At 40.2% G+C, this 71,305-nt stretch overlaps 2 protein-coding genes across 8 annotated transcripts; both read left to right on the plus strand.

Moving 5' to 3' along the window:
* The first annotated feature begins 14,872 nt into the window (after window positions 1-14,872).
* MTHFD2L (methylenetetrahydrofolate dehydrogenase (NADP+ dependent) 2 like) lies at window positions 14,873-52,450 on the plus strand. 4 transcript variants are annotated; one of them, XM_049814877.1, is made up of 9 exons: window positions 14,873-15,044; window positions 23,843-24,027; window positions 25,352-25,474; window positions 30,644-30,796; window positions 31,567-31,674; window positions 37,404-37,496; window positions 43,882-44,007; window positions 45,200-45,270; window positions 52,330-52,444. In XM_049814877.1, the coding sequence occupies exons 1-8, from the start codon at window positions 14,893-14,895 to the stop codon at window positions 45,220-45,222; spliced, it is 963 nt and encodes a 320-aa protein (XP_049670834.1). In that variant the 5' UTR covers window positions 14,873-14,892; the 3' UTR covers window positions 45,223-45,270; window positions 52,330-52,444. The 4 variants fall into 4 exon arrangements, with proteins under 4 accessions (XP_049670834.1, XP_049670835.1, XP_049670833.1 ...); XM_049814878.1 differs by lacking the exon at window positions 52,330-52,444 and adding an exon at window positions 45,707-46,775 and having other exon boundaries at window positions 45,200-45,241; XM_049814876.1 differs by lacking the exon at window positions 45,200-45,270 and having other exon boundaries at window positions 52,330-52,450.
* A 3,446-nt stretch (window positions 52,451-55,896) lies between these two features.
* Window positions 55,897-65,788, plus strand: EPGN (epithelial mitogen). 4 transcript variants are annotated; one of them, XR_007507773.1, is made up of 6 exons: window positions 56,245-56,350; window positions 56,848-56,961; window positions 62,604-62,724; window positions 63,496-63,648; window positions 63,960-64,097; window positions 64,518-65,788. XR_007507773.1 is itself a non-coding variant. In XM_049814885.1 (5 exons), exons 2-5 carry the CDS (start codon window positions 56,874-56,876, stop codon window positions 64,012-64,014), a joined length of 417 nt encoding a protein of 138 aa, XP_049670842.1. In that variant the 5' UTR covers window positions 55,897-55,951; window positions 56,872-56,873; the 3' UTR covers window positions 64,015-65,786. The 4 variants fall into 4 exon arrangements, 3 of the variants coding, with proteins under 3 accessions (XP_049670842.1, XP_049670841.1, XP_049670840.1); XM_049814885.1 differs by lacking the exon at window positions 56,245-56,350 and adding an exon at window positions 55,897-55,951 and having other exon boundaries at window positions 56,872-56,961; window positions 63,960-65,786; XM_049814884.1 differs by having other exon boundaries at window positions 56,215-56,350; window positions 56,872-56,961; window positions 63,960-65,786.
* The last annotated feature ends 5,517 nt before the right edge of the window (window positions 65,789-71,305 follow it).

A 71,305-nucleotide genomic window follows, 5' to 3' on the forward strand; every position in this document is an offset into this window, starting at 1 on the left:
CTTAAAAACCTACTTAGAAAAAAACCAACCTAGAAAGAACACGGATCAGTGAATGAAGATGAAAAATAATGGTGATTTGAGAGAAAAGGTTCCAAATATCCTCAAACATTTCCTAGAGTAAATGCCATTTTCAGAAGTGATGTAAGCATGTAAATGTCTAAGTCATACTAGAAGCCAGTAGAATCTACATGGCTAAAAGAGTTCATAGGTTATGAATTTAAGATATGAGTAGTATTTGGTGGTAAAACTTGCCGAGGGCACTTATTCTGAAATATGAATGACTTGTTCCAGTTCATTCTCACCACTTTGCAAGTAAGAAAAGGCCATTGTTCAGATCTACTGTAACACCAATACAATTATTAATATTACAGTTATACCATTTTAGTTTGGCTTCACATTTCCCTGTTCAGACAAGCAAAGTGTCCCTTTCAAAAAAGTAGTATTTTTACAGCACTATTAGATGTGGACATTAAAGTTCAGCAACTTTTTGGAACTTAATGAGATTTACTAACTGTACCATGAAAACCTTAGGTTGTCTCAGCATTTCAGGGTTCTGCTGTCTGAAGCTTTAGATAATCCTCTTAGAGGGTATCAATTTGAAGAGGGCCAGAATCATTAAAATTCTACATAACGGCTAACAGCTTAGAAAAATAGTTATCATGTTCTGCCCAAGCACCTACAGGGAAATTAAAAACCTGTAAATACATTGTTAGAACTCAAGTACAAACAATAAATGAAACCAATTATTTTATTCCCTCCTAGAAGGGACCAGGGCACCACATGCACTACAGACAGGGCCAGGAACAAGACTGGGGACGTGACATCTGGTGCACAAGACTGCTGTATTGACAGAGCACTTATGCTTCGAATTAAGTGAAAAAAAATCATGTTGTAAATATCTCATTATTTCAGACGCTAAGAAGATATTTCCTTTCTGGTTCATATAGAGCAGAATAAATCATACCAATATTCTTATCTTTACAGCTGCATAAACCCCTTTGCCTGACATTCAGGTCAGCTGACACAGCTGCAATTCAGATTGATTTCCTTCATACTGCTAGAACATATACAAAAGCATAGCATAAGAAATCTTAAGGTTTTAGCAGTGTTGGGAAGGGGAAAGGACTTTTTTTCCCATATCAGCAAACATTAAGTTTTATCTATATTCAGAATGGTAAAAAAATGTTAAGTCAGTTAGGAACACAGCTATGTAACCCAAATCATAATGTGAAACCAGATTTTTAAAAAAGCATCCTTTCTCCCAAGAAAGCTTATTTTATACTGGGAACTGTCCAAGACAAGGAACACTGTGTTGTCAGGAAAGTTGCATCTTTGATGAAGGGGTTCGCTGGAGCATGACAGTGCCAACATTGCACTGCTTGCATCCTGCTAGAAGGCTATCCTGGAAAGCTGCACAACGAAGAATGCAGATCCGCAAGGAGCATTTTTTTGTTCCGGCACATATACCTCACTTACTGGAAGCCCTCTAGTTCAAAGCTTGTCTGCATGTTAGGGCTTATACCCACGTAATTATGCTGCTAGAACTGCCTTGTGGTGCAGTTGTGTCTGCCCTTGCCTTCTCAAGATTAAAGTGAAAGGATTTTGCAAGTAGCTTTGACAGCCCATTATTCAAAGCCGTGCCACTACCAAAAAGTTGGCAAGGCTGAAGAAGGTGATTTAAAATCATACTGCTAGTGTAACCTGAAGTCGATGAAAAGACCTACCATACCTTCTGCTGGCAGAGCTAGTGGGCAATGACATTCTCAGCTGCTCCTTGAGATCCAGAAGATGGGGACAGGTCGGAAGGCTGAGGTATGAACGAGAACAGGCACGGCAATGCTGTTGTCCCCCTAGCTAATACAGATATGCCAGCTAAGCCCCCGAGGCAATGACATGGCTGGAGCTATCTTCATGAAATTATAGGGACAGAGGTCAACTGTTATTGATATTCTTAATTAGCTTAATCGGTATCTGTCAGGAAATTAGAAGTAAAATTGAATGGTGAATTCTTATCTAACTAGCTTGCAGGGTAGCTATTCTAAGTAAGTCCAAGTTTGCTGTTGCATGTTAATGGTTTAAACCTGTATTATACATGTGCACTGAACAGAAAACTCGGGTGTTCAGGGTCAAAGTCACGGATCATGAAACAAACAAGTTTTAGAATATTAAGAAAAGTGCACACAGTTATAGCATAGATGGCTGGAGCTGAACATTGTTTAGGTGATCAATATCTGTGTTTTTTTGAAATAGCCACTGTGGTAAGACTGTGTAAATTAGGTCAGTAATTTCAGAATGTTTCTAATTCATTCTCAGGGATTTAAAATAAATGACTCATGTTATAAACAGTTCTCTCCACAAGTAATATTTTTAAATCACACAGAGAATGCACACCCATGTAAATGTGCCTGTTCATTATTTTTTAATGCAAACTTATTAACTTTTATGAATATGAATTCCACTGAGTTTAGTTAATCTACCCCAACATACTACCTTGCCCCAAATTTACCATTACAGTTCATATTTCTTAGTGTTATTGGGCCTCAATTGTGAAAACCCCAGCGCTTTATATTTAAGCCCACAAATGGCATCAAATCACACGTTGACCTTAATAGTACAGTTAACTCTTTCTCTGTATGGCAGCAACAGTCTTTAAGGAGTTCAGCCAGTCTCTCCAGCAAGTTCCCTACTGTGTTTAATGGATTATTGCCACCCACATAAACCGGTAACCACAATTGGCAAAGTATAAGATTCATGTAACTGCTTACATCCAAATACAGTCAAATAATTTGTCAACATCCCTTGTAATAAAAAAAAAAATAAAAAAATTCCAAAATTCTATTTTCTACCTCACACTGAGACTCAAACTTAGAAACAGAACATGCTTACGTGACTTATGATCCAAACTTTTGCCTCAACAACCATATTTATCCTTGACATTCATACTTTATAAGTTTGTAGCAGCAACAAAGTATCCTGGCATAAGTTTTATGCATCATCTCACAAATCTTTCTTCATACACAGGCAGTGATTAAGTCAATAGCACTGTACAGTTCACATATTTCAGTATCAGCTGTCCATTAAATGGCATCTATTAATAACATTGTCAGATTACAGGCTGCTATCGATTAGGAAATCATTATTTAAACTAAAACCACGACAGTTTATATTCAGAACCACAGTTTGATTACCCTTTCTGCTCCACATGCACCTACAACACTGAGGTGAGGACAGAGGTACAGCCCTAGAGTACAAAATTGGGTCCTATGAATAACACCAATGTTTTCCAAAGACCTGAGCACAGATCAGTTCTTTCCAAAGTTGTAAGAATCATGTGAGAGCTAATATTCAGGCATGTCACTTAAAACCTTGGCTAAAGTGACAAACCCTCTTTAAAATTTAACAGGCCCTCTGCATTTTGAACCTAAATCAGAGTTAGAATCAGGACTGGACGAGCATTAAGGAAAGCTCCTCATGCTGAATAGCTAGAACTACTTCACAGTTCATTCAAAATCAGCCTTTCCTCAATCCAAACGCAGCACATCTGACTGACACTGGCATGAGAGGATACACAGGCAAAGAGCTGCCTAGGACTACCCCTTTCACAGCCTCTGCCCTAGATAAAAACACTTCAGCAGCAAAAAGGAAGAACCCGCTTTCTCAGCATATTAATATTTGACCATTATTACACAGAAATGTAATCAGAGTACTTTTTTATAATGTTAACAGGATCAGTTTCCTATTCTGTCCCATTTGTCTGCTACAAAGTGGATCGATTCATGCACAAAACATTCAGCAGACGTAGCTGTCCACAGACTGCACACACTCTAGGTTAAACAGACATAATAAAACAGAATAGGCCCCACTACTCTACCTGATCAGTGCCAGTTGCATCATTACCACATCCACTGAATCCTGATATGTTCACGTATGGTGTTATGTAGTTATGACAAGTATGGCAATACAGAAACAGTTATGAAATGGAATATATGCTCCCACTCCTTGTGCTATTTACTTATTTCCCATTTGATTTGCCCTTGAGTGGTTTGCTTAAAAGTATTTGGGGTGTAATACAGATAAATTTTTCCACGTGGATTTACAGGGCATGCCAGAGGGATGAATGTCCTCTTGGTTTATAGCGTGAGGGACAGAAAGGCCCAAAATCCAGCACTTTAGGTTAGAGTGACAAATAAGGCTCTCCTGGGAGAGCATTGTGACACTGCTAACAGACTGGAGAAGGAAGTGCATCCTATTTGGAGCAATGCTACACGAAGATATTTATACTGAAAAGCCACTATATCAAGTGACCCTCATTTCATCTCTTGTGTGTCAATGCCTCAGGATTGCACAGACATGGTCAGCTTCCTGACTGCAGCGAACAGGCTGGAAACCTAAGGAAGGTCGTTAATCGCATAACTTGTAGCTAAGTCATAGCAAAGGATGTTGTAAATATTAGGAGCTTAAAAGAGTCTCCTATGGATAACATGCAGACATGTGGCAAGACTGTTGCCTAGCTCAGGCAGTCCATGAAGCACAAATCACTGACAGTACAGGAGCAATTCTGGGAAACTAGCGCTACGTGCCCAGTCCGTTCTTGTCTTCTTTCATAGAAGTAAGTTTTTGGCTATCATCCAGGACAGGAAGCTGGGATAGATGGATCTTCCGTCTCATCTGGAATGGCTGTTCTTATGAAAGTCATGTGTATTCTAGTCTGCAGTCTACCACTATTAGGAGAAGTTGGATTTATCCCCTACCCTCCTCATCTCTCTTGTGGAAAACAGGCACACGGATAAGTGGTGTCTTACTGCATTGCAACGAAAAAGCACTCTGCATTTTGATGAACCAGGACAGAGCAAACTAAGGTATATAAATAACTGTATCCTTCACCAGCACTAGGGAGTTGATGTAGGTACGCAACCTCCATCCTCAACCTTGGCAGTGCCAAAACACACCCGTGGATAGGTAGTATGAAACATGTTCTTCCCTTTCCCTCCCACCATTCCCTTCCTGCCATTTATAGGTGACCCAAAATTACTCCTCCCTCTCCACAACCTTGACAAACTCCTGCCTGCACTGGCCACCACTCAACAGACTTGAGTGCATCTTCACACATAATAGTTTTCCTCCAGGGGATAGTGTCTATCAGAAACCACCATCAACATCTGTCTTGGAAAGAGCATGGATTCCAGAGAGAGCTATATTTGGCTTCACTTGACCAGAGCAGCTGGTATCTGCAAAATCCCAAGTCTGCAAGGCAGAATTTTCACCTTCACTGCCCAGTGCATAGCGAAGACGGGGACTAAAAGACTGACAAGAACCAGTTTCCCTCCACAGCCGAAAGACATAATTTACCTCCTGGAATAGATGCCTATTTTATATGTTATTTTTGAAAACTGTGGATCAGTGAAGACTGCTACAATTCTTCCCTCCTGCTCTATGTCATATGTTTTTCTTCAGATGCAAGTTTATCTACTAAAACAGCAATGGAAATACCTTCTTGTGCAACTCTGGATTTTTGTCTCCCACCCAATTTTCAGCATGGAAGCATATTGCCCAACAAGAAATGCTAGTAAAACAAGACACATCAAAAGCCTCTAATTTTTTTAAAGTCCTCATGTGACTTAGGACTTTTTGTCATCAGTTCTTTGAAATTCTCAAAATACTAAGCATGAAAAGAGTTAAGTTTGACAGTACCCTAGGAGCTTCAGATAAATGCCTATAGATCGTAAAATGTACATAGTCATATTAAGCCTATTGTTGCAACTTAAAACTGGATTTAGCCCTTGCAACTATTTTTCTTGGCAGAAAAAATGGAACAGGAAAGAGGGCTTCCATGTAAAGTTCCAGCTTTGAGTGATTAGCATAATAGCCTTTGTGCTGTATTGTAATAAACTTGATGAACTGAAAACTTTTATAAGATATTTAGAGAAATGGCTAGGAAATTGCTTTGTTTGCCATAGCTGCAAACTGTGGAAGCACAATGCTTTCACGGAGAAATTAGAAATTGCTTACTTTACAAGGGTACTCAAAAATGATGACTATTACCATCTGAATAATATGTCAGTTCTTTGCAATGGCCTCCGTGGGAAGCCAGGAGAGTTTCTTGAAAAGTATACTCCATTTACCATTAAAAACAGAGGAACACTGACTTCAGCAAAGACACAGGCAAGCATCTTGCTCCACAGATATGAGTTTACTATCCTCGTCCACACAGAAAGAGTGCATTCAGAAACTCACTTGCCAAGTTAGCAACAATTATTACAGGGTTTGGGTTTTTTTTTGCCAGTACTATTTGAATAAAGTAGCTGAACACATTGTCAGTGAAGGTGCTGTATTTCAAGGGGTTTCCACAGTCAGGCTAAATAAAAAGCAGATTCTTACGCTCTGTGCAGAAATGACTTGGCACAAAAAAGAAATAACATACAGGTTTTCTATGTGAAACACCTGGTAGCATAAATAAAACTCACTAACTGACTTAAGAAATTTATCCTAAAGATAAATTTGTCCTTATCATTCCTGACTTGTGTGTCAGCATAAATCTGACTTTTCACCTCAGCCCAGAATTTCCGTCATACTCTTACCTGCTAGCAGCACAGCTTCACTTCTGACACCCACGCTAAATATGTAATCTCAGTTAAGACGCTGTACTTGGTACCTACATTTGATGCTTCTCTTCAATAGATTGTTGATATCTCCAATACATATTTTTAGGATGTCTTGCATATATACTTCTATAACTTCTATTATATTAGTGAGCTTTCAGTAAAATGCTGATTTCCTGTCAGTTTCCAGAATAACAGTTTCTGTAATATCCAGACAATAAATATAAACCCCCCCATAGCAATTACTATTTCAACAAGCTTGCTAGTCCTCTCTTCCTCATTCAATACTACCTGTAAATACCATCTATAATTAAATCCAAATTAAAGTTGCAAAGTGTCCAGTTTGCACAGCAAGGAAAATATAATTGTGTTAATGAAGTTCTTAAAAACTACAGGGAAAACAAACAAATTTGGATCCAGAGAAATGCATTGAACATGGACTTCCTTTTAAAAGGCCTATTTATTCTTTGTCAAATTGTGTTCATGTAACATACCAGACTTTTCTAACTTTTACTTGTGCTTTTATGTTGACCAGCATCTCCTGCTTTCCAGGAACACTGCACTCCTCATCATAAGGGTATTAAACTAAATTTTTTACTACTACACCGTCAGGTAAAATGGACCCTTTTTCTTTCCACACTTAAACTAGAACATTTTGAGACATTTCTTTGTAAGTTTTCTCCCATGCCCTTGTCACCAAGAGACAAGACCCGAGATCATAGGTTCATTTAAGCATTTCCTCTCTAATTTTCCTGCTGATCCTAGATGGCTGCCAGCACACAGGCTCTCCCACAGTGACACACCCAAATCCCTTAGGCCCTGGATACTAATTTAACAGCCCTCATCAGCATGTAAAGGTGTCTTCCAAAAAGAAGAGTGCTCAGAGCCACATCTACCTGTGTCTTTGCCCAACCCCAGCCCACCATGGTATTTGTAGCTTTTCCCCAGGTGATTTTCAGTCCTTTACAGCCCTGCTCATAATGTTCAATCAGCTGCTCACCTCAGCCATAAATGCCAGCATTCCACCATTCGCTCAGAATGAAACACCTCTTCAGCCCCCAGAACGAAAACTTGAATAGGAACCATCTGCCCTTGCCTGAAATAAAAAACACAGAACAAAAAAGTCAGCAATGGAAAGGTAGCAAATTTCAACTCTCTACTGGACAGAAACTTTGTGCCATAAAAACCCCCAAACCAGATATGAAAAGATGGGAACTTTGCACCAGTGGCACATTACTACTGCTATGTCTCTAATTCCCCACAAAGAAGGATGGTGAAATTGTGAAGATATATAAGGGAATAGCAACTGTAATACGTAGATGACAGCCATTTTGGAGTCTACTTAATTTTCAGGAAGATTTGGGATGATACATGTATTTTCAATAAAGAAAATGCCACGAGCTTAGGGAGTCTGATATAGATAATATTTGCGAGTCTGATGTAGATAATATTAGTGATACAACGTCTTTTCTGAATTTTTAACATGAAAACCATACTGAAAATTGTGACCTGACTTTATGTAATTTCCAGGTTTTTTTAGTTATGTGAATGAACTGGAGAGAAGTTACTTTCTGGGATTTTCTAAAAATGAGTGTTTTAGCAAAAATTGTAGTCATCTAGTGAGTAGATCTATCAAAAACAAAGACAGCCGAAGAACGGTTTGGCAAGCGACAAGAATGAAGGTAACTAGTATGGCTTTGCTGTGAACTTCAGTGTAGATTTACTTTGTTTTAAATTCATAGACTGTTGACTTCAGTAGCAGTGCTAATTGTATCTGCATACCAAATTTAAAGCAACATAAAATGCCAGGTTTATGTTTTGCTGCTGTATGTTATCAGAAAAATAATTTTCATTTGTGGTTTTCTTTTTTTAATAGAATAATCTTTAACATAAGATCCACAGGAAGATCCCTTTATCAAACATAATTTGTAATGTGTGATTAAACTACATGCTAAAAGTCTTGGCAATGTTTATAATTCTTAATGATTATTTTAGAATAACCTAAGAGAGAATATAAATGCAATTAAGTTATGTCAATCAAGCTTAAGAGAAGCTTCCCCAGGCTGAAAATCATGTTCCCTGCTGTTCTACTCATAGCAAAGAGCTCAAGCACCAACTAGATACCTCATTTTCACTCGTGCGGAGTTCTGTAATGAGACACAGTACTCAAGAAGAGTTGTGGCAGAGCAAATACACCTATTACAAATTTAACTGATCAAAACTGTACTGGGAAATGATGCAGTTTAGTAAAAACTGCTTAAATTTACAGCACATTTTACATTCCTTGCAATTCAAACAGACTACTTGGTTTGTTTGACTAATAATGAAAAACAATGAAAAAGTCAAAGTATTACATACTTACGCAAATCTATTACAGAACTCGGAGCTTGTTACTATTTAGGAATAGCTGTTACTATTAATAATAGTAATAGTCATTACTGTCTACCAATGATTTTGTAATAACACAAACTTGTTTCATTCAAAATCAAATCAAATTTCCTTGTTTCTCCATGAACACATGCATTTAAAGGTTCTAATAATATTTGTGAAAAGCATTATAAATGTTTAGCACTGTGGTTAATGATTTCTATTTTATTTAAATTTTAAAAATAATACCAGAACCTTTGCTCCAAATTCAATCCCACACCAAATGCTAGAGTTTTCCTTTTTCACTTAAAAAGGTACTTTCTATTGTTTTTACTGTAAGTTTCTTTAGAGTACAACAATAAGACAGGGTGCAGAGAAAAGGAAAGCCTTAATTTATTTTAATTGTGCTAGAGAAAGCCGAGAAAAAAACACATTCAATATTCGAGACCTCTGTAGAAATACAATGTGCTGTTACCGCATGACACAATCTACCTAACTCACATCAGTGCTTCCAATACTGTACTCACTTAAGAAGACATGTCAGTCAGACCATGCCAGACAATAAATGCTAGTCATCAATCAAAAATACATCTATCCATAAAGTTCCATACTCTGACAGCATTGATTTACTGTGTTGTCATCTGTAAAATCATAGAATCATTTAGGTTGGAAAAGACCTTCAAGATCATCGAGTTCAACCATCAACCATGCCCACTAAACCATGTTCTCGAGTGCCTTGTCTACGTGCTTTTTGAATACCTCCAAGGATGGTGACTCAACTGCTTCCCTGGGCAGCCTATTCCAATGTCTGACAACCCTCTCAGTGAAAAATTTTTTTCCAATATCTAACCTAAATCTCCCTTGCCTCAACTTGAGGCCATTTCCTCTCATCCTATCTCCAGCCACCTGACAGAAAAGACCAACACTCACCTCACTACAACCCCCTTCAGGTAGCTGTAGAGAGCGATAAGGTCTCCCCTCAGCCTCCTCTTCTCCAGACTAAACAGCCCCAGCTTCCTCAGCCACTCCTCGTAAGAGGAGTGCTCCAGGCCCCTCACCAACTTGGTTGCCCTTCTCTGGACATGCTCCAGCACTTCAATGTCCTTCTTGTAGTGAGGGGCTCAAAACTGAACACAGGACTCGAGGTGTGGCCTCACCAGTGCCAAGTACAGGGGAACTATCACTGCCCTGCTCCTGCTGGCCACACTATTTCCGATACAGGCCAGGATGCCGTTGGCCTTCTTGGCCACCTGGGCACACTGCTGGCTCATATTCAGCCGGCTGTTGACCAGCACACCCAGGTCTTTCCCTGCCGGGCAGCTTTCCAGCCACTCTTCCCCAAGCCCATAGCGCTGCACAGGGTCGCCGTGACCGAAGTGCAGGATCCGGCACTCGGCCTCGTTGAACTTCATACAGTTGGCCTTGGCCCATCAATCCAGACTGTCCAGATCTCTTTGCAGAGCCTCCATACCCTTGAGCAGATTGACCGTCTCCCAACTTGGTGTCATCTGCAAACTTGCTGAGGGTGCACTCAATCCCCTCATCCAAATCATCGATAAAGGTATTAAACAGAACAGGGCCCAACACCGAGCCCTGAGGAACATCACTTGTGATCCGCTGCCAACTGGATTTCACCCCATTCACCACAATTTCATCCTATTCACCACAAAAGTGTTGCCAAAATAACTAAGATTAAAAACTCTCATTAAAACAGACTTGGCTGGGTATTCACTTCTTCAGTTCATGCCTTAAAACTGCATATTTGAGCCAAGATTTTTCTAAACATACGGTGTTGACTGGTAGCCTGAGGACTCCCAATAGTTGTATGAAAAGCATAAGAAAAGAAAAGAGTTATTTAAAGATTGCCTCTGCTTTGAAGTCTATCTTTGTCTTAAAGATCGTAAATATGAACTTCATCTTGAGTCTAGTTCTCTTTCATTTCCTACAAAACAATTTAATATGTGTTTTCTATTTCAGCTGATGGCTACGGCAAACAGAACTTGCGTTCCTGTTTGTCTCCCATTTCCCTTCCACCATCATCTGGGAGCAGGTCCTAAGGGAAAATAAGATATTAAAACGAGTAAGTGACTGGGGGATCTTATTTTACATTCAGAATAATGACTATGTAGCAAGAGATGTAGTTAAGGCCATCACTAATGATCATCACGACATTCACACTGAACTCTGGCATGCCAATTAGTGCGTTTATGAAGACAGCAGCAGGAAGGATTGGTGTGAGGCAAGACTTACGTGTGGGATGAGTGCCTCCTGGTGACTAGCTTCCCCTCTGGCATCGCCAAGCAAGGAAGGCAAACGCTTGCCTCGGTAACTATCCCAATACAGATTTTCTATATGAACACGAGGTAAAGGCACAGCCCAGATTGTTGATGCGCACTCTAAGCCAGTCATGGCACTCAGGAACACACATGCACACACAAATACCACCCAGAACATGCTGATGAAGGAAAACCTTTCAGGCTTCAAGCAATGTTCTGTACTGCCTTCTTTTCCCCCTCGTGAACAGAGCACTTCTAAGTGGAAGCTGAGTGATGTTGGACCAAGGTGCAAAATATGTATCTGTTAAATAAATCGGTAACGCATCTTTCTCCTTTAGTATCTTTTCTGGCTCCAGCAATAGCCATGACTCTCACTTTTGCTCACATTCCAAAAATTCCCAGTATTCTGCTGTCAGGGCCCGGGTTTTATAGTTTGTTGCTGTTAGAAAGCAGGCTCTGCAGCAGGTGCTGAAAGTGCCAGATCATGTGATCTTGAGCAAGGTTTTTTAAAAAACGGTAACATGTCTGTCCTGAATACTATGTTCATCCCCAATACCGGTGTCCTCAAAAACAGAGGTTGCGGGTCAGGTGGATGTAGAACTACTAGAAAGCAAAAAAAGTTCAGCAAAAAAATTTTCTTAAAATACAAGGCTTCCCAAGGGTAAGAAGTTTTTTACTTAACCTGAGTTCTTCTCTAACTATTTTTTTTCCTAAACTAAGATTCATTTTTTCCTTAAACTAAGACTGCAAAATATGACATGGTTCATCTTTCTTCTCAACCTCTTTGTCTCATACAAATGTACACCTTCCAGCAGATGGGAAGGCAAAACAGAGAAGAAAAAAGCGGAGAGTGGACAGAAAGGCATAATATTCTCCAGGATACAGAAAGAAATTACTCATAAAATTTTTTGTAAAGCAACATTTCCTGATACAGCTTTTCACAAGATGAGAGAACACCACTTCTTACCAACCAACCACGTTTGACTTCCTCTTCACACACAAATAATTATTAAGAGATAATTTTAAGTTGATGGGATTGCTAATGCCCAAGACAGTGTTTTATAACTATAGCACTTCATCATATGCACATGAAAATACTCCAAGTGTAACAGACTCTGAAACAACCTGCTAAGAATACCCACCTCCTTCATAGCTGTCAATGCCTAACTCTGCTTTGTTATGCAAACCAAATTGCATATTTTCAGCTTTACCCTTTGTACCAATTTCATCAGTGCATTTTTGTGGCTCATATGCATACTATTATTTATTATTGTAGTATTTTCATAAGATGTTCTATATAATGTACTTGACAGATCTTGAGCAATATGTGGTCATTTTTTGGAGGCTATGCTCTGCAAACTGTTAATTATAAATATTGTTATTATAGAAGTAGTAAGATTTCAGATTTTTTTTTCAGGAATGATACGAAAAGGTGGTATATTATTTTGGTGTGAATGACTGATATTGGTAGCATTTTTCATATGTGCATCACTACACGTAGCTTCAGGGTCAAACCTGAGGTTGCCACAGTAAGGTGCAACTTGATTTGTGTGAAAGTTAATTTAAAATGTTATGGTGTTTTGCTTTTTTAAAAAGTTGTGATATTTAAGTTCCAAACTTGAATGGAATCTGAAACATAAGCAGTTAACTGAGGTCAAGAAAAAAGGTTTCATCCTCTTATTACTGAAAACCTATTTTTATTTGTCTGTAGGGGTCAGTATGAATAGCAGGAACCCAATTGATACAAAAGGTGAGACTGCATAAAAGATAATGGGTAACTTTTTTTTTTTTTGTTATGTTCAGCATCACTGACTGTAAGAATATGCTTGCCTACATTCGTCCAACATTTTGTAACTCATGTACCTTTGAAGTAAAGCAATTCTTCAGTCACATTTTGCATAGCAAATTTCAACAAAAGCATTTTTAATACAACTGCTTTTTTCTAGTGTACGAATTTGGTAGAAAGATCTGTGGTGGACGTTCCATCTGTGGAAAATTTTAACAACAGCAATTCGAAGTTTTGTAGTCAAGTATACAAACCTTGCCTAAAAAAAAAAAAAAAAAAAAGTGCATGTTTTTCATCATAGACAAAAATAAACTTTTGATGGAATTGTCTTCTCTGTAATACCAATTTTTAGGACTGCTGATATTTTTTTCATTTGCCCATTGTGTTTTCTGTTATTCTCTTCAGCTTTTCTTTCTTTTAATATCTTGCCTATTCTTTGTGAGATATATATATAGCCCCTTCAAGTAACTTACTGCCTTTTGTAGGATTACTTGCAATTCTAAAGCGTCAGTCTATCCGTATTTGAACATCTCTGTTTTTTACAGAACCAGCAATACGAGAGTCCTAAAAAAACCAGCATTCCAAAAATGGCTAGATTTTATATAAATGAGCTTAAATATTCAATTTACATTCATCATCTTCAGTTCTTCAGAAGCTGGATAGGATAGATTAGCATTTGAAGATCTTTGTTCTATCTTAAAGATATAGTCTCTGCTCAGGACCGTAAATTTTCACAGGACTTCCTATCTCCTCACATGTTAATTTTTCTCTGAACAGGATAGTGACAAGAAACAATCATGAGAGTAAGGGATGGTGTACATAACTTTGTCAATGAATCTTGGGTAAGTGTCCTTTTTTAAAAAAGCTGTATAATTAATGCAGTACATAGATGCTAGATGGTGTGTAAAGTTTGGTGTCGCTACTATTTATAAAATAGCAACCTAAAGGGGAAGATTTACATAGTATCTACAACACTGGAAGAGAATAAGATTCTAGGAGTACAAGTAATTAAAAACCAGTATGCACATTGTCTGTAGAAACAGGTGAACCACGTTCCCTACAGAAACACCTAACTGATCAAAAAATTTGCCAGTACCATAGCAGAAATTGCAGCGTCAGTAATCTGTTGCATCTTTTCCAAGCTTTTGCCAGCTTCCTGAAGGAATGTGCCAACTGTCAGTAGGCTCAGAATTGCAGGTGAGGTTGCCGGTTATTATTCTGGCATGCTTTGTATACGCTATTTCAGATCGCAGTTTGTTTTCTTCTTCGCCTCTGCAGAAATTTTTCCACACTTTTTAGGGAAAAATCTGCCATAAAACACGACAAAAAGCACTAATACGAGTTGCAAGAAAGCCCACGAGGAAAACACGCGGGGGCATCGACGCTCGTCTGTGCGGCTCTGACCCGGTGTCGGCTTTGCCCACACACATTTTGGCGGGAAGAGAAGCGCCTACTAATCAAAGGCTGCAAATGAAGACCGCCTCGTGCACCATCCCCGGCAGAGGCTCCTGCCCCAACCCCCGAAGCACTGCAGGGCGGCAGGGGCCGGGGAGGTGGGCAGGGACCGTGCCGCTCGCCCTCTCAGCACACAAACCCGCAGGGTTTGCCAGCCCCGCGCCACCACACGGGTGGTGACGGCGGGCCCACAGGCTCGCCTTCACCGCAGGCGCCGCCGCCCCTTCAGTTTTGGCGGGCGGCGTCCTCCTCTCGCCCCTCAGGCCGGCCGTTCCTCTCACGGCGACCGGCACCTCCGCCTGTCCCTCAGCAGCGCGCCCCGCCCCGTCGCGGCCCCGGGCCCGCTACTTGCCCTGGCTCCTCCTTTCGTCGCTTGGTTGCGGCGGCGCTTCCGTCCGCCGGGAGCGACATGGCGGCGGCGACCGCCTTCTCCTTCTTTTCTTCCTTCTCCTCCTCGGTGCTGCGCCCGGGCTTGGCGCCGCTGAGGCGATGGCGAGCCCTCTCGCGACCGGCGCCCCGGGCCGCTTACGGCACCAGCAGCTCTCCTCGCAGCGCCGCCAGGTACGCCACGCCGCACCGCTGGGGGTTTCTTCATCCTCACTCCTTCCCTCCTCCTCTTCCTCCTCCCGGTGCGGCGGGGAGCCTTGTGGAGAACGGCGGGACGAGGGCGGCCGCCGCGCGCGCGCTCGCCTGCCCGCCCGCCGCCCGCCGTTTAACGGTCGCGCTGGAAGGTTCGCGAGCGCGCGGCGGCCAGAGCGGGCGCCCGACCGCCTGAGGGAAGGGGACGGCACCGCGGCCCGCTGCCGGGAGACCCCTCTCCTTCCTCGGTCGCCTCCGGCGGGGGGGAGCTGCCCCTGGAGCCCGGCTGAGTGGCAGTTCTCCCCGGGAACATGGGCCTCTGAGGGGGTCTGTGGCAGCGGGCAGGGGTCGTGGATCCTGTGGAGATTTAACCGGTGCGCTGAGATGGGGGAGCCCTTGAAGTGTGGCCTGCCTTCCCGCCTCCTCCCCGAGGGGAGCGCGGCCAGTCAACATTTGTTTGCTCCTGCTGCCGTAAAGAGCCTCTCAGTTCGTTTACACGCAATTGCTATGTGTCTTAAATTTTTTTGGGCGTCTGTAGTTATTTTCGGGGATGGCTTGTAGGCAAGCGTTTTTAATCTCTGCTGAAGAATATTACTGTTTGTATGAAGGGACAAGTGATGATGACAGCCCAGCCCATTGCATCTCGCGGTCCTCAGCAAGGCAGGTGCTGTGATCCTGTGGCGCGCTTTTGTTCTGGGAAAAAAAAACCCCAAACAAATTCTAAAATAAAAGTAAATAATGATAATTTAAATAAATAAATAAGTAAACCCCACGTGGTCACGCTGTGTCACACGTAGCACTGCAGCGGGCAGGGGTCTGCCAGTGTTGGCTGAAAACCTGGATCCCTAGGTCAAGCAGGGCATGCTCTACCGTAGTGAGGACAGGTCTCCTGATGTTGTTACTCATGTGTTCCATTTAATGTGCTGGCTGGACCGAGCCTTCCCTGCTGCTGTTGTGGCATGGCAACTACCAGTGCTTCTCAGGGTGTAGATGGGAGGGTTTCAGCTGAGCCCTTGCTTGGCAGCCTTTCCATTTATACTGGAGGTGTCGTAAATACTGACCTGAAAGTTTGCTTGTTTCAGCGGGTCACAAGTAGCCTACACTGAAAGCACTGTCTTTGCCTTGTGTTTTCAAACATGAAAAGATTAGTAAGCTGTATGGTGGCAATTGAAATAAGCATCTGACTTCCTAGGTATTTTGTATGTCCTGTACAACAGAGGATTCAATTCTGCCAGTTTTGGCACAAGTATAGCTGTATTTCTGGAATGGTACATGCCTACTTCTGTTCTTTGTTGCTAGTAACTTTTTTTACGGTTCTGCAAAGAGTAGATGCTCCTGTAATAATGATTTTAGAGAGGTTTTTGTGTGGTACATGTAGGACTGAGAAGATGCCATTGTGATGCCCCATATGATTTTGGGCTTTTAGTGCATAGGTTGATCTAAACTAGCAGCTGTCATCTTTGTTTCTATAATGTCCTGCAGGTCACTGGATGCACTAACAAGAAAGATTCAATATGTGAATTTTTCTGTTATAAACTCAGACAGGGTTCAGAATAAGATCATCCATGAGTGGGCAGGATGATAGTGGGACAGGATGGCATAGTAACACACATTAAATCTGTCACTACACCTGGTCAAGTTTTTCATGTGGATAAAATTTAAAGTAATGATTCACTTCTTAATTTGAATGTCTTGAATAGCGTGGTGCAGTTTAACCTTCCTGTACAGCTGATGCTTTACTTTTTCATGTAGTTCTTGTATAATATTTCCATCGAACGACTTAAACTATCTAGACTCTAAGCCTCAGAAGCATCAACATGTTATAATATTTGTTATTTATGTATTTGACAGTTGTGGAAAATTTTCTTTACTTAAGAAAATTGTATATGCATATTTGTTTATACAAATAAAAGACTTTGAAGAGCATTTCAGTGCAATTAGGGAAAATGGCGAGGTATTGGAAGTTTCTCCTTGGCTATGTATTCAAAGCTTGCTTTTTTTTTTTTCTCCTGTGAGAGTTAATTTTATAACTGGGTGGTTTTATTGAGACAGAGTTCTGAAGGTCCAAATAACAAATGTGATAGTGTTTACTGAGTTGTAGTAATGTATTCTTCTTGATATTTATTTTGTGTATGAAAATACTAGTTGATGCATCAAAGACAGCTGAATTCAGGAAGTCACAGATATTTTCAAGGTGACCTTTGTTTTACTTAAACTGGTTGCTCAGGCGGTTGCTAGAACTGGAAGGTGAGCTGAATTTACATATATTTTGTGCAGCAGGTGTGTATGTGTATGCTGCTGCTTCATCTTTCCCTGGTGAACTCTCGGCACCTTATGCATCACATCTGGAGAAACACTCAAAGCTTTAACGGTTGCTGAGGAAATCCAGAGACTTAAAAAATGTGGGATGAATAGATGGTGACTTTGTACTAGAAAGTAGGTTCTTGAAGAAATATACTTCATAAAAATAAATCAGCTATGTTACATAAAAAGTGATGTTAGTGCAAGTGGTTTCGTACTTTTGGGAAGGTATTTTCTGGAGTCATGAAGGTAGAGAATAACCTTGGAAGGAGCAGAATGAGAAGCTTCTCCATTTGGATTGGTAAATGACAGTGCGTTGCCACCAGATTTGTTTCCTTTTTAGTATTTGCATCTAAATCCATTAATGTTGTCTGCTTTTTAGCCACTGGCATTTAAACAAGTTTCTTTCAGTAACTTGGTAGGTATTAGCAAGAAGACTGTGTTGTTTTGGGTGCAGTTAAAATGTGTAGATAGTTGTTTTAATTTTTTCCAGAAGTCCTGGCAGCAGCTCTCTGTTTCCAAATATGATCTTTAAGCAAAGAGTTCTCTTCAAGAAACGGATGAACTATGTTATGAGAGGGATGATGCTCCTGGCAGTTTGTTTGTGCTTTTAGGATTAGGGTTTTTTTCCATCTTAAAGACTAGCAGAGGAAAGAAGTTGTTTCAGAACTCACCACTGTGAATTTCTTCCATATGCTGTTAGGGTAGTATTTTAAAATCCTTCATGTTCTACCATCCACGTGTCTATAAAGTTTAAACAAGTGTCTCTGAATAAATATGGTGTCTGCTGGCTTTTAGATATTTTCCCCATGTATTGAATTGTTAAACGTTTCTTGTGTTTGAGTATGCTGATGAACAGACAAATGAGCATCTTATTAATATAACAAAACATTAACCATCAGTTATTTTACTCCAGTTGTGTAGTTTCTTATAGTAGAGAGAGAATGCAGAACTTCTTGTAGACTGTCTTAGAAAGTGTGGTGTTTCTTCCCCCCCCCCCCCCCCCCCCCCCATGTTGTTCTAGGTGCGGACTTGTTCATTCCCCAGAATATGGTACAGAAAAAACCCCAACTGATCAGACTTGCAGCACTTTGAAAACCAGTCCAATTTTAACCTAAATCCAGAATGCTTTATTATTTTTGCAAATGACTTTGAACTACTTTCATCATGGCAAACTGACTCGACATGTATTAAACATCAATGCTAAATGCATTTGTGTACAGATGTACATTAAAGCTTCAAGCATATGTATTTGCAGAGAGTGTTGAAATGTTTTAGTTCTGGATGTTCAGGGTAGTCAGGCAAAGAAAAAGATTACTGCTGAAGGATGTCAAGCTTTTATTCTCTTAATACCTAATCAAACATAGGCCTTTTTTTCTCTTTTTTTTTTTTTTCCCCCAGGGAGGTTTTTCTTTGGAACTAAAACCACACTTCTGTTACACAATAGGTAATGCATGTTTTCACGATACACTGAATTTGTACCCTTGTCTTAAAATTCTGAATGAAATTGTAAACCCACTAGAACTAATAATGATCAAGAGGAATAATAAATACTGCCATCTTCCTAGAAAATAGAGGTAAAATACCATCACATACTTATTTTATGTGTCAAGCAAAGTTCAAGCAACAGAAGTCGAAGTAGCCAAACATTAGGTGTAAGAATAAAGTAATTAATTAGGCTGATTAAATTTAATTTTTTCAAGTCTTTCATAGGGAGAACAGTATGTTGTCTTGCTATAATGATGACCAGCTGCGATAAATCATCATCAAGACTGAAATAATACATTTTAGGACATTTCTGGATAGCCTTCACTTGCAGTACCTATTGAAGTGTTGAGGTTTCAATTTGTGTAACTGTAATGTGTATGGTTAAGTGTAAACACTAGGTATTTGTGTTGATTTTTTTTTACTATTATTATTTAATAAAGTAGAGTAGCAGAATGGTAATGCATGGATAGCTGCTAATTGGGGAATATCTAACCCTGTAAAAGAAGAACATAATAATCTTTATATTATAAGTAATGTAACATTTGTTTTACATTTGGTTTTGGCCTTGGACTTGTAAAAATTTAGGTGCTGGCTGATTTAGGGCAAAACTATTTGCTGTATATGAAGGTGACATCAGCTTTCAAATCTATTTGAAAACCTCCGCTAAGAAACATGTAAGAAGTGATGAACATTTCAACCTAAGTGGTGGTTCTTGCAGTAGCGATATTTACAGCTTGGTTACAGTGATGGCATTTTTCAATGCAGAGTTAACCTAGTGGTTATATGGAGTGCTTTTAATAGATTGGGACTTGTGACAACTGGGACACTTGGTATCTGAACCATTATAAAAATTGTTAGCTGTGTTCCAAAAAAGATTTGCATTAGTGACATTGTATTGGTATTGGTAAACTATGGGTGGTTGAGCCCTTGAGGCTCAAGAAGGTCTGTGATCATCAGCTATAATCAGATGATAGGGGGAAGCTTTCTTGCCTTAAATAAAAAGTAAAATTTATGGGGTGGGGGGAAGTCACGAGATTTGCTGTTCTTTCCTTCCTTAGCAGAGAGAACAGTGCATCTGTGACTTGACAGGCTCTTTATCTGTAACTCTGTAAGATAGAAAGCTGAGCTTTGACACTCAATTTTTCAATTATTTGATAAATTTCAGTTGCTCTGTGGTTCGTGGTCAGTCTCCAAAGCAAAGGCTGAAAGTTTTACCTAAAGATTTCTTTTTCCTGTACGTTGTCTTCATTGAGATTCTCTTTGAGACCTGGAGGCATTTTCATAAACATTTGCCATAAATGTACATGCTATTTACCATCTCCCTTCCCAGCCCTTTTAAGTTACGAATATGAAAAATAGAACTGCTCTTTGCATCTATACCTTTCTTAATCTTCTCCAAGTATCTGTTTAGCTGTTGTAATGCCAGAAGAGGGTAGCTTTTTTAAAGTAGGCCCATCCCGTAACTTCTTGCTAGGGTATAATTGTACTTGTTTTCTTCTGCATATGTGAACTAACCTGGAGTCATTTTGATCTTCTATACCTGGGCTGCCCCAGAGTACTAATTTTTCAGAGCAGTCTTAACTTGAAAAATTTCTGTTTTCAGGCAAGTTTTTGTCTTTTACAGTCGATGTTTGCTCAGGCTTGTAGAACTTGCTTTTTGTTGTCTTCAGAAAGATCCAGGTGTTGGAAGAGCCTTATCACAGTGCCTCCTGGCTAGGATTTATTACATGTGTTTTGTCCTAGCTTATAATGTGTGTGTGAGAGGGTTTTTTTCTTCTATATTTGTGTGTGTATGGTTTTGCCTTTTTAGCACTGTTTTTCTGTTAATTTGCTTTGGTTTTGATCCTTGGATGACTGAGAAGATTGAGTGTGATGGGGTGAGAATGGTCCGATGTGAAAGAGGACAGATCTTGAGAACTTAATGAATCTGTGGCTAGATGTTAAGGAATAGGCACACACTTAAAATCGTTTGCTTAAAGGTGAAGAAAACTTACCCTTTGGCAACACATTTAGAGTAAAAATAGCATAGGCATGCGATACACATTCATATGGATTAAAAGTACTTTTTGGCGCCAAAATATCATTAAATCCTTGTATTCTTAAATGTATATGGCATTGCTACGCAGGTGAGCATTCATTATTTATTTGCCATAATGAGTACATGGAAAGAAGTGTCTTGTGCCAGAGGCATGTATAGCTAAAACATAAATAATGAAGATGGGAGAGAGACACGTATGAAAATGAGCACATACAGAGCAGGCCATACAGGAAAAGAATAAAACCACATCTGTTGGCTTAATTATTTTTCTTTATATACACATTTAAGTTAAACAGTACAGAAACTTGTGTTTGGGAAGTAGCTAAGGCTGGTGTAAAATGGAAGGAAACAAGGTATTTGTGTGTTGTGTGCCAACTATGCTTCTAATATTTTGCTTTCCTGACAAACGCTTCGATAAATAGTTCTCAGCAGTGTGTGTTAGTTTTTCTTTCTTTTTTTAATACTAGGCACTGTGATTTTTTTTTTCTTTATTTTAAAGTTATAATGACATCTTCTTGCTGTCATTATCACTCATCTGGAGTCCTCGCTAAACTATGCCGCTTATAAATCGTAGTCATGTTGAATTAATTTATTCAATTCAAAGCAGGGGTTACAATCTGTGTGTATGTGTGTGTGTATACATGTAAAGCTTTTCATCTCAAAGAAGGAAGTGTAGGCTGTTTGCAGAGGGGAAACCCTCTCCTACTTAGGCTCACTTTCTAGTAAGTAAGATCAAGTAATCAGTCGACAGTCTTTGGTTAGGAGTTGATGAATCAGTAGTGTGTTTTTTCTTGGTGCCGCACAGCTGTGCTCATTAGGAGAGGAGTGAACTTGTCCACTAGCGACTTCAACTTTGCGTCTGTCTTGGTAGTTCTGCTTCTGGGGAGTTGGTGTTATTTTACTGCATTTTTACAGATAGAACAGTATTTACTTTCTTGTTATAATGTCAGATGATTGTGCCAAGGAGTGTTAACTATATGTATGTATCACGTTAGGATTCTTGAAGTTTCTTTGAGAAGATGAGAGATTCAATTAGTGAAGGAGATAGTATACATAAAAGCTTGAACTGTGGTGGAATATGTCCCATGGACACGTACAAGGTCAGGAGCACCTATGCTTGCTCATAGTGAGCAGACAGGCAGGAAGATGGAGAAGACTCTGGAGACCAGGAGAACAACCAAGGTAAGATAAAGCTGACACTTGGAAGATCTGAATGAAATAGTACTGAAGGAAATGCTGTTCAATCTAGATGTACTTGATGTTTGAGCAGTTAGCTGGTGAGGTGAGCATGGGAAGTTGATAAGACATTAAGAGCTTTACCAAAGGGTGTCTTAATATTATTGTCACCAAAATGTCATTCAAGGGTGAGGGTAGGGCTTGTAAGATTAAGTAAGGAATTCGACTTCCTTTCCATTCTGCGGTGCCTCTTGAGCGCTGTTAAGGTTTACCTCATATGCCATTTGAAATAAACTAACTGTATTTAAAAATACATTTGGGGGTTGTCATGTTAGTACTTACAAGTTGTTCATTTTTTGGAAGGGGTCGAGCAGTAGTAGAAGTTAGAGAGTTTGATACTATTATTTCCAATCCAGAAAAATCTATTTTCAGGTATCTTGCACTTCCCTATGTAGCAGAGTCCTCATAGAGCCGTTCTTCAGTGACCTGAAATGTACACTGGATTTCTTCATCTATCAGTCAGATATAGAGGTTAAGTTTGGATGATTTCTTTATATAAGACCAGAGATAGTCTGTGATTTTGGGTGGTCTTGTGGTCGTCCTGTCCTGCGTGGTGTCATTGTCGCCACTGCTGTTCCCTCGCCTACCTTCCTTCTTTCACACCCTTGTGCAATTAGCTTCTTTGATCATGAAGATTTACTAAGAACAATTGAAATTGCACAAATTTCTGAAATGAGTAAAATGCAACTCAGTTTTTTTGGCTGCTTAAGGTTATGGGTTTGAATCTTGTAGAGTACCATGTTTTAAACCAGATCAGTAGTACAGTTTCTTGCTCTACAGCTTTCTCTCTCTTCCTGCTTTCTCCCCTCTAAGCAGCAGCACCACCACACAATAAAGTTAGTACTTAAAGGCTGATTATCTGCTACAAAAGGAATTAACCTTTTAGTATCCGAAAGTTACATGTGCTGGAGGTTTCTTGTTTGTTGCAGGTTGGTGAGGGGTGAGTGTGGGTTCCGTGTCCTTGGCTGGGGTGATGATCACAGAAATGTAGAGGGAAAAAGGGGGGCTGAGGAGTTCTGGGACAAGTTCAAGCCACAAGACTTTCTCAGTTTTTCTCTGCTTTTCTACATGGGTAGGGCAATGGTTGTGGCCCTTTACCCAAGGAGGGTGTTTGTCTGCTGTAGTGCTGGTTGAGGGACAGAGCGAAGTTACTGGAAGGACAGGGGATTGAAAGGACAGAAGTGGGGTGGGCATGACAGAAGCTCCTGAGTAAGTTGCCACTGGCTTACGTGAGTTAAATCCTAAGAAAGCTGAGAAATAGTATCATCTAGGGTTGGACAAAAGAATAGTCTGAATAATCCCATGTTAAATAGATTTTTGAAAGGAATTTGGGAAGGGATGTGGGTAAAAATTCCTTAAAACAAAAAAAAACTTAAGGGCATAAAAATGTTCTCATGTTCTGTTCCCAAATGCAGGAGTTCATTGATACATTCAGCCTGGCTGGCTATGTGTGTAGGGAAGGTGGGGTGTGGCAGGTGAGCTCCTCTTCCGTATGCACTGATGGCACATTCCTGCTCTTCAAATAAGGGAGTGGGGAAACACTTCTTTCCCTGGGTGGATTTGTAATGCATTAGTGTTTTTCAAGTAATATTTGAAATACTAGGAAATTAACTAATCAAAGCATTTGCGAGTATTTAACATGGTAGATCACACACTTTAAAGTGTCTTGTTTATCAAATAATAGAGCTAAATATTGTATATCTTTTTGTCTTTATAGTGATGAAGCAACCATTATCTCAGGGACAAAGCTTGCTAAACAAGTTTTGAAAGAAGTTCAAAGGGATGTAGAATCGTGGATATCCTTTGGAAACAAGAGACCTCATCTCAGTGTCATATTAGTAGGAGACAATCCAGCTAGTCATATCTATGTCAGAAACAAGATAAAAGCAGCTGCAGCTGTAGGTATGTGTTATGTAATATAAATGATCCTTTGGTAAGCACAAGATGATACTGTTACTTAAAAAATTTAAAAAAGCGGGAGCAGGAACTCCCTTTATATCTTAAATTAATTTTGCACTGTTTTCTTCCTCATCTTCTCTGGTGAACCTAAAAAAAAAGAAGTTGCATTGACATGTGAAGAAAGTAGTTTTAACAGCACGTGAACGGTAGCTCTAAGTTCAGTTCCGTATCTTAAATTATTGTTAGGAAACAGTTTGCACCCTTACTGATAGAAACTGGAAACTAAAGGAGAATACTGGGTAAGTTTTTTGACAGTTAAATGTCTTAACTGGCTTTGAGATGCTTGGTGAATAAAGGTAATTAGAGAGAAATTATATGAGTTTTTAGTTGTTTCTGCAAGACACTTTGATTATTTTTGAATGTGAAATATTTGCTTAAGAGCTTGCCTCCTCAGTACCTGTTAGATGCCTTCTTTTATATGTGGGTTTTTCAGCCCACCTCCAACTGTGGTAGCAAAACCTACTACCCTGGAATTGATGGCAACAGTGATTAAGTAACCAGTTTCACAGGAAGATACTGGGAAGAGCCTTTTTGTTCATAATGTCAATCTTCATGTGCATCTGCTGTATTTCATGGAAATGTCTGTCCTTTGGATGCTTCAGGTCTACAGTAGAGCCAGTCAAGCCAATGCAAAACCAGGACTTCTCAGCTCTAAATATGAAGGGCAAAATTTCAGACGTAATGAAATCGAACAGAAAAGCTAAGTGACTGATTACCTGGGGTAAAGCCCAGTCACTACAACATCTCATCTCCAAGTGAAAGAGTATCATAGCCTAAACAGGGAACTTCAATGTTGTTGCTATCAGTGAAACTGCAATCTTGTGAAGTAACTTGAAAACTTTTCTTTTCTAATAACAACTTTTGTCCCACAGAAGTAGAAAAGCTATCAGATAAAATGCCAGTAATTCTAGTGTAGCTTTATCTGTTCAGTTTTAATTGTAATTCTCAAGAGCACATTTGTAGAAAAGTTACACACTTTATTTTCTTAATATTTCTAAAACGTGGTTTAATTTTGGAGGTACTGTGTCCAACCATAGATTTTTTTTATTATTTTTTTTTTACTGTGTGTTTCATTGGGAGATTGTACTTGGCATCTAGAAATACAGCATTAAAGACCAGACAGTGAAAGCAGAATTGTTAGCAAGTCCTGTATGGTTATTTAAGGCAGTTGTTAAGCATCGGACAGATTTTTAGATGAAATTACTCAGCTGTCTGTAGATAAATTTCCAGATACTAATATGTGTCTTCTGTTTTTGTTTTTTCTCAGGCATTTCTAGTGAGGTCATACTGAGGCCTAAAGATGTTTCTCAGGAAGAACTCTTAGATATGACAGTAAAACTCAACAAGGATTCAACAGTTAGTGGTATATTAGTTCAGCTACCTCTCCCAGGTAAGTCAAATCTTTTGTCTTGCTCCTCACATACAGTCAATGTCAGAGGAAAGAGTTTGATACTTGTGGGTTGCAAGTGTATTGGAGTGACATAAAAAGCTCTTGAAAGAGGACATGTATAATGAAGGATTAGTTCAGATGTTAATTTTTTTGTTGTTTACAAGCCTGCAGTTCATCTTAAACAAAAAAGCAAATTAAATTGTGAGAATCATTTTATATTGTCAACCCTGCCTTTTTTAAAAGTTCAGTCAGAATGCTATTTCAAGGAATTCCCTTCCAGACACTTTGTCCAGCTTATTTCTCTTGGGTTTTCTTTTTTTGTTTGTTTGTTTTTTAACATGTTGCACTATTTTGTCTTGAACTCCAAGGCCTTTGCCATATTTTCATCACCTATATTATGCCAAGTTATGCTATCTAGCAGATGATGCTACTGTCTTTCTCACAGTGATTCCAGGTTTTGCCTTAAATATTTGTTCGTATTTTCTGTGCTGTCCCTAATGTTCCAGGTGAGCTTTGTGTGAAGGTCCTAAAAGCTTCTACTCTATTCTTGGTTTTTATTTCCCCTTTCCTAATTTGTAATAAAATCTCACTAAAATATCACTTCACAGTACCTGGCAAAATGGTATTTTGGCAGTGGTAAAACTTGCAGGTTTTATCTAAATCTACATAAGTCAACTTAGTTAAACCACTGTATGCTTCCAAATGGAGTGGCACCTAAATTACTAAAGTCATTGTAATAAATTGGTTGGCATTTTGCGTTTCCCCTGTCTCCTGTGTTTCCAAGTGTTGCCTTTTATCATACGTTTATGCTGTATGCTCTGAAGGGCTAGAGCTGTCTTTTTGGCATGTATAGGCACAATTTCTAGCGCTAGCTGGGACTCCAGGGGTTACTCTTTGTAAGTATCTCTGACAATGGTGAAGCTGAAGCTTTGTTTCTAGGTAAACTCTTAATTTCCAATCTTGTTCCTAGTCTTGGTCTCCACTTTCAGACAGTTCTCGTTCCTTTTTTTTTCATATCTACAAATCATCAAAAATTGGGGCAGGTTCTGAGTGTTTACACAGGAAGACATGTTTTGTTTGTATTTGTAATAAACATCGGTGTTCCAGATTAGGAAGTTATGTGCTTCATATTGTATGAAAGCTGACTGAAATCGGCTACTTGTTGAAAAAAATTGGCCACAAGGTGGAAGTATAATACAAGTAAGAAGGCTGCTTTCTTGGACACCGAGTAAGGAACTCTGGGAGCTGATGGAATGTGGTCAGTTTACTTTGAACAAACATCTCTTCCACTAAGAAGATATTAGAGGAAACAGTAATGGAACAAATTTCCATTGCAGTAGTAAGAACTCATGCAAAAGGTGGAGTGCTGACAGCCTAGGGATGGAAATCTTTCTGTCTGAAGCATGTAGCAAGGGAAACAAACTCATCCATTGGACTTCCAATCCACTGTTGTGTTTCCCAGCAATGGGAGGTGTCATTTGTCACTTGTCTTACTTGTGTGGGTACTTGGTAAAATTGTTAGGTACCGCTCGCAGAAATGCATTTTCTAATGAGGAGGATATCAAGTCATTAAGTCTTCTCTTGAGCTGTCTACCTTCATCCATACATAGTTCAACAACAGTCTTGAGTCTTGAAACTTAGTAAACCTGTTCAACATTTGAAAAGAAAAAAAACCCTGAAGATAATTCTGGTTTTGTCAATTCAAATGTCTGATGCTAGTACACTTAAATGTTTAAGCCCTTAAGTAATTGGTTCAGGATCCCTCTCGAGAATTACGGTATGTCTGTCACAGTAACTGCATGAAGACTAATTAACCTTCCTCTAACCTATAAAAATGGCTAGTTTGAGGCCTAGCTGTTGCCTGCTGTAATAAAAACCTTAGAGTAATTTAATCAATAGCAGAATTTTTACAGTATTGCATTATCTGCATAGTAAGGTTAAATATGCAAGTTATCATTAACTGAAAATGTTCAGGAAGTTCTTTCCATAATACATGTCAGATATAACTCTGATTCCTGTATTATATTTTTCTCCCAAAAGAACTTCAGAAACGGAAGGGCAGAAAACTCAGTTAGATCATTCTCCAATATTCTTCTGATTTGCATTGTAATAGAAGGAGACAAAGCCTAGAAGTTGTGAAAACTTTATCAGTGGAGGCTGCTTATTCCAGAGTTGAGGTTGTTGTGTGGGATTTTGGTTTTATTTTCAGTAAACCACACACAGGTGTGGCTTTTGATCAACCTTGGGATAAAAATAGAAGCAAAAAATAGCTTTGTTCTCTTTCAGTTTTGTGAGCTGGAGCAACTTAACTTTGAGGATTGTCATCTTTGCCCGAGGAAAACTTCCTTTCTGTGCACCTTTTGAGTGCATTACTTATGATGTGGTGATGGTTTTGTGGAGAGTTTCCTGTATCTTTTTTAAATTGTCTGGAAGATGGCTATGAAATGTTAGATATTTATTTGAGATAGAATATGAAAACCTCAACATTTTCTTAGTTGTAGAGCAGCAAAGAAGTACAAGACAAATGAATACAAATATGATGTCCCTCTGTTGTGAAAGAAGTGCCAGCCTAAGTGCGGCCTGCTTTGGTGGAACTGACTGTTAAAATCATAGCAGTGTCTCAGTATAGCTTCTCAAAATTATTTCCAGGGAGCTCATTGCTGCTGCTGAACCACTTCCTCCTTGCTCTGTGTCTGTATTTCTTGATCCGTATGGTATGTTTTCAAATCCCTTTTGTTCTATGTTTTTATTTTCATCAGTCTTCCCTTTTGAAACATTAGAGGCACATGTTGTTTATTGTGTAAATCAGAGTTCCTCTGTGTGCATGTCAGAGTAGCTAGGCAAGTGATGCCTGGTGTTGTCTTGCAAGTTTGGTTAACAAGTGAAAGGGTGAGTGCAGAGGGGAGCTTGGCATGGAGAGTAGCTTGGAAGGACAGCAAGTAAGTTTGTATGAATATCAGTTGAGAAGAGGCTAAGCATGTTCTAGGAGAGTGACAAGTAACATACTTAAGAAATGATTTTGTTCCTCTGGAAATAAATGAGGCTATCTGCGGTCAAGTGGAAACAAACCAGGGCAATATGTTTCTTGAGGCAAATAAAATCTACTCATTAAGTAACATAGTAACTGTCTATACAGTCTGAATTGGTTTTGTTTGTTTGGGCATGGCCTGCCCAAGATAGCATTTTAGCAGTGTCTCTGATGAAGAATGGAAGGTGTCCACATCCTCTTTTCTCAGGCCCATGTCAGCCTCCTTGTCCCCAGCTATGCAGCTGCGTTTATTCCCGGTACTATGTGCCCTTTTCTGAAATTCTGCCAATCAGTTTTGGGGGGGAATCCACGTAAAAACAGACAGTAGTGAGGAGCTGTTTGTTAGAGCAGTGTTTTGTCCTATCCCAGGCGCAAGGAAAAGCATGGCTGCCAAGGTTTTGTTTGATGAGCAACTACCTTGCCTAAGGTTAACAAGTTTTCTTTTGCAAAAACTGTTCAATAGGTTACTCCAAATTTCTTTCTTAATTGTTTTTTTTTTTAATTCCCCAAGCTGACATAAAAACAAGATTACGATTGCCTCTATTCTGGATTAGGCTAGTTTGATTTATAAGAGACTCTTTCATCAATGTACTTAATGTGTTAATTTCCACAGACATTTCTCATTAGGATTCAGAAGGAAACTTCCTCCCATCAGAAAATGAAGATTAAATTGTAAATTATAACAGTCCGTTTTAACTCTAGGGTTTTATTTAATTGAAAAGCTTTTAACAAGAGATTACCAATTTTTAAGTTTTATAACATTCATGATATCTTTTAATTAGCTGGCTCCTTCAAATGCAAAATCACAAAATACCTAACTAGAGCTAGTTGACTACTGAATTCAAACATCCTATATATGTCTGTAAAATAGTTTTGTTGGGAATGTCTGAGTTTTGTATTTGACACTCATTTCCCTTTATTTGGCTTTTTTAAACATCCTGTTACGCTCCCCAAATTGGACATGGGGATATTTTGCCTCACAATCGCAGAGTTCTCTTAGAAATCTAGCCTAGAATGGACATTGTATCATTATAGAAAAGATGAAAAAAAATAATTGTTCTGAGCTGGCAGAGTAATCTTGGAAGCAGTGTGGGACGTTATTAAACAATGAAGCAATAGATTAAAATGTCCCTGCTCATTGTAGGGCGGTTGGACTAGATGACCTTTAAAGGTCCCTTCTAACCCAAACTATTCTATGATTCTAAAATTGTGACTGAGGTACCACTGGGTAAATACATTTATTAAACAAAGTTTGCTTTCAGGGTCAGTATGGGGACGTTTTGCAGAGCCGTTCCTCTGGAGTGTCTTTACGTATGCAAGCTTTATACTTGGGTTTGTAACTGTGCAGAGGTAGGACTGGCTAACGCATATTTTTTTTCATAATCAGTACCAATGCTTATGCAGTGTAAACTTTAAGCAGTTGCAGACCTATCCTATATCAATAGTGCATATGAAAAATGTTTATTATGAATAGATAAGAATAGTAAATTATGTGCAGGTATCTTCATTTAAGACATGCTTAGTGTTTTGAGCTCATCAATATTAAACAATTTTATGTGTTCTCACAGTTTTCCAGTGAAGTAGGCTATGTTTTGGTCTTAATGATTAGCAAATTACTAAAACCAGTTGTGGTGGTGTAAAATGGAAAATGAAAGCTAGACCTGCAAAGTTATTTCAGCTTAGGGTTTCTGTACATTTCTTTAAAACTTAGGTCGTATATCCTTTGTGATCTGAGAGACAGGTAACGTGCACAATAACATTCCTCCTATGATTTTTTTTTTGAGCCACTTGATAATTAACGCTTCCAGAATGCAGATGTGACTCTGAAGTGTCTTGCTTAAACGTTTATTTTTATAGTTACTAAGTCGTCATTCTCAGCTGAGTATCAGCCTCTCATATTTTGACTGAATCTGTTGTATTAGCAGTGTCACAGAATGAATCATTTAATTTTCAGTAGATGACTTTAAAAGGTGAAATTGTAACTGTTGTCTTTAGAGGGGGAGTGTAGTTTATTCATAATGAATAATAATAATTACCCTAGCTAGACCAAACCTGTGTGTTTCTCTGTGTAATTATTCGGATAGTATTGATGACACCCGACAAGTGGAAGAACTGTAATTTGAAAGCAATGTGTTTTCTAGATCACATAGATGAACGAACAGTTTGTAACGCTATCGCACCTGAAAAGGATGTGGATGGATTTCATGTTATGAATATTGGACGCCTGTGTCTTGATCAGCCTTCTATAATACCTGCCACTGCTGCTGCCGTGTGGGAAATTATAAAACGGACAGGTAAGAAACTGAACTGTCTTGAAACTCTTTTTATCTCTGAAGACGAACGAAAGATTAAGTCAGGTGTGAGTTAAAAGGCACAGGTTATCTAAATGTATTGGGCTGATTGAAGAACAAACATTTAGAAGATTAATCTAAATAATAAGGAGGTGCCAAATAGATGAGATCTTTTGCCAGCAGCATAACTATTAATTAAGTGTAGACAGTAGTCCATGTAGAATACTTAGTGAAACACTTTGGTAACTTATTTTACGTATTTTATAATGTTGCAAGGAACTTTCTGTGGTACTGCTGACTTCCTGATTATTTATCAAATAGAAGATTTGAATGCATAAGTTCTTGTGGGGGAAGGGGAGGAAACAAGAACAAAACGGGGAACATTGCATTCATTATTAGACGGGGAAAAGAATGCATACGTGTTCAATAGTTGTCATTTTATAAGTATACTATACATGTTCTTATTGGTAGACATAAGAGCTTCCATTTCCCTTTGTGGTCAGAGAAAAGAAATTAAGTCCCTCCAAAGGGTGATTCAGGTAACCTGAATAAGTTGCCAGTTTTGATTCTCTTAAGGTGAAAGCTGAAAGTTGTTTTGTGGATTCATCCCTCAAGTTCAGCCTTGTGGATTTTCAAGTCATGTTGATGTCAGCAGTCCACAACAGCAAATAATTACATCTTGGGGATTGAGAAGAAGGGTTTAGGTATATCAAAACAGTGGAATACAATTTCTTTTTGATAGTGGGGTTTTTTTCCTTTTTTTTTTCTGTAAGGAATACAAACATTTGGAAAAAATGTTGTTGTAGCAGGAAGATCTAAGAATGTTGGAATGCCTATTTCAATGCTTTTACATACTGATGGAGAACATGAAAGGCCTGGAGGTAAGTCCATGAATGTTGTTTTAATGTTTCCATTTGTGAAATCATTAATATAAAGCTGACTAGAGGATTCAGATAAAAAGAAAGCTTTTGTGTCTTGTACAATATTTGCAACCAGAGCAAGGAAATAAATTTGCTAATATATTTCCTGATGTATTCTCAGGGGAAACTTTCTGGACTTGACTTTATCTGGTGTTATGTCACCATTTTGTCCTCCATTTGAAACAGCTTCTGCTTAAACACGGTTAGCACTGAAAGTTGAGGATAATACCTGATGGTGTGACCTTAAAGAGCTGCAGAGGTTCATGTGATGTTTATACAAAGTAATATAGCTATATGCTGTATCCTCATCCTTATGTAATGTTAATTTCAAGTTTTTCATACATGTGCATGCAAACACACGTAATATATACACATGTACATATATGCATATATATTTTTTTAAAATGACATGATTCCTGTGTTGTGCTATGTTAGTTAGGTGGTGATTACGAAAATATCCAAATGACCAACAAAGTAACTTTTCAGTGTAAGCTCTATGATATTACATGTTGGCCTGGGGGATTTTTCTGCAGTGCAGTTTATATCCCCCTGGAAATTGGGGGTTGTAATGGAAATATTTTTAAGTAATTCTAATTACAGAAGCATGCATATGCTACTATAATTGCACTGTAGAAAGAAAAACAAATATAATTTAAACAGAATACTGTCCTTTTGCAACTTCATTTTGATGTTAGAAACTGCCAAGGTGGTGTGCACAAATGAGGTAAACATGAATGTTTAATCCCAGGCATATTTAATAGGAGTGGAGTGAAATCTGTTATTAATATAATAAAACACTTAAAGCTTCTTACTAATCATAGAGTTGGTTTTTCCATTCAGCCTCTGTGGGAAAGTTGCTATTTGAAACTTCTCTCAGTGTTTGAATTGTAATTACCATCAGTGCATAGTTCTGGTCTCATCCCTATTCCCATGAAAATTAGTAGCATTTTAGCCATTTGCTGCAAATATCGGGTTATATATATTACTGCCACTACAGTTTGGTGTTTTAAATAGGCTTTATACAACACAGAGTTATGTTGCATACTACTTGCATGTTTCTCAGTTGAAAATGAGGAGACTTTGGTGACCCATGATTCTTTCAGCAGCTTGTTACAAAACCCATAGTAGTTGCATGGATGTTTTTTTAGCTGTAACTAAATACTGTTTTGTAGCTTTCAGCTTTTGAGTTAGGTGGATCCATGGCTCAGTTTTGTTCACTTGCATCCTGGGTTCATAGTTCTTATTTGACTGCCTGGTAGTATGACTTGTTTTGGTGGGCTAGTCCATGAGTTTGTTGGCCTACGAACGAAGTTTGTTGTGCTTCACGGTCATCTGCCTGTGTTCTGATTCCATATTACACATTACTTCCCTGGCAGCCCTATTTACTGGCATTGCCGTTGATGATATGTATGTCAAGTATTCTATGTAGGGACAGAAAAACGTGCGGATATTCCCTTACTGACAGTGACACTGAAACGTAGATGTACAAAGTTAACTCATTGAAGGTGTCTTTGCTTCTTCCAAAGAAATGGATTTATTTTTAAGGTAATTCTTGTTTCTAGCCTGCCAAGTGGTAATATACAGTATAAAGCAGCTGGCAATGAGAAAACAAAAGAACACTTGTACTTCTTTCACAATAAATTAACATTAAGTATGTATTTGTCATGTACATGGTGATAAAGACTTTTGTAGTTGGGGTAGTCTAGTATAGTTTTCATTCTTGACTCACAGATTGGGCTGTCCTTAAAGATGTGGTTGGTCTCTGCAGTTAGCTTTCTTCTCTGCTTCTGCTCTGAGCAAAAAGAGGCCAGCCTGGTTGGCATGTGGAAGGGAAGGTGGGCTAGGCAGTGGTTTCAGCTTTACCTCAATGGCTGTCAGAATTTCTGGATGTATCGTGACAGAGAAGAAACTGAAGGCAGTTGAGATGAGATAGACAGTGAAAGAGAATGCGTAGAGCTAAAGTATAATGAGATCAAGGAAGTGGAGCTAAAGAAAGATTGGAAATGTAAATATAATATAATAGCTTGAATGGAATAATCCCTTCCACCTGTTTTCTTAGCAGCTAATAGCAGGGCAAAATTTGTGCCTTAGGATCAGAGACATCTGTCAGGATACAAGATGAGGTAGCTTTAGCAAGCGTGTTAAGTTTCTAGGTGAGGTGTGTTTTGGAGTTGAAAATCGCTCACAAGCGGAGTTGCTAATTTGATTTTTTTTTTCCAAACAAAGGCAGGCTTTCTTCTTAAGTACATGTTTAGAACAGTTTTAACCTGTTAATACAAATTAATTGGAAGCTTTTTTAATTCTTCTATGTTTTTTTTTCACTCAGGAGGATGGGGACCAGACAAGACTTAGAGTTAAGTCCTGAAAAAGAACTTTCTCATGTTGTATCAGTCAGGATAGGGTTTTATTAGCAATTGGGCTGATTTGATTAAATAATTTTTATTGAGAATTGATGCAAAGTGTGTGTGTGATACTATTATTTTTCTTTGGTTTTGTTACAGGTTTTAGGGTTTTTTTTACAGATTATGAACAAAACTGAAAAGCTGGGGTATGTTTTAATCTGTAATGTTTTGTATGTAGAAATTGTAATGTCCTGCAGGTGGCAATATCTGATCAGATAGGAAAACTATCTGAACCCTTACAAAAACAGGTTGTGTTTTGTGTAGGCAGGTCAAGAGACTATCTCTACTTTATAAGCTAGTGAATTGACTCAGCAGTATCATGCAGAATCTTAAAATCTTAATTGCTAAGTATATATTACTCCTCTTTCAGCATAAGTAGCAGTGTAAAAATAGTTGTTTATTTTCTGTTTTGGCATGATCACAAATAAGTGGAAAACCTACCCTTTCTGAGGTGTCTGTAAGCTTCTGGATTGCTATTCTGAAGGGGTGCTTTTTTTTGCTTTTTTCCTTTTTTTTTTGCCTTCCCTTCTTTCTTCTTTCCTTTTTGGTAGTAAAAGAAATTACATGGTTTTAGGAGCTGACTACAGACATGTTCCTCACTAAAATCCTGATGGGAAAATAGCACTGATTTTATTTCTCACAAGGTGTGAAAATTTGTAACTTTCGATTTTATCCATTGGTTTTTCTCAGCCTCTCTGCGGAGTACAGGTTAAGAAGCCAAAAGAATCTCATTATGTATATATTTTTTGAAGTTATTATTGTGGTTTTGGGCAAGACATGCTTTTTCTTTTGCTTAAAATAGGTATCAGAAGACTCCTCTATTTTATTCAAGCCTGTCTTTCCAGAATCCTGTGATAAGTCTATTTGCCTTTCATGTGTGGAGGGTGACCCTTCAGAGAATCCCTAAGTTTTAGTGTGATTGATAGAGCATTACCCAAGAAGAGGAAAGTGTGTCACATCAAAGAATAGGCATGGTTCTTCTGCAGGGAGAAAAGTGATTTGCTGTTAATATGTTTTGAGAATGAGGCTTCCAAAGAAGGAAATCTCTAACCATCTACACTGCCTGTATGCTGCTCACTCAAAAGAGTATATGTGTGGCCTATGTACAAATGGATCAGCAGCTGGAGACGTGCTGCTTTAGAGTGGCAAAATGAGGAGTATCAATGAGTAATACTTCGGTCCTGTTCCAATTGTTTTGTCTGTATGAGTTGTTATTTCATTATCCCAAAGGTATTCAAGGAAGAAAGCTGTAGGAATTTTGACATGCAGGCTTTATGTACTGGCCAGGATGTGTCTATCACAAGAAGGGTTACTGCGGGGATGTTTTTAAGACAATTACCTGTCTAAGCTCTTGATGCAATTAAGTGCACAGGAAGTTACAGAAAGTTGGTGAGAGACTTTAACTTCTGGCAATTCCCCTTTTGGAATTGCTTATGCACATCTGTACTTTTCTGTTCTCATTATCTCAAAATGTCTTAATCTCCTTCTCTTTGAGGAGATGATACATGCTATAGAGATTGAAGGAGAAGAGGGATCAAAGATGAGGGAAAGGAGCAGAGAAGTGAGAGCACAGACAGCCTGAAGATGAGATGCTTGAGGAAGAGTTAATGAGATGAGAGACACAGATTAGATCAGTCAGACACATTCCAGAGGAAGCAGATGTGGTGGTAATGTCTGAGATGGCAAAAACTTTTAGTTTAATGGTTAATAATGTGGCTTGGGAGTCTGTGATGAGCGGAAGATGGAGATGGGGGATTGTAACACCTGAACACTGTGCAGTACGAATAGTTGACAGGGAGAGTGTTGGGAGGAGTCTCCTCAGATAGCCGTTACCTTTGCTGTTTTCTTGGGCAGTCCTTGAGGGGTCACGTCGCTTGCTGTTGGATGCAGTATGAGACTTCAGTCCCTATCCCCATGACAGTTTGTTCTGTGTGTAGTGGTCTCTCCTCGGTATCTCCATCAAACAGCAGAAGGTTTTTCACATCTTACTAGGAGGGTTTATTTGTACCTTCTTGCCAAGAAATGTGGATACATGCAGGAGCAGGCCCCAGATCTTTTGAGTTTACCCAAAAGAGTATGTGCTTGTATTTGTGATAACTTCAAACACTTCCTACTCTGGTGTGAAGTAAGGGTTCAGCTGTTTTTGTTTTATCAGGAGATAGAAGAGATGGCAAGACACCTGCAAAAATCTGAGCACCTCTTTGTCCAGTCTTTTCCATTCCTGTCACTGCATTTGAGCTACGTAAAAGCGATGACTTAGAATGCTTTGAGTTTGTGGAAAAATATATGCAATGGATGTATTGATTCCTTAAATGGTATGGTGCTAAGCCTTCACAGATCCATCCAATCAGAATTTTATAAATATTAATGCTGCTGTTGATTGTGTTCCACATGTATGTTCAAGAATGCTTCTCTTTGAAATGTTGTAGCGTTCCAGTCAAAAGAGGGATTTTGCTGTCTGACCCTTGCACGCAATTATTGGTCTGCAGGGTTTCTAAGCTAAGACCCTTGGCCTGGGAGTGTCCTTGTAGTTGTAGCTACTAGTCTCGTTTCCTGCGCAATCAGGCCCTACAAAGACAAGAGCCTAAGTTATCATCTCCTGTTGTTGGCTGGATTATCAGCAGTGTTAATTCTAGAGAGAGGGAATATCAGTAAGAAATAGTGCCACTTCACTGAACTTGAATTACCAATTATTCCTTGAGCACTCAAAATCTGTCAGAAACATGGGCCAAAGACTAAACTTTGACTCGAGGGAAATGCTGTTACAAAGTTATGTCACAGGTACAGGGAAGACTCTGGTCTTCCTTCCTGTTACACAAAACGTCAAAGGAAGCATCTAGAGACCTTCAGGACAGATGAATGACAAACGTGGTTGAGGACAGAGATCCAAACGTGGTGATCTTGTACTCGAAGCTCTAGTTTGTGACAAACAACTGAGTCTTATGGCACACTATACAAACTGTGCTTAATAAGGTAGATGCTGGATTCCATGCTGGGTTTGCTCTGTGTAATTCCACTCAACATAATGAAGCTGATGAAGGAATAAGTTAGTCCACAGTGTATAAATGAAATCATCCTGTGAGAATTTTTAAGAATAAATGTTTTTTATATGTGTGAACAGCAAGTGTTGTGAGTGTTCTGCCTATGCTGAAATAAATGATGCATCCCAAGACAAGTCTGGTGATCATCTGTACTGTTGTTAATGTACCAAAGTCATTTGCACCTGAAAGTAAATGCTATACAGGCATTTTATATGTGACAATTAATTGATAATCTCTTACATTTCAGGTGATGCTACTGTGACCATTACTCACAGATACACACCGAAAGAGCAGCTCAAGATCCATACACAACTCGCTGACATTGTAATAGTAGCTGCAGGTAATACTAGTTGTTGTTAATATTACAATCACAACATTTAAAACCTAAAAAGTAGACTTTGGTGTCTTTGTTGGTGGTACTGCTAGCTATTTCATGTTTCGCTAAATAATTGGTGCTCATGCTTGCTGAGGGTGTTGCAGTTAGTAGGATTTCTTGTTTTAAGAAGAGCAAGTGATTTGGCTCTTTGTTCTTGCCCTTCACATTTGCAGACTCATAAACTGTTTCTCGTCACATGTGACACCTTTCCCTTAGGGAGACATTAGAGTGAACTTGAGATTGGGAACTAGTCAGTGCATAGTTTATACAGGTATAATTATGTAAATTAAAACATTCTCTGTGCAGTGCAAAAATTGTGAGTCATTTAAATTTTGACAGGAGGGTTTCTCTAAATCAGCTGGAGGCTGCATTCATAAAACAATGGTATCATTCCCTTGCTGTTAGAGTTAAGGGCAACCTTGCCAAATTAACTGGTAGTTTTGGTAACAAATGTTATTAATGGCTGAAGTTTTGTTGTGTTTTTTTTTTTCTTTTACAATTATCATGTGAAGAGGAAGAGAATGGTAATTGCCTAGAGGAAGGGGTCTGAAAGATCATGTCTATATTCTTAAAGCAATGTAGAGTGACATACTTGCAGTTTGACTAGTCTAGAAAAAGCAACAAGCAGAACTCTGCTTCTGAGCAAGTCTGTTTTTTGTTTACGGGTACTATAAATAGAAATAGAAATTAATTTGAAAAACAATATCAAATAATGCAACTTACTAAAAACCTTGGTGTAGTTCTCTGCCCCTTCATAGCTCAGGATATCCTCCTTCTCTCGTACCATTTTGGAGGACTACAAGAGGATTTCCTCTTTTCTGCTCCCTTCCTCCCTCTTCATCATCCTCAAGACCAAAGTCTTGCTTGCTTATTTTCTAGATGAAGACAGATAAGTACCTGTCTAAAGCTCAACACTTCCTGTTTAAGTGAGATGTCCTTTGCTTCAGGGCTTAACTGCACTATCTCTTTCTCATGCCAGGTCAGGAACAAGAACCAGCTCAGTTGTCTCACATGTGATTACTCAACTGTGGGCCTGACCAGAATTCACACACTGTGAATGAAAGATAATAATGTCTGTGCTAACTGGAAATAAACTAGTAACTTTTCATCCAAATTCACTGCTTCCAATTTAATCATCGCTTCTGATTTTTATGCTGAACATAGTTTGTCATCAGTTATGCTTGTAGTTAAATGGTTGAGTAGCAATTCAGCTGTTTGTTCTTCACATCACTTTCCTCATGTCATTTGTAACAGGAGCATGATACAGCATCTATTACACAACATGACATATACTTGGAATGATGAAAAAACCTAGGGCGAGATTGTGCAAACAGTATGCAGCCCTGCCCCAGTGGATGCTTTGGGGAAGATTACACTTTAGAAAGGTGGAATCCCTCCAAGGTTCCTCTTGTTACTTGAAATCTGCACACATTGTACCGTTGGGATCACGTGTTCTGTGGAAATGCGTGACCTGTTCAGTGAGTGTTGCAAAAAAGGTAACTTCTACCCTGCCAGGTAGAAACAGCTGCTGCCATAGGCCACTGTGCAAGATGTGCAAATAGAAAAGAGCTTTTCATGTGTGTCTGCATGTAAGAGCAAGATTCCTATTCTTGTTCTCCTCTTCCCTTGTAATACTTTCAGAAAAGCCATCTGTATTCTGGCTCCCAGTTTGGTGACTTGTTGCAGTGAGTCTGTTCATTCTGATGTGGTAGAGGAGTCTCTGAGGAGTTTTCTGTTCACTTGCATTTATGGCTTTTGTAACGCTTCAGGTGCTTCTGGTTTTGGTCTTGAGTTTGAGAATACCCATCTTCATATGTTGTCTCTCATTCACCCCCAGCTTTGGGACCCCAGTTTTCCTGCTTACTTTGACTGCGACTACCCGTGCTGTTAATTCTTTCTCTCCATTTCCCTCCCAACTCCTTGCATCATAAGTTCCAACAACACTCTCTTGTCCAGCCTACCCCTCCCTAAAATCTGTCTCTCTGCTTCCAGGTGGAGCTTCCTAAACTCTTTCAGTAGCAGACAGCTTTTGCATTTCTATCTGAAGCATAATGTTTCCTCCTAAGCATGCCCAGCGCTTCTCATGCCACCGCAGCCTTTCCTATCTTTGCCAGCTATCTCTGCCTGTACAGACATCCCATGGAGTCTGTTCTGTTTGCCATTGGCCCAGACCCATAGTAGAAGAATAAGTGCAGCTTTACTTATGGTGCTTGTATAGCCATGGCAGTACTTCCAGGGTGATGATGGAGGCAGTAGGCAGTCTTTAACTAGCCAACCTGCTGCTTCTGCTGCCTTGGCTTTCCAGTCTGCCTTGAGAGAGAAGACTCATCTGTCTGGTAGGTTTGAAAAAGGGGTAAAGAGGAGAAGGAACAGGGGTGCCAAATGCCAGATGAAATTCTTCTGGGACTATTTATTTGTGCCGTCCCTCGGGATGTGATCTGTGGTCCTCGTGTATAGGAATTGCATTTTCTACAAAAACTACCAATGAAAGGTTTTCCCACATTCTTCAGTCAGTGCATTTTAGGAATAGCTGCTCTAATGCTTATCTCTTCCTACTTGGTATGTAAAGTAGCTTTAAGTAAATAGATCTGCTCATTTGGTTTGGGGGTTAGTTCATTTGTTGCTATTAACTATTTGGCATATTATCAAACCATTTTACAAAGGGTGTAACTGTGCAGCTTCCGTTAATATGCTTCCATCCCTATCACACATAGATCATTTACCCCCATAAGGCTGTGGCATTATCCAATTACCAGCCAGCTTGCAATTCATTGCGTAAGAGTGTGATGAAGTAGATGCAGCCAGATGTTATCAAATGGCATAGGAAAGAATTTGAGGTCTTGGCTTGCTCAACATTAGAAGCAGAGTTTCAAGCTTGTGTTCTATGGGGGAGTGAGAAATGGAGAGCCAAGAAGGTTCTTGTATTGCCTGTATCTAAATGACTAAGTGGCTGTGATCCAGCACTTTAAATGAAGCCAAAGCCCTTGTATGCCAGTGCTTGCCTCCAATAAAACTACAGTCTCAAACCATATGTATTTGGTTTTTTTTCTTGTTATTTCTTCTTTCCACCAGAGAGAAAGCTGCTTTGGTGGGGAGAGGGGAGCTTAGACTCCCCCTTTGGAGATACTCTATTACTAGGATGAGCATTCTTCAGAGAACATGGAACTGACGGAAATGCTCAAGAAGCAAGGTGAATTGTAATTTTAAAGTTGGCGGTTGCATGGTAGGAGAGAAATTTAGGTCATTTAAAGCGAATACAGAGAAAAGATGTTCACCGCTGCAATTAAGGTATGATAGGCTAATGCAGATGGTGCATAAGGACTTGATACTCTTAGCTCTCCAATAGCATACAGTGAGTTTGGTCTCAGATACTGCTTTGCCTTAACATTCCAGAACACACTTCATTTGTTGTGACTGTCCAGGCGTAAACTTTCAGATGTCCAATCACACATGATGCTGCTGTTTGCAAAACAGTGCTAGCATATTTGTTCTAAGATAGCCTTTCCTGTAATTAAAATTGCTTTCTGCAAAGAGGGATCCTACTGAACAACTGTTCTTGGAAGGGAGGTTTTTTCTGTGCATTAAGTGGAACTGTTGGCATGCCATAGGAGTCTTACTTCTAGCTTTAGCACAATGGGGAAGCAAGATGAGATTGATCTCCTCAAAGTAAATGTGTGGTGGTACCTGCAATTTGAAATCCCATGCAGCAGTGATCTTTACAAAGTGGAAGACTTTTACTGTCTGGGACCACTGCCTTAGAAAATGCTGTTTTGCCACCCCCTTCAGTAGGACTCAGGTCACATTTTCTGTATAATTTAGTTGTCTTTTTTGTACTTAAGTGGTTTAAATATCTAAATAGCTGTTTTGGTGTGTCTTGCTATGTATATAGGTAGCTCAGCTGTGATGACTGGAAACATATAGCCATTGACTCAGCTCTTTATCTGGAACTTGAAGTGACCTTTTAGGTTTTCTGGGTCCTGACTCTTGAACACCTTCGTGATGAATATCAAGGTGCTTTACATTTACATGTGCTGAAGAAATGGGGTGCATGTGAAAAAGCTGAGGCGGCTTGTTTCAGCACTGTGTTTTAGCTGGAGTTTCTTAATGGCAGAGAGATCGTACCCCCAGACTCTACACAGATGTAGTCCACGGAGAGATGATGAAGGTGTGTAGTGCTGAAGCCAGGCCCTCTTTGGTCAGGCAGGGAGTTCTCCCAGTTTTCTATAAGTAACAGGCCGTGGTGTTTTGTAGAATCTTCCCTGTGAAAGGTCAGTGTCGTGCACTGGGGTTACTAGTAACACAGTTAAAATTGCTTATTAGTCAAGTGTGTTTCTTGAACCGAAACCAATCCCATTGCACAACTTTTGGTTTGTTTTTTGTTTGTTTGGGTTTTTTCCTCTTTTCTGTAGTAGAAGTAGAAACTAACATAGAAAAGCCTCATCTCTCCCAGATTCAGTCTCAGGCTGCCATCCTCCTCCCTTGAACAGATTTTGTTAAATGTGTTTGCCAAATGTCAATGGCTTCATTATCTAAGGAGTACTAGAGACAGAGCAGTGTTTTCTGTGCATCGGTAACATTTGAATGTAGGAGATCTTCCCGGTTCCCCTTTGCTATGTCTGTGTGGAAATGGTGGAAAAATAGGTCGAGAATGGTCTTTTGAAGGCCCATCTAGTCCACACCAGTGTACCAACAGTGGTATTTTGTACATACTAGTTCAATCTGCTTTTTCAGATCTCCAGTGATAGAGACCTCCTTGTTCTCTCCTCAGACTTCTTGCTTCAATGTTCTTCTGTTCTTGTGGTTAAAAAGTTCTGGAGAGTGCAGCAAGGGAAACAAACTTAAGTCTATTATTTTGTGTCACAGTGATCATGGACGTGGAAAAAAGTGTAGTTGTTCTTCTTGTGCCAAAACTTTTTAATAGCCTTGAAGGCTGTCATGAGAACTAAAAGGTTAATTTTTTGCAAAGTTTCCTCGTAATTCCCATTGTTCTTGGTGTTTTATAGAGACATGAAGAGACAGATAAGAGAAGTCTGGTACTCACAGGGAGCATATGGTATCCCAGCTGCTGTCATATGTTGAAGAGATTAGGGCTTCTACGTGTGTCTTGCAGTAGCATGATTGTGTCTGTCTGTGTTAAGTTCATCTAATCCCAAATTCTTTTTTTTGAAAAACTACTGCCTAACCAGTTGTTTACTGTCTTGCCTTTGTGAAGGGTAATTATTTGTATGTGAATGCAGTGTCTTTCCTTCCTCCGTTGAAATGACGAATGGTTTTTGGTGCTTTGCTCCTTTTTTCCAGTGGTGCTTGAAATCTAAGCTAATCTGTTTAAAGTTCTTTCCAGCCTTCTGTCATCTGCACCCTGTGCCACTACTAAATAATAAACATTCTCTACCATCGCATTACTTACATTATAAACAAACACTTGGCCCTTTGGTACTCCTTCTGCAAACACTTTCATTTTCATAAAGTACCACTGGAGCCTCTTACATGGGTATGATTACCCAACTGGTTTTCCCTCCAGTACATTTTTCTTGCTCGCTTAGGAGAAGATCAGCTGGATAAAGTTCTACTTGGAAGGCAGTTGCTTCTCTCCTACAGATTGAGCTGATGCTGTTTATTATGGATAAATCTGAGCTGGCCATTTTATTTTTTCTTGTTGTTTATCTGTTGCTTATACATGACAGGGGTCAAAAATAAGATGGCACTATAGATGAGATTTTCTCACCATGATAGCATTATTTTTTTTTTTATATCAGTGGTATTTCATGTAGTTCATGTTTGTTATTTAAGTAACTGCTTGAAATGGCATGCAGCTAACAGGTAAAGTGTACAGGAACTCAGAAGTCAAGAGTAACACAAATCCAATACAGATATTAAAAAAATGAAGATTAAAGGAAATGCTGTGGAGGTAACACACACGGCTTGCTTCAGCAGTTGACGACACTTCTGGATCAGCAGATCTCTGACAATACCAATGGTTTCTTTTGGCTTGCAGAGCATCTTTATCGTCCAGCTTTTCTTCGGAAATGCCATGAAAAGGACTTGCTGCCACAAACCAGCGAGTACTTCCTTCATTGAGATCATGTTGACTATGTTTGTGACCACAGGTTTAGCTGGAAACATTTAGTCAAAATGACCAAATGTCACCTTTTCTTCTCATAATTACAAACTGTGTGAAACTGAGGAATAATTGTTTTCTGTGTGTGATGTATCAAGAAAAATTGAAGTGAAAGAATTATCCTCCTTTTTGTGCATACATACACGTGCATGCACACCCCATGATATAATTTGAAACTGATGTTCTAAGACTACCTGGCCATGTTAATCGAATATATCTTGATGATTCCAGGTATCCCAAAGTTGATTACAACTGATATGGTCAAAGAAGGTGCAGCTGTGATTGATGTAGGCATCAACCATATCCACGATCCTCTTACAGGAAAGACCAAATTAGTTGGGGATGTGGACTTTGAAGGTCAGTGAAACACTCTTGATATGTACCTGTTGGATAAATGTATTGAAGTTTGTGGGATTTATTCATGATAAATACTTGGAATAGCCAGTGTCTCAAATGAGACGACAGTTGCAGGATTTTTTTCTAATTTATTTAAATAAGAAAACAAACTATATGTTCGTATATCTGCTCTTAAGAAATGGTATGTTATTTAGGAGAGGAAGCGTTACTTTTAATTACACATACTAGCCACCTTTAAGAGATGCAGATGAGCCCTTATAGCAGTGTGGTGGCAGAAGGTGCTTGCCTCCAGGTTTCCTTAATCCTTTGTGAATCTGTGCAGTGTTTCAAGAGTAATCCATAAAAAGAGTTTCTGCTCTTTCACAAGTATAGGGTGTCCCACTGTTCATAGCGAATGTTATTATACCACAGCTTCTCAAGGCTCCTTTTAGGCTCTCACTCTACACTCGTATGTGAAAATGCTAACGTCTGCTTTAGCAGTATCCTTTAAGCTAAGGTTTAATGTGGGTTTATCTTAAGCTGTTGAAAATCTTGGTCCAGGCAAGCCTAACAGGTAAAAATTGGTGTTACATATTGATCTTTTTATGTTTAATGTGTTGCAGAGCAAGTTTCCAATATAACTTGATTAAATATCTCTGCTCTGGAGGAGCTTCAGACTGGAATAGCAGGATTGTTGCAGTTGAAAATTAAAGCTTATTGGCAGAGTTGAGTGTGGGAAGCTTAGACAGCATTTACCCACATTATTAATGGTTCTCAACAGTTCCTTATTTTGATAAGTATGAAAATCACCCACAGGCCCACAGGTTTTTTTTTTCACAGTTATTAACATCTTGGCTGGCATAATGTCTCAAAGCTTAATTATATTCAAAAAGTTTCTAGCCAGCTGTATGTATTTGTAATTACATCACTCCCTTAGTTCCTGCTTCTTTTACTCATTATACATGATACCGGTCTGTTAAAGTCAATGAAATTACCTGCACGAGTGTAGCTAAGAGATTGTCTCGGCATGCATTTGGAAATATATAACTTTCTGTGTACAATAGAGCTCCAGTAGAAAAATAGTTTTAGAGTACAACTTGAATTTTTTTTTTTTTTGTTATTCTGCTTGTACTATCACAAGTAAAAGGTTATATTTTCTGTTTTCAGGACTGAAGTACAGCGAATTTTCACAGGTTTTTGTTTGCTTTAGCAGGTATGGGAGGAAAAAAGCTATAACTTTGAGAAACATGAAATTGTATCCTTTTTGTTTGTTTTTCTTTAAATGTGAGACCTTCTGAATATAATATAGGTGTAGAGTCAATGGCAAGGCCATGATTCACAGTTTCAGCAATGCTCTGTATATGTCTCGTCATGTCTGCTGTGGGTTGTTCTCAGGATTTTACCTGGGGGGAGGGAAGATCCAAAAAAGAGGGAGGAACTTCAACTTGGATTATGCCACTGCAGTTGCAAGTAGCATTTCACTGTGCATTGCCAAAGGGAAATTGTTGTTGGTTCATTGGTATCGGTGAAAGTTTCACTAAACCTCTAACAACAAAAAAAAACACATCCCAGTGTATACAGTTGTAAATACTAAAAAGTAAATCACCCTTGTCAAGTATTTGATTTGGCAGTTAGGAAATGGACCAACCTAGTATATTTATGTAGCAAGTCATTTTATCCTTTTCTTCCATTTGATCACTTGACTGAATTTATTTTTAAGCCTAAGTGAAAATTATTTTTTGCAGATTAAGGCCAGGTATGTAAATGGCTGGCATGACATACAGCACCTGTTTAACATCATGTAGCCCACCAATATCTGTTGTCTCATCATCTACTTCTTTAAGTTGAAAAATACAGCTGTGGAGAAAGCAGAGATTTAACTGGGCAATCAGAGGTTAAATTTGATTTATAAGAAACAGGTGGAAATGGCTTACTTCACCAGGTCATCTGACTGAAAAATCTCCTGTAGTAGAAATTAAGTTTATTAGAAGGGTGAAAACTGTATTGATTCAGTTGTCATACCCTAGCAATACTTGGATGCCATCCTCTAGTCTCTAGGGATTAGGTTGGACACTAAAGTTTATTTTTATCTCTTCAGTAACACAAGGATGCCATTTCAGTTTCATGTTGTTTTTTTGGTTGTTTTTTTTTTAATGTTGTTCATTTTAAATTCAATGTAAGAAATGCCTGGACAAAAAAATTCCTACCGTTGGCCAAGATAATTTGATAGCTGCTCAAAAAATGAGTTTTGAAGTTTTGAAATCTGTTCTGAAATCTGCATTTGTTTGAGTCATGTCCACTTCTGCTGTAGGCAACAGACTTGCATGCAGTCACCTGCAGCCAGAGACCTTGCCCTTGACAGTGGTTCCCACAGTGGGCTGAGGACTGACCACTGGCATGTGCTGGTGTACGTGTGTACATGCTCTCAAGGCAAGGAACACCTTTGGCTGTCCTTTAAACCCCAGTAGATGAGAGGAGGAGCAACAAGATTGCTTTGTTTACTTACAAAAATTTAACGGTATCAGACTTCTGCATATCACCATTACAGCTGCTATAATGGTTGCCTTTGTAGTGATGGCATCGGGGTACCTGTGTGCTTGTCAGGCTTAACTGTTTATTTTGGGCAAAAATCCCAGGCTGCATTGTGGAATGTCTTTAAACAGTATTTGTCATTTCCCCCATCCTCATATGTCCTCTTTATTTTGACACTGTGTCCACATCAAAAAAGAGGGGTTTTTTTGGTTTGGGGTTGGTTGGGTTTTTTGTCCAGAGTAGTTTACTGTGCAGTTCCAAGGTATCTAAAAGAACAAGACAAGAAAACATAATGCGTGTGGAGGTCAGCTGCGAAGTGCTGAGGTGCCTAGCCTGATATTGGTAGGGTATCTTAAATTGCGTGTGTATCTCTCCATATATAACCAGCACAGCACATTCAGTGTACCCCTGTTTATTTTAAGAATTTGCCAAAATATATGGTCCAGGGAGGGGGCATTTTGTAGCTTCTGGGGGCCACAAGAGGTAGGGTGAAGTGACAGGAAGGAGAAGTGGTGGCATCCTGAGATTATTGCCAACACCTTTCTAGTTACTTTGAGCAGCAAGTTTCAGTCGCAGAAAGGGAGATATGTTTCTATGAACAGAGTAATGGATGTGTGGGTGTACTTGGCCCTGTTCTATAGGGCTTTTGTTGCCACAGCAGTAATGCTAAGGGGGGTGGAGGGCTACAAGGACCAGGAACATGAACTAAAGCAACAATTTACAAAGAGCATTTAACTGGAACGGCTTTTTTGGGTGGAGCACCATTTCCAAGAGTGACTGGTAGAGCAGGGTAGTAATACGCCATTGTAGTAGCTAACCTTTGAAACTAGAACTGGAAGTGCCCATGAAACCAAAATGTACAGAACTCAAGTGGGATTTGCTTTAAATGCTGCCTATATTTCTTTATGATTTCTCCCGTATCTTTGACAAGCAGACGGTAATGCTGGTTTTTGAGTCTTTATTGGATGCCTATATAGAAAAAAAAGCCTTTATGTAAGACCTTTGTAGGTGATGTAGTTGCCATATCAGTGGAGGGGTTTATAAATGAGAGTTGTTCCCCTGACCCGTGTGTTTTGCACAGCCTAGGCAACGTAAAAGAGATTCTGGAAAAGGGGTGCCACCAAGAGCAGGGAGGAGTTCCTCATACTGAATAGCAGAAAAGAGTGCCTCAACAAATGATCGATATGGTGAAGGGTGATGGGTGTATATTATGAATTTCCTTTGAATGAGGGTTAATTGTATATAGTGAAGGCAGGGAAACCAGCGAAGTGGTATGTTGAATGTTAAGGGGGAGAATGGACCAAATTCGCATATCTATTCTGGATAGACCAAGTGTACCAAAAAGAAAGAATCAGTTGAATAAAAGCCAGCGAAATGTATCCTGTCCTCATCAGCTACAGGACTAATGACTACAAAGTAATCGGGCGAGCTGACAGGTTTCCTGAAACTTGTTCATGTAGTTCAAGAGATTTACCATGATAATCTTCAAATCCAATTACTTAAGGGAAATGGTGGACCTGCAGTTGAATCTTAGCTACAGTTTGCAGGAAAGCCGGGCTTTGTGACAGCAGTCGCTTCTGACGGTTGTTTGCTGCCGCTTTGCGTTCATTGTGTTACCTTCCAGGCTGTAGGCTTCGCTTCGGATTATTGAATCCTTTCCAAATTATCTCTCTGTGCAGCTTTTCCAAACAGTGGTCGTGAAAATAGAACATGGATGTTCCAGCTGCTTTTGCTATAGCTTTCGTTAGTTAATTTCTCAGTTGATTTTGAAGACCTGGCATTCATTTTGCAATTAATAAAAGTCCAGTCTGTGTAATGTCGTCACCGTATTGCTGCTCTGCAAAAACTGGGGGAAGCGTTGCCTGTTGTTACATTCCACTAGTGCGAAAAGTAATTAAGAATGTTAGCATTAGGCTGTGACTGCCAGAAGGCCAGACGGACTGAGTGCTAACTGGTGGCAGTAAGCTGCTGGATGGCCAAGTCTAGGGGCTCCACTGCAGAGGAGGGTCTGCAGGGGTCTAAGTAAGTAGGCTTTTGTATTTTGCATTGCTGCTGCCACTGCTTATTATCCCAAGGCTACAGCGATATCCCAGCCACATGTCTGTGCTAATTAGCTGAACGCAAAGAGGCTGTTGTGCATAATTTCATGGTGGATTTTTCTGCCCAAGATGCCTCTCTTGCTTGGCTGAGAAAAGATGTATGATGAGAAAAGATGTATGCACTATTAGAATTACAGTACTGGGCCATAATTCCTTGGTTTTCCTTTATATTGCTGTTAAAATAGCTGCACTAAGAGCAACAGGGATAACAACAAAAAGAAGGAACTATGAGAAATGGGGTAAATGCTTGCTGGTTGGTATCCCGCAGTGCTTAGTGAGAAGAATCCCAGAATGTGTAGAGCAGAGCATGGGATATCTGGTGTGATTGCTGAGCACGTGATTCACACTTATCCAGTGCTGCAGGGATGCAGTGAACCAGAGTAGCTTTACAGGGACTCATAAAGCTGTGTGGAAACAGTGCTTAGGCAGGAATTACTCTGCATCACTTAATGCAGATGCACAAGACCCAGAACTGCCTTCAGGTTGAGACTTGCCCTTGGTTTGTGTGATTAACCCTATTAGGTGTCTGATGTCCTTAGCTTTAAAGGAACCTAGGAATGAAGGGCTGTTTCCAAAGCAGCGGATCCTGTTTTTCAAGGAAACGATCTACATTTCATTTCTTCTGAAGAATCAAAGGAAGATTTTAAGGTTCTACAGAAGCTGCAAAATAGCAGCTCCTCCCCCCATAATTTGCGTACCAACATTTTCCAGATTGGCAGAGAAATGCCTGGGAGAACAGCATGCATGTTGAGAAAGCAGAGTTAAAGCTAGGGCCAAAGTTACACTATTCCTGAGAAACAGAAACAAGACTACTTGAAGGAACCAACAGTGCAGCACCTTGCTTCCCAACATGAAATCGGTCACACTGAAGTGCTGTCTTGGAACTGTGCTTTGGCCTACTACACTTCGCAAGGAAAGGAAAATCTGTTTATGTTTTTGAGGGCCAGGTTATTTTTCCCCCTTTGGTTGCTGGCATTTATCTTGGAAAATTGCATTCACCATATCTGTATTTACTCTTACAGATGGAAACTTATCAGATGTTAGTTTCCCCGCTATAGATACCTGTTGTGCCTTTAAAAATCTGCATCAGCTTTTGTGAATGAGCTATCCAGGTGGTTTTATGCTAACTGATACAAAATATGTCATCTGCCACACTGACCCACAGGGATTTCCATAATGATAGAGTATGGGTAGAGAAATTCCCCAACAACTTGTGAAAACAGTGTACTGTGTGTTTACTGCCGAGCACGGTTACTAACACTAGAGGCAATGAATGTTGTACATGATATTCATTAGAAGGCTTTCTTTAGGTAAGGCATGGTCTGGTTGTAGATTGTACCTCTTTGTAAGTAAGATAGGAGTAGTTTGAATAATACCACAAAAGGAGGTATGTAACATTGCCATGGAAACAAACTTATTTCAATTTAAAATGCCTAAAATATTTTTATGTTAATTACCAAAGTGTTTACTTCAGATGTGGGTGCATTTCAATAATTATGACATTAATCTGGGAATTCATACTAACTGTATTAACCGTAAACACCAATCTCAAATGGTAGGCAGTTCAAAATGGTATAACTATTAAAAAGACAAATTATTTGTGTTTGAGAATATTAAGAATAACTGTCATATGAGATTTTAATTAATTTGTTACAATTTACATGTAAAAAAACCCACATTGCAATTTGTTTACCTTTCCAAGTATTTTCACAGTATATCTGGTGGTACTAGTCAACTGAGTAATTAAAACTCTCCCAGTTGTAATTACCATCTGTCCTCAATGAGGCTTAATCTTCTATTCTTCAGTTCAGTGAGATATTTACCATAAACTTGTGCGAATGCTCTTGTTAGGTCCCTGCCTTGGGGAGTTCAGACAGGGAATTTTTTTATTTCATTTACGCCCCCCCCCCTCCCCCCCCCCAATATAATAGGTGCTCTATCTATAAAAAAAGAATATCCAGCTCTTCAAATTCTCTTGTGATATTTCTTTTTGGGAGACCTTGTTATTCGCAACATTAAAGCACTACATACATACAAGATGAATACATTTAAAGCAGAAGCAAGTTATCTTGTTAGTTCCAAAATCAAGGTGCCTGGTTTTCAATCTATTGATCTCTTCTCATAGCTGGGTATAGATTCTCCTCTGTAGTGACTTCAGTGGAAATGTATGTGCTTGTGTCAGAGTTATGCTTGCTCAGTTTTCTTCTGTGTATGCATGTGTGCCTTTTTAAAAACAATGCTTTTAAAAGTGGGGTGTGAGTTTCCAAGAAATTATTTCTAAGCAAGCAAAAAAACCCCAAACTAACAAACAAAAAACCTCTCACAGTGGCACTTGAGAAAAAAACCTCTATAGTAATCAGGTTAGTAATATGCCATTTGGACTACCTTTTATTAGCAAATAACTGCTCATTACAGTTTGTCATGCAATGAATTCCCAGTCAGTTGCATATAATTCCTTTGCAAGTAACCTGCAATTCCAGTTGATTGCATTTTGCATGGTAGATAAGAATATCAAATAAGGATTTATTGCTACGTTATATTAATTCCTCGTACAAAGAGGCTAACTTGACAGGTGTTAATGTAAATGCTTAAAAAAAAACCCCCATACATATTTACCTCTTAACACAGGCATTCAAGGTGTATACTAAGTTTGGATAGTCTGACGTGGTTCATGGTTGGAGCTAATTGGGCTGTAAGAGTTTCCTTTCTGTTTGAGACTTGGGCAAGGTCTGCACCTCCTGACCTAGTTCAGTATAGGCACCCTGCTAACACTAGTTTAAAAAAAATAATAAAAAGTCTTGTCTGGAGGAGCTGAGTGTTTATGGCTAAAGTTGCAATGGGAATTTTGCCACTGGAATCTATTTTTCCTTGAAGACAATTCTCATTTTTGTTCTTTGTCCATATTGTGAAGCAGAAAACCAAATCAACCAGGAAACTGTAATTTCTCCCTCTGCGGTTTTAAGTTCCCTTTTGTGATTGTAGTATGTCTTTGTTAGAAGGTGCAAACCAGAGTTGGGGAAAGAGGCTGAATAGGTGACGTGACTGTTGCTGGTGCTCCGTTGTCGATTTTGATAGTTACAGCAGACTCCTGCTCTGCCTGCTGCTCCTCGGGAAGCCACACAGTTTGGGGCGTCCTGTCTTTAACCACAGAATGAGATCCCCAGCCTCCATAGCTCTCCTGGATATTGAAGGTGCAGTATCGCAGCTGGCAGATGGGGGTGATGCAAGTTTGTGCTGCCCTCCTGGGTTGGTGCTGCCTTCCTGGGGTCGTCCTGCTCTCGTGTCACCCAGAAGTTATTGGGCCAGCTGGTCAGCTGGGTCAGTCAAAAACTACCCCTTACAGAAAAGGTTTGGTGAGATTAACTGTGCATCTGTCTGACCACAGGCTCCATGTGTGGTGTTTCCATGAGGAAAGGGCAGCTTGCTGCAAGTAGATCAGCTCAAACAGGTTGTGAAACCATGTCCCAGAACTAGCCCCTGGGTAATAATATTCAGATGAAGAAAATTACCTTGCAGCCCTAGTCCTGACTGTATTCCGTCACTGCCGTGGCTATAATAAGACTTCTGCCTTAACTTTTCCCGTGTTCTCCAGTGCTTGACAAGTTGCAGTCCTTTATGCTCATTTGCCAGTTAGGCACATGTGGTCAATGGAAGGAAAAAAAAACGTTTTGGAAACATTCTTAGTCAATATCTTTTTCTCTTTTTTTCTTAGAAGTGAAGAAGAAGGCTGGCTTTATCACTCCAGTACCAGGAGGGGTAGGACCTATGACTGTTGCAATGCTTCTGAAGAACACACTCATAGTTGCTAAAAAGCTCATTTACTAGAGCAAGCGGGCTACCTTGGAAGAAGAACCCCAGTTCTATTTATTGATACACAAAACATTTATTTTTTACTACAAAGATATTTATTTCTACATTGTATTTATTTTTTTCATGTAAAGTATGCGAAACCTGATGGTTTACAAAATGTTAAAATACTTTGTGTTACCTCCCACTGACTCATCGTGAGCAAAAATGAATTGGAGAATGCAGCCTATGCAGATACATTGTTGTTAGTCAGTTCTGTGTGTGAAAATGAAGAACGAAGCATAAATTACAAATATACCTGCATATCTGGGAATGGGGTGCAATTACCAAGATCTTTTAAGCACTTGGGACCCTCAGTTTTGATCAACCAGTATAAAAACTAAGTTTCAACACACTAGATATCTTTTAAAAATATGGTTTGGGTTCTGAGGTCATGAAGCATTCTGCGTGTAGTTTGAAGTCTTGTTTATTTTTTTTTAAAACACTTAGAGATAGCAGCAGAAATCTTGAATCTTAAAGGAGTGAAAGACTGTGATTTTTGTTTTAGCTGCCAGGCAGCAATGTTGACATGAATGCAAATATTCAGTAAGTGTTTTAAAATAGTCAGGTAAACTTGAACACTGGTGAAATTCTGACCTTGAACATGTGCAAGAGGTATGTGTGAATAAGTAGCTAGAATTGAGGCCAGAATTACTTTCTTTCCGTGTCTGAATTTGTTTGACAAAATGTTTTGGTGCACAATACCCTCATCCCACAAAAAAACCTAGATGACTGGGCTGGATTGGACTTTAGTGAGGTAGAATGTAGTTAAAACTACTATGTATGTACATTATGTGTAACAGGGGAGTGGGGGGAGACAAGAGTGAGAGAAAAGCAAAAGTTTACCCTGGATGAAATATTTGTGTTGGAATTTAAGCCATTTAATTATTCTCTTATTTTCTGAAACTGCATGAAGGATTTTTTTTTTACTCCATGATGTAAGGCTCAGCCCTGTGAATCCTTAGCTACAATGTTTTGCTGCTTAGAGAGGACTATATGGGATAATAAGATCAGCATGTTTCTATTCCAAAAAACTGTAGTTCCAAGATGGATCTAGCATAGTCTCGTGCAATGTAAAAGTTGGAGTGGAGTTACTGCTAAGATGCCCGTTGAACTGAGCGTTTGCACTATTGACATGAAGAGCCTACCCCAATTCCCACTGAAGTCAGTGGGAACCAGTTTGGACTTTTATCTTCATGGTTTTTTCTCAGTTGGGATAACTTTGATTTATTTTCATCAAGAGCCTTAGGTGTTTGCCAGTAGACTATAGATAACCTGAAAGGGAAAGAAAAAAATATTGTGGCTAAATACTACTGCTGCTAAAGAAAAAAATGTGCTTACTGTAATAAAAGAAACAAGATGGAGCATCACCTCCATGCTGATCGTTCTTGTGATGGACTTTCTGAGAGTTTTGTTTAATGCAGTGTTTCAAAAGAAGTTGACAGAGTCGTTATGAAATATGTAGTGCCAATAGTGCAGACACTTGATTATCTGTTTAAATTTAAGCGGTAGTATAAACGTTAGGAGGGTCAAGGTGCCTATGGAGATAATACTTAGACTGACTGACAAAGATGGAATAAAACTTGTTTGCTGTTATATTAGTCTTGGTGAAAAATTTTAATACAGTTTGGGGGATGGTCGTGTTGGTTTTTTTATCAGTGTGTTAAAAGTGGAGTGAATGGAAATCTTTTGCATGTTCACTCATTACTTTTTTTTCATCTGTTCACGTTGCTGTTCTAGATTCATGTTTGTGTTCTTTGATTTAACTATAGTCATCTGCATTTTTGGGGCAGAATAACTATCGCTTTTTGCTTATGTCGCTCAAGTGAATCTGCCTCTTTCGTGTCCTACAAACAGTTTATTGTGCATCTTAAGCTTTTTCTCTTTTCACCTATGGTGGATGGGTTAGCATTACACAAAAGCCAGTTAGACCGAGGTTTTGCTCAACAGCATGCTATTTTCAGAGCTGCCAGACACATCTGTGAGAGTATTCTCCACTGGGAGAGCATCCAGAAGGAGCATCCAGAGGGAAGGGCCAGTTAACCAACCAAGAAAGCATGCTCGTGTGCCAGACTTGGTCAAGTCTGGCCCGAGCACGAACGCCCTGTGGCGGACAGAGGCACGGCCTTATCCACTGAAGCCTTCCCACAGGCCTACCGCACCCAGCCGTATTGCCTAATGACAAAGCCACTTCTCGGATTCAAGCTGGATTAAGCTCCCATTGTATAGATGTGTGTTGAAAGCAAGGCTCATGAGACGTAGCCCTGCTCGGGACTGATAGCAGAGGTTATCCGGGTAGGCACAAACACTCCTGTTGATCCAGGGAGTTCGCAAGTTGCACTCGATCAGCGTGCAGGCATGCAGCAATTCAGGATAGCAAAGGAAGGGAAAAGCCTCCTGGAATGCAGTCCATGAGCAGGAGAACGCATAATTAAAATGTGCATAACTAGCTTGTGTTTTTCCCTTAACATGTGAAGTGGTTAGATTTAATCCTACAGATCACTGAGGAGAGTAGAGGGAGAACTTGAGGTGTCTGGAGTTATTAGAGCATTTTTCAGAAGATTTTTGGTTTTAAAATACAAAAATTGTGCAATGTTTTCCTGCTTGGAGCTCACAGCTGAGAGAGCAAAGGTGGTTGCTGGGGTGAAGTGTGTAGCTCTCCTTCGGTGAGAGTCGGGTTGTTGATGTGTGTGTACATTATTGAACTGGGCCTTTCTGATGATCTGCTCTAGTATGTTTGGCTGCGTAAGTACCCTTCAGAGGGACCAGTCCTACTTGTTCCAAGCTGCCTGTGACCAAGGAAGTTGCGCAGCATTTGGGGCTGTGGAGAGTGGTTTAATGCAAGAAATGTGTATGACAGGCATGTCTTAGAGACCTACAAATACTATATGTAAAAAGTACGATTGTTCTCATGATGCATACCCACTTCTTGAAAAGGTAGAGACGGGCTTTTATGGCAGTATAGGGGCAGGAGTAATGAAGGGATCACCTAATGTAGGAGGCAGCAGCTTACCTGCTCTTTCAGTCTGTGTTTTCTTGGCGCCTGTGCTTTGCCAGCTTTCGACTTCTGCCCCGCACAGCCACGTGTAGCTCCAGCCAGCAATCTCAGGCCTTGCGCAGGGCTGGTGGCTTGCCTTGCTTCAGAGCGTTGTGCATACAGGGAGGCTGAATGAAAAGTGATTAGCATGCCCCTTGGGCTCGCCAGAGCCTGTGATCAAAGGCCTCTTGCTGGCAGTCACTGATGGAGAACATCATCCATTATCTTTGTGTCTGATCACTTCCTAATCTTGGCACTAGCTGTTCTCGCAGTTCCTCTTCTGGATGGCAGGGAACTGAGGTACGGGGAGGACCAAGGAAGGAACACAAAGCAAAGCAGGGGCTGGTCCCTGGACCCTGAACTCCAGAGTAACATCCTGGATGCTGACTGTCCTCCTGGAAGTTACACAAGACCTACATTGCTGAGGGAAAGAAAGATCATGTTTTTCACAGTATGTAATTTTTCATTTTGCTCACCTCTGTTTTGCTGTATTTCGTTGATCTGCTCTGGCACATACCAGGTCTCTCTTGAAAACTGTATCTTTGCATGCACAATTATGCCCACAGGTAATAGGAAACCAAGGTTTCAAAAGAAAACCTGATCCCATTGCTAGATAATAGCAGTTTCCTAAATAAATGTGTGGTTGCCCCGGGGTTGAGGTTGTTGCCAGATGCACCTTTTTTTGATTGGTGAGAACAGCAGATGACGCTTCATGGCATATAAGTGCAAGAGAAAACACGGGAGCGCAGATAAGCAGAGCAAGCGAGCCATCTGGAAAGAAGAGTTGAGAAGGTGTTAAAGCAGCTGCTTGCCATGGCATTTGGAATGCTAATCTACATTTTGCTGAAAGGTAGGTTTGGAGGAGGCTTTTCGATGTTGTAAGATACAAGGCTTTTTTGAACGATAGTTCAGTCTTTCTGAAATAAGCAGTAGGGGTGGGAAGCATGCAAAGACGTTGCAAAACAGAATTACTTTTTAAAGAAAATTTAAAATAGAAATTTTAAAACTGGATGAGATTTTAACTGATAGGGCATAGTTTAGATGCTTTGAAAAGAAGCTACTTAGACAGGTGAATAGGTGTAACATTGTATATTACAGGTATCTGTGTTGTATATTGCATAAGGTAACAGAATGGAGAACAGAATGGATGTGTATTTTGGAAATTTGCAAACAATGGTTTGTTTCCCCACAATCATTATTACGCTGTGGCATAAGGAAGTTTGAGGCAAGAATGTTTTAAATTAATTGTTATTCTATTGCTGCATCATATCACAATTGTATTAAGTGGGTACATGTTTTCTGGATGAAATGAACCTTGAATAGATATATTGAGTTTTTCTGTTACAGTAAGCATCTATTTGCATTACACAGCAATGGGGGCACTGAGTGAAGAGTCAGCTATTACTGTTTCATCCCTCAGCACAGACTTATGGAATAATTGGACAAAAAACAACGCTGAAGGTATTTCTTTTTTGTTCTGTTTGTCTCTATTAGTCTGTCACTTAAACCCCAAACCAACAAACTCTCCCCCCCCCCCCCAACCAAAAATTCAAACAAACCCAAACCAAACAAAAAACCCAACAAAATCTATTATGATGATAGCTGCTATAATGGTCCTGTCACTTGGACACTGTTGAATTTTGTGTGTGTTTTATCTGTGAGATGAGCTGCTTTCTTCAAGGAACCTTAAAAACCTCTCTGAAGTAATAGCTGCCACTCCGCTGGGGTAGGCTCAGTGTTGACCAGCTAAAGGATCATTTATCCAAAGTCAGTTATAATTTGAAGAAGATAATTTAAGGCTAATTGAGATGGATGATCTGCATTTCTGATGGCCATTTCTGTTACTTTTAACTAGTGCTTGGTTTCTGGCTGTCCTCAGCGTGAATTTTTATGCACTCAAGTGAGAATGCAGCAAGCATAACTTCAAGTGATGCCTTCTCATTACTGTTACTCAGTAGTTTCTTTCTTTGTTGCAGTTTTGCTTTTGGCTATCACAGCTTCCACAGCCCTCCCTCTTCAGACTGCTAGCGCTCTCTTTTCTTTCTTTCTCTTTTCTGACTGAAATGTGAACTCAAGCTATTTACCTGCCAACATCTGAGACCAGAGCGCTGTGTTTATCCTGCAAGCTGCATTCTTGATGTTACTTCAGGTGCTAGTGATGTCATTACTTTTGGAGAACTGTGCGATTTGGAACTGAGGTTTTGGCAGGTCAGTAAAGGAGGAAAGGATTTTAACCGTGATACTTATTAATGTCTTTGTACTTTAAAAAGAACATAAACATGCATACAAATCATCTTCTGTTAATTGTAAGTCATCACAGAATGTCTTACAAGCTTTTTTTAGTAGATGCATAAGCTTTTTATTTTTCTCATAACAAGTCAAACTGTTTTTTCGTTTGGTTTTTTTTTTTTCCTAACTTTGTCATAGTGGTACAGTGTTATAGATATATATACACTCATCCATATACTAGATACATATACAAATACTATATAAGTGGGTTTCATATATATGTATGTAAGATATATTTATTTTTATATATATACACATACATATGTATGTGAAGTTACAATGATGTTGATTTTTGAGTGCAGTAGTTTGATTTATCAGCGCAGCACTGTGGTCTGGTTTAGTGGATTTGTCTGTGACACGATTCTTCCAGAGTTGCATACAGCAAACAGGAGTATAATGAAGTAGAATTATCTTGTGACTTGTTAAGTACCCTGTTCGTGTTATTTCTAGAAAGCAGGAGTTATGGGTCATGTTTTAACAAATAAGAGGCTTATTTACAGGGACACAGCCATGTCTGTTACTGTCCCATGTACCTTTACGGTAGCTGTGACTCTTGCAATTCAACTAGATATCAGCGCTTTTAGTTGAGAGCGTGTTCCCCTCAAAGGTGGAAGCAAATTCGCAAACATACAAGCACACATTTTCATGGGTAGTTAAAAATATATTTCAGTGGACCTTTTACAAAGCCACTGAAAAGTTAAAAAACAGCATTTCCAGAAAGAAGATTGAAAAGAAATGCTTAAAGAGTCACCAAAGAAACTGGCTGTATCTCTCTGAAGTTTTCTTGTAGCTCCTATTCCTGTGCAAGTTAAGTTTATAGTAAGGTTTATAACCAAGGTTCAGTAATACTGGATCCGAAGAAAATGAATTCCTGGTTAAGTATCACTGGAGGAACTGGCAGTTTCTTGTGGGATTGCAAGTCCTCTGGGGATGTTAATTTCTGCTCAATCCATTTGCCTCCTATTTACAAGGTCAGGCTGGGCCTAGGAAACATTAGGTTTAGTGATCAGCTGGGGGCGAAAACGTAATGGAGAGGATGCCTGGCTGGGAGCTGACACGGTAGGGATAAAGAACTTCTGACACAGTTTGGGCTGAAGGGGAGCCTTTGTAGCAAAACAGGCAGCTAGGGATAAGGAAGGGCTTGGTTGTTCTACTGGGGGAAAAATGAGATCCTTTCATTGCCATGAGCTGCTGCTTCTGTGCAGCCTGTAAGGGAGGCCCTGAACCTGGGGCTGACCCCTTCCCTCCCTCCCCTTTCTTGACTTTCCATGACGCACCATACTTGAAGGCTGAGCTGTCGTGGTCTTAGTGGCTGACTCTTTTTGTTGCCGGTCTGTCAGTTTTGGCATGCCCAGGCTTCCAAGTACCTGTAGTTTTGATTTCATGTCAGATCTTGCCAAGTGTATCTGTTTGAATGACTCAGTTACAGGCAACTGTCAAGTGCTTACACAGCATGCTTTTCTTTCCTCACGTGACATGAAAGGGCACATGGATGTGTTTATTCAACAGCTTATTTAGTATCTAGGTGGATAATACGATATGAATTAGCATAGTGCTCTGGGATGGGTTAGAAAATCGTTCTTTTTGTTTTCAAGACTCATCATTCTTTCAGAGGTAATTTGTACTTTTGCAATGTCAAAATAATGAGCGCTTAGAATTTTAGTGTGTACATTTAAGATCTGATCTTGCAACCCACAATGGACAAAGCTCTTGCTCCTGACAGTGAGGGAGGAATGTATTGTTCATTTGTCGCCTGCACAGCAAGGTGTTTATCTCAAATGCTTTCTAGGCAGGCTTCTGCTCTAGGCTGACCTTTGTTTCTAATGACAGCGCTAACTTTCACGGCACTCAGGGGAAGAGGTTTCATGTACCTGCATGAAGCGAGGTTTCTTCCCAGGCGTTGGTAGATGAAAGGCTGCCACCTCTCGGCACCGGTGGGGTAAATGAGGAGGTATGTTCTGGCTGTGTGAATCCATCGGGTGGAAGTTTGAGTAGAGGTGGCTGGTGATATCATGAGTCTGGTGTGTAGATTTGTACCGTCTTCGTTTATTTTTTTTTCCCTGTGTGGCAGAGATACGAGTGAAATACTAAATCTGTGCAGTAGACATCTTCTCGGGGCCTAGTAGAAGAGTAGTACTGTGGGTGGCGGGAAATGCACATTAAAGCGTCCTGTTGAGTGCTTACGTTTAGTGGTTTCATAGTGCACTATTCAGCCCCCTTTGGGCTGAAATGGTGATTCAAAACAGTTGGTGCCTAAGTGTTTGAGGAGAGGCACAGGGGAAGCGTGAATGTGCCATTGCCTATTTTGTGAAAGTCTTCCCTGCAGAGCTTCCATGGCCGGTCTGCAGGTACATTAGGCCTACGGGAAAATGGGCTTTTACAGGTCTCCTGTGTCCTGGATGTCCTTGGCATGCTGAGCTCTTCAGCTGTGTTGTGTTTACCACGTGCTCTGTTTTCCATTGTGCTTTTCCCAGCAGCGAGAGTTGTATGGTCCTCCTGTGCAGAAAACAGTATCATCCATCTCTTGTCATAAAATCTGTCTTTTCTTCCTGAAATCTATCCTTTTTTAAGTTGTTCTTCTCTTCCTTCAATCTGTCATTCCGAGGTCTGGTCCTGTGCTGACTGTCCAAGCCAAGAAGCCTGTCCGTGGAGCTTGTCGGCGGCGTTCCCAGAGCCAGCTAGAAAAGAGGCAGACCTTGATACTAGAGCTCATGCGTAGCCAGCACCGGCATCTTCCTTTGCAGAGTGTGTGGTTCAAGGCTATGGGGGTGTCTGCCCTACACAGGGGCTTTCTGGAGCAGCGATACCATTCTGGTTTCAGTATATGGGGACAACCTAGCTGTGGTAGTGTAGAGCTTGCTGTTAGGTGATGCTGCACACAAATCTAGTCTGTGAGCTGCTTCAGGTGCTCCCCTGCTACATCGTAGTGTGCAGTAAAGATAGGGCCTCAGTCTGGGCATATCCTTCAGTGTGTATGTATTGTCATTTGATTGCTAGGTCAAAACTATGGGTTTGGTCTATAGTTTCTAGCGCTGTTTCAAGCTTTAGGTCTGCCATCTCCGCAGTGTGAAGAGAAACTTGTGCTTTTTCCTTACAAGAATGGAAAAGATGCCCTTTTCTCAGCCCAAAGAAGTTCATTTTAAAGCAAGACATGTTTTTTCCACCTCCATAGCTTTTCCTGAGAGAGTGTAGTAAACCAACATCTTCTTTTTCAAGCTGACTTGAATTGTTACTTGTTCTGTCTGAGTCTCTTGATAAGCTGGAAGTCTGATTACTTTGTCAGGTTTGAGAGGGCACTATTTTCAAAGTACTGTTGTTTGATCTGAGTAACAGTGATAGCATCATGCCTCTTAGGTGTCCAAACCACACGATTCACAACTGAAGTTGTGAACTGCTCTAGCGTGCGGGCGTAGAGTAGAGCAGCTGTTTGCCATCACTTGTCATATCTGTGATGAAGCTGCATAAAGGATGAAGGAAAAAATCACCTAGTTTGAGCGCACAAGGGGGATTCCTGCCATTAAATGACTCAAACTGGAATTTGATCAGGAATTTAGGGGGTTGGTGGTATTAATTCTGAAAAATGTGTCGTGCAGGACGGCTAGAGGCTTATGTCTATGACAGTGGTTCCATCAGTGTAATATCTCCAGACCTTGATTCACCACTTAGTCAGAAAGGAAGGTTTCTGCTTGCTGTGTGATTGTTTAGTCACTCTGAGCAGAACTTGTCACCTTCCTGCATGATGTTATTTTTCTTGTGGTCATAACTGAAAGCTGTTGTTGACATACACTCAGTTAGGAAATCACCTTCAGCCATCACTAAACCAGTCCCTTGAAATAGTAAGACTTTGCTTGGACACCCCACCCCACCAGCGATTCCTGTAACTGGGTAGAGAGACCAGTTCAAACAGATACTTCCTTTGATGGTGAAGCTTTTGAGCTTTCTCTTCACTTGCCGCACCCCTGCTCCCATGTTACAGATTCATGACAGCCTCTGCACTCCTACACAGCAGGGTGCCTCGCTCCTGAGCTCAGGCGCTCTTCTATCAGTATGTAACATTGATGTAAGATCCCCAAGAACAGTTTTGACTTCTCCTTTATTCCCATTTGAGCCACCATGGTTGGCAGTAAGGTAGTAATTTTCTGTGTTTTCAAAGCCAAAACATGCTTACTGGCCTGGATGCATATAATTTTGCGCAAGTTCAGGAACTTAACGGTAGTGGACGTGCTTTTGCACGGTAAGACCATCTGGGCAGTTTGGATGCTTATGATCATAATTGGACACTGCTAACATTAGACCATGGAGAATGGACAGAGGGAGCAATCCCACCATTCATCACTCACTCATAGCTGCAGAGCTGGGAGGCAGGAGTGTTAGAAATGCAGCCGTTTCTCTTGTGATGGGGAAAAGAAAAAAGGAATTAACTAATAATTTGCATTCGGACTGGGAAGCATACTGAGAATAATTCAATGCTCTCAGGGTCCTAAACCCCTTATATTCCTGGGATTTTTCTGATTGGATTGCAGGTTGGGTGGTGCTGATGTCACCCTGGATGAATCTCCCATAATCATTTTTATACATGCTTCTCAAGAGCAAGCAATTTATTTACCATTTGTTCTTTCTCTAAAGCTATGCTGGAATGTCTTAGAAGCTTGTTCTGCTTAGCGGTGTTTGAATGTGCTCACAAGACACATTGCAGTAAATCTGTGCATTAAGTGTCTTCTGCAGGCAATGTCTGTTCAACCTGAGTTGTGAAAATATATTCAAATGATTATTTTTTTTCCCTAAATATAACATGACTTTTTCCCCTTTCACAGTAGACTACACAGAGCAGCCAAAGCTCTTGAAGCTTATGCAGACCTGTCTTGAAGAACACCACAGCTATTGCATCAATGGGCTCTGTGCTTTCCACAGCGAATTGAGGAAACCCATATGCAAGTAAAGAATATTGCTTCTAAGTACCTTCTTAGAAAATAACAACAATAGCATTGTTTCTTTGTCTGCTACATGTTAACTAATGTTATGTGACTAATTTTCAGCAGAGCGTAGCTTTCAAGTGCCAGTCAAGTATTTGCAGGCTTAAAGTTTGGCACAGGCTCGAGTGCTGTGGTGGCTCAGGACTGTTAACGAGGCAGTAGTGCTGTGCTAGTGTAATACTAAGGAAGGGAGAGGGAAAATACATAGCTCTGTAGGTCACTGCCGTGATGGCATCTCAAATCATAACTGGTGCTAGAGTAAGTAGTAGAGGAATAAGTAGATTTCACAGTGAGCACAATGAAGGAGGCAGGATCTTCGAAGATGGCAGCTGCAGCTCCCTTATTCCACAACTGCTTACACAACAACTGGGACTACGGTGTCCTTAAAATTTTCTAGGATTCATACTGGGCAGCTTTGGCCTTTGGAGACATAGTGGCAGCTAAGGATCAGCAGAGCACAGTGCTCTTTGTCCACACCCTCCATGATGAGGGTATGTTTAGACTGCATTTGCTGCTGTGACTGCAGTAATTGAGCTAGCTTTAAACTAGATAGACTGGGGCAACTGGTAGTCTTGGTGGAATGAAGAGGTTCTGACTGAGCACCAGATTCAGACCATCCTCGTTTAGACTTGTTCTAAACTGTTTAAAACTGATGAAAACTAACATATGTTTCTGAAATACAAAGCATAAGGAATTCTGAGTAATTTTTGCATGTTGTATATTTATTTTGTAGGTGCCTTGCAGGTTACAATGGTGAGAGGTGTGAACATTTAACACTAAATTCATATGCGCATAATTCTTATGAACGCTACATTGCTGTGGGAATTGGTGTAGGAATACTGACAAGTGGGATACTTGCTGTCATCTACTGCTACGTAAGAAAGAGGTATGGGAGATATGTAACCTTACTACATTCATCTGAATTATAGTGGGCCAGAAGAAACAGTGTGCAGACTTTTGAGGGCCCTGGGAGCATGTTATTCTTGCCTGTTACTGATTTGCAGTGTGATCTTAAAGGAGCTCACATTCTGTACTTCTGCTTTCCAATCTGCTGGTCGGGTCAAATGGTGCGATTGTCTAAAACATGGGTTTCATTGGGGCTGCCTGAATGGGTTGGGTGATTAGATTTAGGTTCTGTTTAGACTGCTGTGGGTTTAGATTTGTCTGATTAAAATCACATGATGTTGTCCATTTTAGATGCAGGAAGTTGAAATCACCCTACAAAGTCTGCATGGGCGAGACAGCTTTATGAAGATCTGGCGTTGGGACACTTGCCAGTTTGCCTGTAAACGAGAGGAAGTTCTGCTAGGAAGGGCACCCCGCGCCATCTGGCAGGTACCCCAGCCTCGCTGATGAGATGAAATAAAGGGAATGACAGAGCGAGTACATAAAACGAACGCCTGCAGAACTGACGGGCTCCATTCACTTTTGAAGAAAGACTTCCTCTTTTTAGTAAAGGTTGCTAGACGAGCAGGTCCAAACAGCTAAGGATGCTTGTAGCCTTCTCAGCGCTCTCCTGTGGTTGATATTTGCTGAGGGGAGGACTTGTTTTAGCAGTTTTCAGTCATTTCAAGCCCTAGTACAGTGTTCTGCTCTTGTCTTTTCTGTCAGTTTTTTGTTGTTTGGTTTGTTTTTTTCTTTTTTTTCTTTTTTCATCTTTTTTCTCCTCTGGAGGAAAAGCACAACCTGTCTCACAATGGAGTTGTATTCTGAATGTCATATGCTGACAAGAAACCGTTTGTGTTATGATTTCAGTGTCTGCTGCCTATGTGTGTGGATAAACAGCCCTCTTCCAACACAGCAGTTATTTTCAGCATGCTAAGCAAAGGCTTCTGTTGCCACAAAGGACAAAATCTTAAAATGCTTTGGACTGAGGAAAATGGATGGTTCTCAAAAGCTTACTTAAACTTGGGAATAGAGAGTAAGCAATTAATGGAAAATTACATCATGACACCTCTGGGCATGGCAAGTTCTCGCTATTTTCATAAGCAAAGGAATCAGACATCTTTCTCAAAATGGATTATTGAGTGTGTTCTTGACAAAGAACTCTACTTTTCCCTAACATCATATAGCAGCTCATGAGATTCACAGAACTTCATGCAGAACATTACCTTGCTGCACCGTGATTTCAGCACAAGACTTGAGTTGCTAGAGAAGCTGGAATTTTGTTATGAAACTTCAGTATAGCTTTTTTCAGGAAACAGACTGTCTTTATTCCATTCTTATGTTATGTGCACAATGTGACCACTCAAATAAGAAAGAAATGACCATAAGGATTTTGATCACGCTGGACAGACAGATACATATTAGATGCTTGTTTTTCTTCATCTTGTCTACGAAGAATTGCAAAGGTAAAAAGATTTTGTTCAAGGAAAAGGGGAGAAAACTGGTTCTGAAGACAGTGGCACTAACTGTGACTTCTCACTGACAGCTGGAGTGTTTGCTAGTGCTGATGAGACTTGAGATGGCTCTAAGAGATTTTCATTTCAGCTGTTGCACGTTGTCAATGCATCCACTATGCTTAGTCATCTACAAGAAAAAGGCAATTAGGTACTTCGGGATTTTATGCGATGATATAGGCTCCTAACTCTAGGTGACCTGCTGGAAAGCTCAATTTCTTTGTTAACGTGAGTTAATTTTCACAACAGAATGCATGTCATTTGTTGAAAAACCCCTGTGTATTGTGAGACTACAATGATAATGCTGAAATGTGTTTGAAGGACTGGGTTTCGAACAGGTAAATGTACATTTGGCACTCCAGTGGTCTGAAGTTCAATGGGCTTCTCCCACAGGGGGCTCTTGGTCAGTAGCTGAGTCATCTTGGCTCTCCATTTGATACCAATAAATAAAACAACACGTCACACACTGTTTGGTTGGAGTCCCCATGCAACAGACTGGAGCAAGCGACATGTGCATACACAGAAAGGATTGTTGGTGAGGAGCTGGATGGAGACAGACAGTCCTTTCCTTTGTGCATTGACATGAGTGTTTTCTAAGAGGCACTGAGCTGATTTTCCAACTCTAAGCCTTTTTGTTTTCTTCATCTCAAGTTAAATCTTCAGATCTTTGTATTGTTTGCTCCTTTCCATTCTTCTGACTTTTTCTTAGTATTCGCTGAGAGACAATTTCTGCTCTTCACAAGTTTCACGTCAGCTTTCAGTAGTTGCCCTAATGTTTGCTGTAGTGAGAGTGCAATTAGATGTGAATTACAATCTGGGCATTGTCATGCACACACATACACACACACCACCCTTCACCCTTTGCACAGGCATAATAGAAACATGCGTGTCATCAGGAAAACACAGGTGAGAGATCTTTCTCATCGATCTTGGAGACAATTTTAGAGCTGGACAGGGCAGAGGATGAAAAGCCTCAAAGCTTTTGTCATGTGAGTGAATCTCCTTCTCTGCAGTGAGTTGTCTCTTCCTGCATGCACATTTCAAGTGTTGTATTAATTTCTAGAGGACCAGCCCTTCTGCATCGCAGAGGCTGGGTCTTGGAGCAGGCACATGCAGTAACACAACTTGCTCAGGGTGTACGTGCAGTTGTTAAAGGAGTTCTAAGGGCAGGAGTTTGACCAACTGGACTTTCACTTGTGCAGAGAAAGCTGTCAGGGAGAGATGGATTTTGTTTGAATTTAACCGTTTGCATGTCCTCTTACTTTTTTGTCACCCTTTACATATCAGTGACCAAGCAGGTGCCTTGCAAAGTGCTTCTTTGAAACTACTGATTGCAGTGAGACACTCTGTACCTATACAAACACATAATTACTTCCTTTTTTTAATGTTTGGTTAAACATAACTGGGAAGGAAGGTTTATTTCAAGACCACAATTTAGCAGGAGACTAAATATTGAAATACCTTTTCTAGTTTGCTTTCTGGTCCAAGGCAGCCAGTGGAAGTTTGCTGAGATATTTCTGCTAGTGGAAAAAAAGCTCGAGCATGAAACACCAGATGAGTCTGTGCCATGCAAAATGAGACTTTGTCTAAGGGCAGAATGAGAATAAAGCAGAATGATGAAGATGGGAAGAAGGAATGAAAAGCAGGTCTTTGCTTTATTTTCATTTTCTTTTTCCAAGTGGTATTGAGGCTTCCAGAAATGGGTTCCTTGCTACCTGGGTGCTGTATGCCCTGCATGCTGAAGCACAACCTCGGAGCAGGCTACCAGCTTCTCAGACATCCAAGGCTGGTGGCACCAACACAGATGACAACTTTCTCCATCAGCCTGCAGTGTTTACAGGCTGTAGCCCATGTGAGAGAAGAGTGTTGTCATTGCAGTTTTAAGGGATTTCATCAGGCCCAAGCTGTGTTTGAGGCATTACTGCATGAATGAATCACTCTGCTGTTTGATGCAGTGACCTGGCTGAGGAAGTCTGCGTTGCCTCAGATTGCTTCGTGGAGTCAGCCATGCTGAGCCCTGCCTTGATAAGTGACAGATGCTACTGGGCTAGTATGGTGTGTTGCTGCTTACAGTGCTGAATTTCCTGCAGAACAGGCCTGTCAGAGGATCAGGATCATCTTTCCTGGCTCATTTATCAGGCTCAGACTCCTTCTGTAATGGCATAATTAACAGAGTCGTAAGCTTCTGCTTCCTATTAGCTGCACGTGCCAAAACCTGTCATTTCAAGAGGAGACCCTGTGTTTGTTTGGCTTTTAGGCAGTCCTGCATCAGCTTTGTTGGGGCACCAGCTCAGCAGGGCCAAGAGGGAGACCTTAAAGACTGGTACCTGCCTTTTCAAAGGACAGAGCATTTGCCCTGTGTGTGATCCTGGCTGGTGGAACCACATTGGCTTTTCCTGCAGCACATCTCTCAAGCCTAGTTGCCCTTAAGCGACCCAGCCCTCTACCTGCTTCCCTGACATCTGCAGTCACCACACAGGTGTACTTTGTTGCTAAAGCTTGGCTGTGACTTGAATACCTCCCCTGAATTTGACACCCATTTTCTATTGAAGTGTGTGGGTGGCCTGCAGTTTTCCTGATCCCAGCAAGGTCTATTTAAAATGGTGAGATGGAAGCCTGTGGAAAAGATGACTATCCTTTCAAAACACTGCTTTTAATCTTGGAAGGAAGTGTAAGGAAGTGTATTGATGGCTAATGTTTGGAGTATGCAGTGTCCCTGTCCTGCCTGCCTGTTAGGGTGCACTGTTGATTAACAGCGGTGCCCATGACTGCACACGGCTGATTCAGCAGCCTGAGCTGCGAGGGCACAGGAGCAGCCAGGCCACTGGCCCGTATAGTCCGATAGCCAGCCAGCAGCTGCAGACAGTGCCAGAGGATCCTGAAGAAGGTTTTAGACATCTGGTGGCAGGCAGGTAGGTAGGAGACAGTTTTACCTCAGAGAAGGTTTTCTCTTACTCTTAGTAACCAAGAGTATGTTTTGCATAATAAGCCAGCAGGGTTTCTGGTCCTTCGCACTTACTCTGGCAACCCAGCTTCTTCTAGTGCATATTAAAAGTAAAAAACTGATTTGTGCTCATGTGGCTAGCACAAGGCTAACTAGCATATGGTCTGAGTGTAAGTACTGGGTTGTGTCCTAAGAACTAGCTGTGAAACTGGTTACTTGCTAGTGGCTCTGGACTTTATGCAAAAAAACCCCAAACAAACAAACAAACCAACCCCAGCCCCCCCCCCAAAAGAAAACAAACCCACCGAAATCACATGGCTCTCTGCAAAATTTTATAGCTTTGTCATTCTTCACCCCCATTATATGTTTTATTTAATTTCTGGTCGGAAAAGTATCTTGTGAAGAGAAGGCTAACTTGGCAAAATAATTGATTTAATAATTAAGTTCAGAACAGCTCCAATGACCCCTGAAGCTTGTGGTCCCTAATGGATTTGTCTTTAGAGCATCCCTGTGAAGCAAGGCAGTGCTTTGGGGATGATGTGCTGTGGAGAGCTAAGACAGGGAGGCATTAAAAGTCACATGAAGGCGAGGCGTCAAACTTTTCAAACCTGCTCATAGTGCTGTAGTTGATGGATTGTTCTTCTGCCTCTTTGAATTCTTTTAAGAAATGGTTCTCTAGTAGATCGATAACACAGTAGCAGTACTGAGAGAGGGAAAAAGGGGTCAGTTTTGGTGAAATGGAAGTTTGATGGCAAACAGCAAGAGTTTCTTTCTGAATATTCATTTCAACTCTATATCTTCTGTGACATGAGTGCAATTTTTTTTGTTTTGGTTTCAACTTTTGGAGCTATTCAGAGAAGTATCATGATACAATGTGAGTGTTTGAAATAAGACAATTTGTGTAATGCAGATAAATAATTTGAAGGCTGTGTTCTGTCGACTCTGGCCCATCATAGGTAGGGTCTTCAATAGCCCTGCTCATTTCAGTAGCTCCTGGTATGGAACCGAACAGCTTCATGGCAGTGGGGTAGCTGGATCCAGCCTCTAGAAAAAGCAGCATGGAAAATGAGGAGTGGGAAAAAATCTGCTGGTTATTGCTTGCATTTCAAGGTATCACTTCAGTGGCCCAAAGGTACCAGTGAGCAACTTGACCTGCCAACTGAGAGACTGGAAGTGCTGTCTGCACAGCTCAGCGCTCTATGGTCTCTCTGCATTGCAGAGCTCTGATGGCATCTGCAGTGATGCGTGGCTGCTTATACATGTCATGTTGTTAGCCTTACTCTGAAGAGGGAGATGCCTGTAGAGGTCCCTATTGTACTATAAATCCAGGAAATCATTTGGGACTCCTTTACGACCCAGTTAACAAACAAACAAAAAAAAAGTGCAGGTACTCATTAAAAGCTCAGTGTAAGTAGTCATTAATCATCATGACAGCAATAAAATCTTGTACTATGAGTAGACTTTGGGCTGCTCCTACTCTCGCTGAATTGAATGGGAGCAAGAGCAGGCTCTGTAAGAAGCAGCTCTTAGCAAGCTGAAGGAGGTGTCACAGCACAGCTGACACGGCTGATTTGCGCAGAAGAGGGAAATGTTTATTGTGGTATTGCTGGGAGCACTTTTATGCCAGGCCCCTTTTGCTAGTTGCTGCGCAGATGGTAATAGCACGCTCTCAAGTGGCTGCTGGAGTTAGAAGCTGGGGCACAGACTGGTTTTGATTGAGTGCGGAGTTTGACTTGGTGTGTAAGCTCATTGCCTGTTTGGGCAGGTGGACCCCTAAATGAGAGGTTGGATAACTGCAGGGGGAAGAGGTGAAGGCTTCTTTTCTAGGAGGCCAGATGAAATGATACAACACGAAATAGAGGCACAGAAAAAAGACAAGTTGCTTTATCCAAGTTGCATGAAGCCAAACATTGGCATAAACCCTGGGCCTTTAGCCTACCCATCCAGGATCCAGGTGACTACTTTTCTCCTGCTTGCAGGCCAAGATTTTGCCTTTGTATTGAAGGGAAACAGCAGAGGCCTAAGGCCTGGAAAGAGAGCCAAGCTGCCATTTGCTGGATGTGGGAAACATTTTAGTGGAAGGATAGGAATTGGTAGCACCGAAGTCTATATATCTTTTTGTCCATCTTGTTGGGGCTTCAAATTGATAAATGTTCACCTAGAAAAGGAAGTAAAAATGTAAGCAGTAAGTGACACACAAAAATAAGCACAACAGTCAGAAGACTTGTGTCATGGAGTTTTCCATGTAGGTGATTTTTAAAGATTATTTATGGTCCATGTCCTGCTATTAAGTCCATATAGAAGTGACAGTTCACAACATAGAGGCTGTCGTATAGCCGGTCCAAACCAATTGTTAGATTGCATGAGTCAAATGAAAATTCTAATTTTATTTTTTAAAGATATAAGCATAAAAGCAGTCTGAGACAAAATTTCACAGACAAATTAGGGTAAAAACTGTTTTAAATGCTTGCTCTCTGGAGCAGTTCAAGATAAACTGAACTTGGGAGTTGAGGCACATCTTGCATAGCCATTTTGGAGGAGTTTTCCATCTGATGGTTTGAGGGGGTTTTGCCCTATTGTGAAAATAAGGCCACTTGTGAAATTGAGCTGTAACTCTGGGCTCAGTTTTCCAACTCATAAAAAGGTCAGAGGTATCCAAATACGAGGTTTTGGTTCCATGTCTAACATTGAGTCACTTAAACACTAATTTTTAATGAAAACTTCATGTTTAATTTATCTGCTGAATATTGGTAAACAAGTCCTTGTAAAGATTCCCTAGTGACGTTTCTCTTTCACAGTATTTTGTCCTTTAATAAGCAAAAATACTGTTTGCTGTACTTTGAATACCTGATATTCAAATGCCAAGATGTGTTTCCTGTTCATGACTGACCAAAACGCAGCACTGCAGCATTGCCGTTGGCTGATTAGAGACGAGCTGATGGAGACCCAGCCTGAGGTGGCCAGCGTGGGAAAGCTTCCTGGGCAGCTTCTGTCTGTGAGCCCCGAGCTGAGTGCCCATACCTGCTGTCTCAGACCTGAATTGCTCCTGGAAGCCCAGTCTTTGGAGTAGCTGTTGCTGTTTGCAAATTGATCTGCCATCACCTTCAGCTTCCCAAGGCAAGAAGCCATGGTATGATCCAGGGATGGGAGTGTTAGAGCTTTGTCCCTATCCCTCTGTGAAATATGTTATGCTCTTTGCT

This window comes from Accipiter gentilis, chromosome 12, assembly GCF_929443795.1.
Source record: "Accipiter gentilis chromosome 12, bAccGen1.1, whole genome shotgun sequence".
In the NCBI taxonomy this organism is placed as follows: Eukaryota; Metazoa; Chordata; class Aves; order Accipitriformes; family Accipitridae; genus Astur; species Astur gentilis.

Excerpts from the sequence above, each read along its gene's own strand:
- MTHFD2L (XM_049814876.1), top strand. The coding sequence starts at position 14,893 with ATGGCGGCGGCGACCGCCTTCTCCTTCTTTTCTTCCTTCTCCTCCTCG. Across the intron at positions 31,675-37,403 it reads AGAACATGAAAGGCCTGGAG|GTGATGCTACTGTGACCATT; the intron begins GTAAGTCCATGA and ends CTTACATTTCAG. Across the intron at positions 44,008-52,329 it reads TGGGGATGTGGACTTTGAAG|AAGTGAAGAAGAAGGCTGGC; the intron begins GTCAGTGAAACA and ends TTTTTTTCTTAG.
- EPGN (XM_049814883.1), top strand. The coding sequence starts at position 56,314 with ATGGCATTTGGAATGCTAATCTACATTTTGCTGAAAG. Across the intron at positions 56,962-62,603 it reads GACAAAAAACAACGCTGAAG|TAGACTACACAGAGCAGCCA; the intron begins GTATTTCTTTTT and ends CCCCTTTCACAG. Across the intron at positions 62,725-63,495 it reads TTGAGGAAACCCATATGCAA|GTGCCTTGCAGGTTACAATG; the intron begins GTAAAGAATATT and ends TTTATTTTGTAG.